The sequence below is a fragment of the Pecten maximus genome, chromosome 8 (assembly GCF_902652985.1).
Source record: "Pecten maximus chromosome 8, xPecMax1.1, whole genome shotgun sequence".
Taxonomy (NCBI): Eukaryota; Metazoa; Mollusca; class Bivalvia; order Pectinida; family Pectinidae; genus Pecten; species Pecten maximus.
Genome location: NC_047022.1, coordinates 33,274,732 through 33,334,890, shown reverse-complemented (window position 1 = coordinate 33,334,890; position 60,159 = coordinate 33,274,732). Strand labels below are relative to the sequence as shown.

Genomic DNA, 60,159 nt, shown 5'->3' with positions numbered 1-60,159 from the left:
GTTCTTGTTTTACGTCCCCTTTCCTCCTTTGTTCTTGTTTTACGTCCCCTTTCCTCCTCTGTTTTTGTTTTACGTCCCCTTTCCTCCTCTGTTTTTGTTTACGTCCCCTTTTCCTCCTCTGTTCTTGTTTTACGTCCCCTTTCCTCCTCTGTTCTTGTTTTACGTCCCCTTTCCTCCTCTGTTCTTGTTTTACGTCCCCTTTCCTCCTCTGTTTTTGTTTTACGTCCCCTTTCCTCCTCTGTTTTGTTTTACGTCCCCTTTCCTCCTCTGTTTTTGTTTTACGTCCCCTTTCCTCCTCTGTTTTTGTTTTACGTCCCCTTTCCTCCTCTGTTTTTGTTTTACGTCCCCTTTCCTCTTTTATTCTTGTTTTACGACCCCTTTCCTCCCCTGTTTTTGTTTTAGGACCCCTTTCCTCCCCTGTTTTTGTTTCAACATCCACTCTTCTCCTCTGTTTGTGTTTTTTTACGACCCCTTTCCTTTTGTTTCCCTTTCTCCTACTCTGAATCTTGGTGTTACGTCCCCTTTCCTCCTCTGTTTTTGTTTTAGGTCCTCTTTCCTCCCCTGGTTTTTGTTTTACGTCCTCTTTCCTTATCTGTTTTTGTTTTACGTCCCCTTTCCTCCCCTGTTTTTGTTTTAGGTCCTCTTTCCTCCCCTGGTTTTTGTTTTACGTCCTCTTTCCTTATCTGTTTTTGTTTTACGTCCCCTTTCCTCCTCTGTTTTTGTTTTAGGTCACTTTTCCTCCTCTGTTCTTGTTTTACGTCCCCTTTCCTCCCGTTTTTTGTTTTACGGCCCCTTTCCTCCTCTGATCTTGTTTTACGTCCCCTTTTCTCCTCTGTTTTTTGTTTTAGGTCCCCTTTCTTCTTCCCCTGTTCTTGTTTTACGTACGTCCCCTTTCCTCCTCCCCTGTTTTTGTTTTAGGTCCCCTTTCTTTCCCCTGGTCTTGTTTTAGACGTCCCCTTTTCCCTCCTCTGTTCTTGTTTTACGGGCCACTTTCCTCCACTGTTTTTGGGTACGGCCCCTTTCCTCCTCTTTTTTGTTTTAGGTCCCCTTTCCCCCTCTGTTTTTGTTTTACGTCCCCTTTCCTCCTCTGTTTTTGTTTTAAAGTCCCCCTTTTTCCCCCCCCTGATCTTTTTTTAAATCCCCTTTTTCCTCCTCTTTTTTTGTTTTACTCCCCTTTTTTCCCCCTCTGTTTATGTTTTACGTCCCCCTTTTTCCCCGTTTTTGTTTTACGGCCCCTTTCCTCCTCTAATCTTGTTTTACGTCCCCTTTCCTCCTCTGTTTTTGTTTTACGTCCCCTTTCCTCTTTTATTCTTGTTTTACGACCCCTTTCCTCCTCTGTTTTTGTTTTACGTCCCCTTTCCTCTTATATTCTTGTTTTACGACCCCTTTCCTCCCCTGTTTTTGTTTTAGGACCCCTTTCCTCCCCTGTTTTTGGTTTACATCCCCTTTCCTCCTCTGTTTTTGTTTTACGACCCCTTTCCTCCTCTGATCTTGTTTTACGTCCCCTTTCCTCCCCTGTTTTTGTTTTAGGTCCTCTTTCCTCCCCTGGTTTTTTGTTTTACGTCCTCTTTCCTTATCTGTTTTTGTTTTACGTCCCCTTTCCTCCTCTGTTTTTGTTTTAGGTCCCTTTTCCTCCTCTGATCTTGTTTTACGTCCCCTTTCCTCCCGTTTTTGTTTTTCGGCCCCTTTCCTCCTCTGATCTTGTTTTACGTCCCCTTTCCTCCTCTGTTTTTGTTTTACGTCCCCTTTCCTCTTTTATTCTTGTTTTACGACCCCTTTCCTCCCCTGTTTTTGTTTTACGTCCCCTTTCCTCTTATATTCTTGTTTTACGTCCCCTTTCCTCTTATATTCTTGTTTTACGACCCCTTTCCTCCCCTGTTTTTGTTTTACGTCCCCTTTCCTCCCCTGTTTTTGTTTTAGGACCCCTTTCCTCCCCTGTTTTTGGTTTACATCCCCTTTCCTCCTCTGTTTTTGTTTTACGGCCCCTTTCCTCCTCTGATCTTGTTTTACGTCCCCTTTCCTCCTCTGTTCTTGTTTTACGTCCCCTTTCCTCCTCTGTTCTTGTTTTACGTCCCCTTTCCTCCTCTGTTCTTGTTGTACGACCCCTTTCCTCCCCTGTTTTTGTTTTAGGTCCCCTTTCCTCCCCTGTTTTTGTTTTACGACCCCTTTCCTCCTCTGATCTTGTTTTACGTCCCCTTTCCTCCTCTGTTTTGTTTTACGTCCCCTTTCTTCCTCTGTTTTTGTTTTACGTCCCCTTTCCTCCTCTGTTTTGTTTTACGTCCCCCTTTCCTCCTTTGTTCTTGTTTTACGTCCCCTTTTCCTCCTCTGATTCTTGTTTTACGTCCCCTTTCCTCCTCTGTATTCTTGTTTTACGTCCCCTTTCCTCCTCTGATTCTTGTTTTACGTCCCCTTTCCTCCTCTGTTCTTGTTTTACGTCCTCTTTCCTCCTCTGTTTTTGTTTTACGTCCCCTTTCCTCCTCTGATCTTGTTTTACGTCCCTTTCCTCCTCTGTTTTTGTTTACGTCCCCTTTCCTCCTCTGTTCTTGTTTTACGTCCCCTTTCCTCCTCTGTTCTTGTTTTACGTCCCCTTTCCTCCTCTGTTCTTGTTTTACGTCCCCTTTCCTCCTCTGTTCTTGTTTTACGTCCCCTTTCCTCCTCTGTTCTTGTTTTACGTCCCCTTTCCTCCCCTGTTCTTGTTTTACGTCCCCTTTCCTCCTCTGTTCTTGTTTTACGTCCCCTTTCCTCCTCTGTTCTTGTTTTACGGCCCCTTTCCTCCTCTGATCTTGTTTTACGTCCCCTTTCCTCCTCTGTTTTTGTTTTACGTCCCCTTTCCTCTTTTATTCTTGTTTTACGACCCCTTTCCTCCCCTGTTTTTGTTTTACGTCCCTTTTCCTCTTATATTCTTGTTTTACGACCCCTTTCCTCCCCTGTTTTTGTTTTAGGACCCCTTTCCTCCCCTGTTTTTGGTTTACATCCACTTTCCTCCTCTGTTTTTGTTTTACGACCCCTTTCCTCCTCTGATCTTGTTTTACGTCCCCTTTCCTCCCCTGTTTTTGTTTTAGGTCCTCTTTCCTCCCCTGGTTTTTGTTTTACGTCCTCTTTCCTTATCTGTTTTTGTTTTACGTCCCCTTTCCTCCTCTGTTTTTGTGTTAGGTCCCTTTCCTCCTCTGATCTTGTTTTACGTCCCCTTTCCTCCCGTTTTTGTTTTACGGCCCCTTTCCTCCTCTGATCTTGTTTTACGTCCCCTTTCCTCCTCTGTTTTTGTTTTACGTCCCCTTTCCTCCTCTGTTTCTTGTTTTACGTCCCCTTTCCTCCTCTGTTTTTGTTTTACGTCCCCTTTCCTCCCCTGTTTTTGTTTTACGTCCCCTTTCCTCCTCTGTTCTTGTTTTACGTCCCCTTTCCTCCTCTGTTCTTGTTTTACGTCCCCTTTCCTCCCCTGTTCTTTGTTTTACGTCCCCTTTCCTCCTCTGTTTTTGTTTTACGTCCCCTTTTCCTCCTCTGTTCTTGTTTTACGTCCCCTTTCCTCCCTCTGTTTTTGTTTTACGTCCCCTTTCCTCCTCTGTTCTTGTTTTACGTCCCCTTTCCTCCTCTGTTTTTGTTTTACGTCCCCTTTCCTCCTCTGTTCTTGTTTTACGTCCCCTTTCCTCCTCTATTCTTGTTTTACGTCCCCTTTCCTCCCCTGTTTTTGTTTTACGTCCCCTTTCCTCCTCTGTTCTTGTTTTACGGCCCCTTTCCTCCTCTGATCTTGTTTACGTCCCCTTTCCTCCCCTGTTTTTGTTTTACGTCCCCTTTCCTCCTCTGTTTTTGTTTTAGGTCCCCTTTCCTCCCCTGTTTTTGTTTTAGGTCCCCTTTCTTCCCCTGTTCTTGTTTTACGTCCCCTTTCCTCCTCTGTTTTTGTTTTACGTCCCCTTTCCTCCCCTGTTTTTGTTTTAGGTCCCCTTTCCTCCCCTGTTCTTGTTTTACGTCCCCTTTCCTCCTCTGTTTTTGTTTTACGTCCCCTTTCCTCCCCTGTTTTTGTTTTAGGTCCCCTTCTTCCCCTGTTCTTGTTTTACTGCCCCTTCCTCCTCTGTTTTTGTTTTACGTCCCCTTTCCTCCCCCTGTTTTTGTTTTAGGTCCCCTTTCTCCCCTGTTCTTGTTTTACGTCCCCTTTCCTCCCTGTTTTTGTTTTACGTCCCCTTTCCTCCTCTGTTTTGTTTTAGGTCCCCCTTTCCTCCCCTGTTTTTTGTTTTAGGTCCCCTGTCTTCGTCCCCTGTTCTTGTTTTACACGTCCCCTTGTCCTCCTCTGATCTTTAGTACGGCCCCTTTCCTCCTCTGATCGTGTTTTACGTCCCCTTTCCTCCTCTATTTCTTGTTGTTACCGTCCCTTTCCTCCTCTGTTTTTGTTTAGGTCCCCTTTCCTCCTCTATTCTTGTTTTACGTCCCCTTCCTCCTCTGATCTTGTTTTACGGCCCCTTCCTCCTCTGATCTTTGTTTTACGGTCCCCCTTTCCTCCTCTGATCTTGTCTTACGTCCCTTTCCTCCTCTGTTTTTGTTTAGGTCCCCTTCCTCCTCTGATCTTGTTTTAGTCCCCTTTCCCTCCTCTGTTTTTGTTTTACGTCCCCCTTTCCTCCTCTGTTCTTGTTTTACGTCCCCTTTCCTCCTCTGTTCTTGTTTACGTCCCCTTTCCTCCTCTGTTTTTGTTTTACGTCCCCTTTCCTCCTCTGATCTTGTTTTACGTCCCCTTTCCTCCTCTGTTCTTGTTTTACGTCCCCTTTCCTCCTCTGTTTATGTTTTACGTCCCCTTTCCTCCCGTTTTTGTTTTACGGCCCCTTTCCTCCTCTGATCTTGTTTTACGTCCCCTTTCCTCCTCTGTTTTTGTTTTACGTCCCCTTTCCTCTTTTATTCTTGTTTTACGACCCCTTTCCTCCCCTGTTTTTGTTTTACGTCCCTTTTCCTCTTATATTCTTGTTTTACGACCCCTTTCCTCCCCTGTTTTTGTTTTAGGACCCCTTTCCTCCCCTGTTTTTGGTTTACATCCACTTTCCTCCTCTGTTTTGTTTTACGACCCCTTTCCTCCTCTGATCTTGTTTTACGTCCCCTTTCCTCCCCTGTTTTTGTTTTAGGTCCTCTTTCCTCCCCTGGTTTTTGTTTTACGTCCTCTTTCCTTATCTGTTTTTGTTTTACGTCCCCTTTCCTCCTCTGTTTTTGTTTTAGGTCCCTTTTCCTCCTCTGATCTTGTTTTACGTCCCCTTTCCTCCCGTTTTTGTTTTACGGCCCCTTTCCTCCTCTGATCTTGTTTTACGTCCCCTTTTCTCCTCTGTTTTTGTTTTAGGTCCCCTTTCTTCCCCTGTTCTTGTTTTACGTCCCCTTTCCTCCCCTGTTTTTGTTTTAGGTCCCCTTTCTTCCCCTGTTCTTGTTTTACGTCCCCTTTCCTCCTCTGTTCTTGTTTTACGGCCACTTTCCTCCCCTGTTTTTGTTTTACGTCCCCTTTCCTCCTCTGTTTTTGTTTTACGTCCCCTTTCCTCCTCTATTCTTGTTTTACGTCCCCTTTCCTCCTCTGATCTTGTTTTACGTCCCCTTTCCTCCTCTGTTTTTGTTTTACGTCCCCTTTCCTCCTTTGTTTTTGTTTTACGGCCCCTTTCCTCCTCTGTTTTTGTTTTAGGTCCCCTTTCCTCCTCTGATCTTGTTTTAGGTCCCCTTTCCTCCTCTGTTCTTGTTTTACGTCCCCTTTCCTCCTTTGTTCTTGTTTTACGTCCCCTTTCTCCCTCTGTTCTTGTTTTACGTCCCCTTTCCTCCTCTGTTTTTGTTTACGTCCCCTTTCCTCCTCTGATCTTGTTTTACGTCCCCTTTCCTCCCCTGTTCTTGTTTTACGTCCCCTTTCCTCCTCTGTTTATGTTTTTACGTCCCCCTTTCCTCCCCGTTTTTGTTTTACGGCCCCTCTTCCTCCTCTAATCTTGTTTTACGTCCCCTTCCTCCTCTGTTTTTGTTTTTACGTCCCCTTTCCTCTTTTATTCTTGTTTTACGACCCCTTCCTCCTCTGTTTTGTTTTACGTCCCCTTTCCTCTTATATTATGTTTTTTACGACCCCTTTCCTCCCCTGTTTTTGTTTTTAGGCCCCTTTCCTCCCCTGTTTTTGGTTTACATCCCCTTTCCTCCTCTGTTTTTGTTTTACGACCCCTTTCCTCCTCTGATCTTGTTTTACGTCCCCTTTCCTCCCCTGTTTTTGTTTTAGGTCCTCTTTCCTCCCCTGGTTTTTGTTTTACGTCCTCTTTCCTTATTGTTTTTGTTTTACGTCCCCCTTTCCTCCTCTGTTTTTGTTTTAGGTCCCTTTTCCTCCTCTGATTATGTTTTACGTCCCCTTTCCTCCCGTTTTTGTTTTACGGCCCCTTTCCTCCTCTGATCTTGTTTTACGTCCCCTTTCCTCCTCTGTTTTTGTTTTACGTCCCCTTTCCTCTTTTATTCTTGTTTTACGACCCCTTTCCTCCCCTGTTTTTGTTTTACGTCCCCTTTCCTCTTATATTCTTGTTTTACGTCCCCTTTCCTCTTATATTCTTGTTTTACTACCCCTTTCCTCCCCTGTTTTTGTTTTACGTCCCCTTTCCTCCCCTGTTTTTGTTTTAGGACCCCTTTCCTCCCCTGTTTTTGGTTTACATCCCCTTTCCTCCTCTGTTTTTGTTTTACGGCCCCTTTCCTCCTCTGATCTTGTTTTACGTCCCCTTTCCTCCTCTGATCTTGTTTTACGTCCCCTTTCCTCCTCTGATCTTGTTTTACGTCCCCTTTCCTCCTCTGTTCTTGTTTTACGACCCCTTTCCTCCCCTGTTTTTGTTTTAGGTCCCCTTTCCTCCCCTGTTTTTGTTTTACGTCCCCTTTCCTCCTATATTCTTGTTTTACGTCCCCTTTCCTCCTCTGTTTTTGTTTTACGTCCCCTTTCTTCCTCTGTTTTTGTTTGACGTCCCCTTTCCTCCTCTGTTTTTGTTTTACGGCCCCTTTCCTCCTTTGATCTTGTTTGAGGTCCCTTTCCTTCTATATTCTTGTTTTACGTCCCCTTTCCTCTTATATTCTTGTTTTACGTCCCCTTTCCTCCTCTGATCTTGTTTTACGTCCCCTTTCCTCCTCTGATCTTGTTTTACGTCCCCTTTCCTCCTTTGTTTTTGTTTTACGTCCCCTTTCCTCCTCTGATCTTGTTTTACGTCCCCTTTCCTCCCCTGTTTTTGTTTTACGTCCCCTTTCCTCCTTTGTTTTTGTTTTACGGCCCCTTTCCTCCTCTGATCTTGTTTTATGTCCCCTTTCCTCCTCTGTTCTTGTTTTACGACCCCTTTCCTCATCTGTTCTTGTTTTACGTCCTCTTCCCTCCTCTGTTTTTGTTTTACGTCCCCTTTCCTCCTCTGTTCTTGTTTTACGTCCCCTTTCCTCCTCTGTTTTTGTTTTACGTCCCCTTTCCTCCTCTGCTTTTGTTTTACGTCCCCTTTCCTCCTTTGTTTTTGTTTTACGGCCCCTTTCCTCCTCTGATCTTGTTTTACGTCCCCTTTCTCCTCTGATCTTGTTTTACGGCCCCTTTCCTCCTCTGATCTTGTTTTATGTCCCCTTTCCTCCTCTGTTCTTGTTTTACGGCCCCTTTCCTCCTCTGTTCTTGTTTTACGTCCTCTTCCCTCCTCTGTTTTTGTTTTACGTCCCCTTTCCTCCTTTGTTTTTGTTTTACGGCCCCTTTCCTCCCCTGTTTTTGTTTTAGGTCCCTTTCCTCCTCTGATCTTGTTTTACGTCCCCTTTCCTCCTCTGTTCTTGTTTTACGTCCCCCTGCCTCCTTTGTTTTGTTTACGGCCCCTTTCCTCCTCTGTTTTTGTTGTAAAGGTCCCCCTTTCCTCCTCTGTTCTTGTTAAGGTCCCCTTTCCTCCTCTGATCTTGTTTTACGTCCCCTTTCCTCCTCTGATCTTTGTTTTACGGCCCCTTTCCCTCCTCTGATCTTGTTTTATGTCCCCTTTCCTCCTCTGTTCTTGTTTTACGTCCCCTTTCCTCCTCTGTTCTTGTTTTACGTCCTCTTCCCTCCTCTGTTTTTGTTTTACGTCCCCTTTCCTCCTCTGTTTTTGTTTTACGACCCCTTTCCTCCTCTGTTTTTGTTTTACGTCCCCTTTCCTCCCGTTTTTGTTTTACGGCCCCTTTCCTCCTCTGTTCTTGTTTTACGTCCCCTTTCCTCCTCTGATCTTGTTTTAGGTCCCATTTCCTCCTCTGTTTTTGTTTTACGATGTAGCACGCAGCAGACGACAGTGTTTACATTAGAGACGCGCACAGCTCAGCTGTCATTATGTCGACCAGAGAAAGTGAGGGAGAAAAGGTCCTAAACTCACTTGCAGATCGCATAATGGAATTTGATTATTTAATATATGAACGGAATCAGTCCAGTGAAGCTACAACTGAACCGAATGACAGATCGTCGGAGGAGTTTCCTCCTACTTGTGTTGATGAGTCGGAGGAGTCAACTCGTCATTTTGTAGAACAGATGAGGAACCCAAATACTGTGAGAAAAACTATATCGGACTTGAACAAATTTTACTGGTAATTGTAAATTGTTTGTTGTGGTTTCCATTTCATTGCTCTGTACATGTCCTTACATATAGTTTATTGTATTGTATGATAAAAGACATGCCATCCAATTAAAAACATTTTGTTTAATAAAAAATATGTTGAGTTGAACTTTTGGTGTTGACGTAATTACTTTCAGTATTGAAGTATATGATAAAATAATTAATTTTTCTTTGTTTTCATGGTAAATACTCAAATGTGATTGGTCGAAAAATTCTTTTCATTCTTCTATGAAAGAAATTCCGAGAATGGCGCGAAAAATGTGACGTCACAATACAATTGACGTTGCGTATTGATTGGAGAAAAAGAATCCCATTTAAAACCAGTAAAATTGTACATAAAACATGTTTTAAATTAGAAAATCATTTTCAAAAATTGATTATAAGCGTTGATATCAATTTTCTTTAGTTTCATTGTTTCATACCCTGATGAAACTAAAAAAAAAAAGACATCAATGCTTAACAGAAAAGTACATGGTAAAATCCATATCACATGCCATCTGAGCCCTCGACCAATATCAGAATTTAGCCCTCGGTTTGATATTGGGTCTCCGGGCTGATATGGCATGTGATATGGATTTTACATGATATGGATGTAATATTTTCTCTATATCTTTTTTTCTGATTTGACCAATCAAAACACTGCCTACAAACGACAATTTGGAAAATTAAGATTTGCATATAGCTCTCCGTCAAGTAATATGACGTCATAATGCAAGATGGCATACATAACGTCACGATTTGGCGTACATTTGAGAGCCGTTGACAGGAGATCGCAATGAATTCTGGGAGAAACTGAGCTGCCTCGGTGTATTTTGCTATACATTTAGGGATTGTACCTTATTTTGACTGCGTATACGGTAGTATGCTCGCAGTATGGAGCGAACATGTCCAATGGTTCGCGCGTTAGCGCTCCATATGATATGTTCGTTGCCAACTGCGGCCATACTACCGTATACGCAGTCAAAATGAGGTATAATCCTTATATTTACATCAAACAAATCGTTTAAATACAGTATGAAGAAAATAAAAGCCAAGGTGTGTTGCGACATTGGTAACTAAGGCAGCCGTGGTTGCTAAGAAAATTCCAGTGAATCTACGTAATGACACCAGTATTGTTAACAAAATTAAAAGAAACAACTCAACATTTCTGTTTAATACAGTACCCTTTACGTTTTTAATTAATTGATATACCTTTCAAAATGGCGCCGCCTATTTGACGTTCCAGTAACGTCACATATAGACGACGTCATAATTATGGTACCGATTCCCGCGCTTAATTATTAATCCGCTGATTCTTTTTTCACTATATATACGCTAATTTATTCGCAGTCAGAGTTTACTAAGCTGAAGAAAGGAGAAATGTAAACATAACGTAAAAAAAACAGAATATCTAACAGTATCTTCAGCGATACCAAATATATTTCACTAGTGTGGCTAATATTTTGATATTTTTCACGAGTGCGTAGCACTAATAGCACTCGTGAACAAGAGATCCCAGAGGGATCTTGGCGCCCACCATTGAATGATCTTCATAGGTTCCATGTCAGATTGATCTTTTCTCTACTTTTCCCTTCATTTTACTAATCTGTGCAAATTGAGACATCCCTCCAGTACTTTTCAAACAAGGGAATCCTAGCTATATAAGAAATTTGAGATTTAACGATAATGGCTCTTTGTTTGCCAGGTTGTTTTCAGGACAGACTGGTCCAAATATTCAATACAAGGGACCAAGGGGAACCTACTTATGAAATTTGAGAAAGATCCATTCTTTACTTTGAGAAATAGAGATAACAAACTTCAATTGTCAAAATCCAAGATGGCAGTCTGTCGGCCATATTGTTTTCCAATTGATCTCAAAATGCAATAAGCATAACGAGGCACCAAGGGGAATCTCCATATGAAATTTCAGAGAGATCCATTCAGTACTTTCTCAGAAATAGTGATAACAAACTTCAATTGTCAAAATCCAAGATGGCTGCCTGTCGGCCATGTTGTTTTCCGATCGTTCCCAAAATGCAATATGCATAACTAGGCACCAAAGGGAACCTACATATGAAATTTGAGAAAGATCCCTTCAGTACTTTCTCAGAAATAGCGATAACAAACTTCAATTGTCAAAATCCAAGATGGCTGCCTATTGGCCATGTTGTTTTTCGATTGGTCCCAAAATGCAATATGCATAACAAGGCACCAAAGGGAACCTACATATGAAATTTCAGAAAGATCCATTCAGTACTTTCTCAGAAATAGTGATAACAAACTTCAATTGTCAAAATCCAAGATGGCTGCCTGTCGGCCATGTTGTTTTCCGATTGGTCTCAAAACGCAATATGCATAACCAGGCACCAAGGGGAATCGTCATATGAAATTTGAGAAAGATCCCTTCAGTACTTTCTCAGAAATAGCGATAACAAACTTCAATTGTCAAAATCCAAGATGGCTGCCTGTCGGCCATGTTGTTTTCCGATTGGTCTCAAATCGCAATATGCATAACTAGGCACCAAGGGGAACCTACATATGAAATTTGAGAAAGATCCCTTCAGTACTGTCTCAGAAATAGCGATAACAAACTTCAATTGTCAAAATCCAAGATGGCTGCCTATCGGCCATGTTGTTTTCCGATCGGTCCCAAAATGCAATATGCATAACAAGGCACCAAAGGAAACCTACATATGAAATTTCAGAAAGATCCCTTCAGTACTTTCTCAGAAATAGCGATAACAAACTTCAATTGTCAAAATCCAAGATGGCTGCCTGTCGGCCATGTTGTTTTCCGATTGGGATCAAAACGCAATATACATAACCAGGCACCAAGGGGAATCTTCATATGAAATTTGAGAAAGATCCCTTCAGTACTTTCTCAGAAATAGCGATAACAAACTTCAATTGTCAAAATCCAAGATGGCTGCCTGTCGGCCATGTTGTTTTCAGATTGGTCTCAAATCGCAATTTGCATAACTAGGCACCAAGGGGAACCTACATATGAAATTTCAGAAAGATCCATTCAGTACTTTCTCAGAAATAGCGATAACAAACTTCAATTGTCAAAATCCAAGATGGCTGCCTGTCGGCCATGTTGTTATCCGATTGGTATCAAAACGTAATATGCATAACTAGGCACCAAGGGGAACATTCATAAGAAATTTGAGAAAGATCCATTCAGTACTTTCTCAGAAATAGCGATAACAAACTTCAATTGTCAAAATCCAAGATGGCTGCCTGTCGGCCATGTTGTTTTCCGATTGGTCTCAAAACGCAATATGCATAACTAGCCACCAAGGGGAACATACATATGAAATTTGAGAAAGATCCCTTCAGTACTTTCTGAGAAATAGCGATAACAAGAATTGTTTACGGACGGAGGGACGGAGGGACGGACGGAGAGACGGACGGACGGACGGACGACGGACCACGGACGCAGGGCGATTTGAATAGCCCACCATCTGATGATGGTGGGCTAAAAATATCAAAATATTTGTCACACTCGTGAATTGTAAAAATTTTAATTTAGCACAAACAATTTCTACAAAAGTTCAAAATAAACATAAAGAAATTCTACCTCCCGAAGTTAAATACACTACCTTATTGTGAACCACTTTTCTCCAAAACTTCTCGTGCGGTCGTTTCAATTTTTGAATCTGTAAAGAGCTGAATAAATTTCACGTGCACTGATTAATTTTTTTCTAGCAAATGGTCGGTCTCCAAACGAGTGGAGCCCCTAGTCCCTCTATATGTATGTTCTATGTATGGTCCTGCATGTACCGACGTTGAATAAATCTTCTTTTTTTTCTGATAAAAATCGTTGTTTAAGACTCTCTATTTTTATATTACTTAATATATCGAATAAACAAATCCATGAACATAACAAATGTTACAAACAAAACTGAAATATAATAAAGGTCTATTTAACGTTACCAGTAAATTATCTCTTTTAAAAGCAAAAAGGATATTTTTCATATTAAACTAATCTTGATTTGAAAATATTATGTTCCGTTAATCAGTATGTATATTAGGTATTTTAGCAATATAAATATGTCATATGTATCGATAATAAAATCGATATCGATAATGCATTTCAAATATCAATTTATGTTTTTTTTTCACTTCCCGTACCTATTTTGTCACATGCACAGTCGGATGACCACATGCCTCAAGCTACGTTCGTTACCTTTTTGAGACCAGCCCCTGCTTGGCTGACATATTGTTACCGGAAGAGAAGGGCGCCACCTGGAATCTACTTCCGTGAAAACAACACTGCCTTAGAGGATCATCTCGGTTGTGTTTACATCTAAAAATGAAGTTTACTGATGATATTTGATGCCCGAGGGTATGGTCATTGCATCGCAACACCGTTTTTATCCCAATGTCAATATGTATTCCTTTTTCGTGTCTTCTGATGATATGTGGTATTGGCTATAAACTGATAAATGTCACTATCGTCGGTATCGATCCTTCAGATTGTCCTTGTGTCAGGCCACTGACTTGGGTCGTTTTCGTTTTTGCTGTCCAAACGGTTGGACCGGTGCTGTTCGTTTATGAAAAGCATTCAAATATCTTAACATGAACGTGGATTTGGTTTAGTGGTGTAAGATGCAGGTATTTATAACTAGGCAATTAGAGCCTGTATAAAATAAGTGTTTTCCTTTGCATTTCTGTTATGTTATATATATTTCAGATTCTTTTATTTCTTTGTGTTTTTGAACACATCAGAGAGAAGACATTACAAAACAATACAATGTAATATAGATCATTAGATGTACATCGTCATGTATCTATGTAGAAACCCCAGACCTCCCATTACATAAGTTATTATGAAGCTAACAAAGCTTATACCTTATGTTACCTTATACAATATACCTGCACACAAAAAGACCACTGTAAGCCCCTTTCCCTATGATCCAGTGCAAAATACTCGATAGAACATCATCATCTTTTTGATGGAGTTCTAAAAACTTCTAGAAGATTTATAGTCAGAGTGCATACCATAATTATTTATTACATTGTAAGTCAACTATGGATACCTGATCATGACCTGGCCTGTACTGCTTGAAGGGTTCTGACTATATTTAGCTACATTTTTGTAATTATGAGTATCCTTTGGTCTCTATCATGGTTGAATTAATATTCTTTCTATTCTTTAAGCCATTAGATTTTCTGCCAAAGGGCTGTCGAGAGTTATACAATAGGGTTATGTGCCTGGTTGGGCTCATGTCCCTCCCCACTGGTTAGCTGCTTATCACTGGACATACAGGTGTATGTATTCCATTTACCTGGTCGGTTTGGTTTTAATATTTAAAACTCATCAGAGGTGAGAAGTTGAGTGTTTAAGCCCTTTTTATATTATGTGGTGGCTAGTAGCCGATGGAAAGTGACTTACAGCTGATAGCCAATAGTTGGTAGCCAGTAGCGTTTGGCTGGGGACCAATATTTAGATAGCCAGTACTTGGCTTAGTTGTCAGTAGTGTCAGGGCTTGCATGACCTAAGGGTTATGGGATCATCTAATGTGATGAGCTCAAGTGTTGCATATCGATGTTGTTATTAAAGTTTGACTATTCTCCGTGGCGGCCGTGTTGGCCTGATTGATGGTTGTCTTCTCAGTGTTTGATTAGTATCTATGCTTCTTCATGAAGATGCTCTCTTCTTTTGTACTTGATGCCGTATACAGTACATTGGATGAGAACCATTCAGTGTTCTGTACAAATGTGTTTATACAGACTGCTTTTGTGTCTGAAGGTTTTGGTACAGCGTCAAGAGTTAGATGAAACTCTATGTAGAGCCCACAACTAAAATCATACATGTGCATATGTCATGCCTTTTAATCTTCAATAAATATTCATGGCTAAATGTTTCAGAAATGTTCAATAAAGTAGGATCCAGCTCGAAGAACCAGTTCCTAGAACAGACGAAGGCTGCACGGGCAGAGAGGGCCCAGGGAAAGGAACGAGACAAATGTGCCACGTTGCTACAGGTAGGTTTTGTTGAATACAAAATGTATATGTTTTGTTTGGCTGTGCAGGTACGTACTGTAGGGCTTACACATGATTTGCAGGATGTGACTATAAGGAATCTTACTTTTTTTTTCTTTCGAAGCAACATTTTTCTTCCGTATGTCTCCCTTGACAATTCCTTACTTTTGGCCTTTAGTAGAGCATTCACTTCTGTGAGGAAGGCTTTAGTTTCTGTTCCCTTGCTGGAACATAATACAGTCTATGAAATGGGCAGTTGCTACTGCTTAGTACTCAGTATTTTGATTGGGTTGCTAGTTGTCAGAATAATGTTATTGGTGGGGTTTCCAACAATCAATTATCAAATCCTATTACTGTCACTGTTATTGATAGGATTCTCAGAATTATCAATATTCAGCTGTTGAGTCAGTTTTAATTATTGTATTGCATGATGGACATGTAAGCATTTTTTAACTTAATTTTAATTTTTAATTTTAACTTTAAGCGTTTCAATTTTTCAGGCACATATCAGAGGATTCCTGACCAGACGACGGTTTAAAAAAGGGTTAAAGTACGTACTTATAGTCAGTATCGTTGATTCATGCAAATGTCTACTCTATACCGAAGACACAGTATAGTCAATATCATTGATTCATGCAAATGTCTATACCGAAGACACAATAAGATAAACTCTGTCTATAGATACACTATCACAGTTCTTTATCAAGTGACCAGCAGTCACACTTCTACATAAACTTCAGTATCAATATAGTTTGTTATTTCCACTACCAAAGACCTGGTCGACTTGTGTCCACCATTTATGAAATAATAATTGTACAACACAATATAAATTCTGGTATGATGTATTATAAGACTCTATCATATGTGGTCACGTAGGATAGGGATATTCCACCCGAGGGGTCACAAAATGTGGTAAAACCCAAGGCTCCGCCGAGGGTTTTACCACATTTTGTGACCCAGAGGGTGAAATATCCCTATCCTACATGAACCACATATGATTGAGTATTTTTCTCTCATTCCCCAACCTTAAATGTGCAAAAATAGGCACTATCTGTCGATAGCTTTCTCAGATAGACGCCATTTTTTCTCGATCCAAACTTTTTTTCTACTGCATATAATAAAAAAAGAACAGCGCCAATCGATTTACCATACCCCATATATATGCAAACAACGTTTGCTGTTCTAAAAACGAAGGAAACCATTCATTTCCACAGTCTAACGTTGTTTCAGCATCCCTGTCATTGCAAGCGAAGCCAAATCACTTGATGTCGGCCAAGCTAGTGTGTCTTTTCGCGTGAAAATATAGTTCCATGTTTTATTAATAAAAAACAATAAAAGAACATGTTTTTTTTACATAATTTATATCATAAATAAATAAAATTATTAGATCTGGCCTAGCACATTGAGCAGACGATGTGTTTACAAATCTATATAGATCTACTTTCGGTTCGGCGACCTACTTTTGTATCATTGCGCGCGCGTGGCTATCCTACACCGGAAGCGAGGTAATACACACACAGCAAGCATGGGTGTATTTACCTGGACAGACCAGTATGATACCGGTAGGGATGAGAGAAATTATTATATAGAAATGTTGATTTTCCACATCTCGCTGACATTGTCATCTTTGTAATTATAATAGAGATCCCAAACGGAAGGAGGGGATTGTTTTGGAAGTTACCCCAATCCATCTTTACATGAATAAATTTAATATCAAGGCAGATGAAAGTATCTCAAGAAAAAAAATGATTGAATTTTGTAATCCAGGTTTTCTTTCATCATTTGCTGATATATTTTGCAGTACGAGTGTCAATGACCTCCTCCAGATTCCAGAAAATCCTGATGATGACTATAAACCTAAACTTCTTCCCGGTAAGCTCAGTCTGCCTGGTTAAACTTGAGCAAAGTCTTTATATTTGAACCCCATTTACCAATATATAAAATTAAAGAAATATTGTTTTCTCTGGAAAAAAAGAAAACATAAAGAAAAAGAAAGTGGGAAATATCGTATGGGTTATTTATCTAGCATATTTAAAAAAGATATGATGTAAATCCAAAATGTTCAGTTTATACAGGTGTTATAACTAATACAATGTAGTATCATAAATGACCAGAATGTTCTGTCTCCTTTGTTGTCAGTTTATACAGGTGTTATAACTAATACAATGTAGTATCATACCTGGTCAGTTTATACAGGTGTTTAATAATACAATGCAGTATTATACCTGGTCAGTTTTTACAGGTTTTATAATGAATACAATTGAGTATCATACTTGGCCAGAATATTCTCTCCCCTTTGATGTCAGTTTAGACAGGTTTGAATACTTCTTTACACCAAAGCCCTTTGATGATCTCATTTATAACCACAATGTTCACTACATGTTTTTGTGTGCACTCTTCACAGTTTTATTTTTTACATAATTGTTTCCACAGCTCTGGAGGCATACAAGAAAATAAAACAGTTTTTCTTCACATTTTCAAGAGAAAATGACAAAAAGGTAAAAAAATTTAATCCAGATCTTACAAATTTAATAAATGCTTGATACAAATATATTGTGCTGGTTAATAATAAAAGTCAACAATATTTGCATTATGATAAAAATATTATCTTAGCATAGCCTAATACATGAATACCAGGGTCCCTGTACATACATGTGTATTTTATCCACTGCCTACCATTAGCATTGGTATTGAATCATGATGTTTTCCATGTTATTTTCTGTTACAGAAGTTTGAGTTTTTATGTCGGTACTTGTTGTCCTCCATGGATACAGAACAGATAAAGGTTGGTTACTAAAACATGCCTGGGTAAAACAACCAGTAATATAACATGGCTGTGTAAAACTGACAGCATAGGATGTCAGGGTTGTCTCCCTTAGCTTGTGTTTGAGAAGACATGCTTTAGCCAGATAGCATGGTTTGCACCTAGGAACTTATAAATGTCCCTTTGCAAAAATGGACTTCCTGAAAAAGTTGGGTACTTTTAATTTATATTATGCATGTATTTTGTATCTGTCATATAAACAATATTCCAGTAAAGCATTATCTCAATAGGAAAAATCCAGGTTGTCATACAGGGATCACATTGAAAAGAAGCAATTTAATAATTTAAGCTATTCCATATACAGTGGACCCTCGATAATCCGAACACCTTCGTTCCCAGCCCAAACAGTCCGGATTACGAGTTTTCCGGAATGCCGAGTTTCGTCTACCGGTTCTAAAAAATTGCTGCGTAAGAGTTATCTCCCTTGACTATATACAATGCGGGACGTTTAAATGACATGCTTCCATTTCATAAACTTGTCTAATTGTCAGTCTTTTTAAAAAATAAATATACTTATGTTTCTGATATGATTCTTGTTTTGTTTTATTTTGTAGAAACTAAAAAATAAACAATGTTTTTAAAAGAACATGTAAAGTGAAAGTTGTTTTATTTTTCGTTACACGTAACGGTGTTACAAGCCAATATCCTTGTTTACCCAATACAAATGTAACCAAACCCCCCCTAGTTTTCAAAGTGTTAATGATGTTAATTACCGATCATAAATTTATTACATGTATTTGAGATTGATTAATTATCGTAACACGTACTGTATGTTAGTGCATGAATTCTTGCTAACTACTTAAAGTTGCCTGCTGTATGTAAAATAATTATAATAGATATTGAACGTTAAGTTGATAAAAGCAAAACCAGTCTATACTGTACTTAAAATCCTTTAATACTGTAGCATTTAGGTCGTAAAGAAAAGCAATGTACCATTATAAAAACAGAGCTACATTGCAACACAGGTAAACACCTGGAGCTATGACCTGGCAGCGGTCGCTATGACTACACAGTGTCAAGCGATAGTCTGTACAGCTGTAGACACGGGTGACTTGCCCCGATATTTTCCCTTCCACGTGATGAAAAAATCGTCCGGATTATTGCGGGAAATTTACTAATGAAAAGTATGTTCCGTTTCCAAAATGTAGTTCCGGAATCCGAATTTCCGGACTGGTGAGTACAAATAACGTTACGGAAATCTGTTCCCGTGTATTTCCGTCCGGACTGCGAGTTTTCCTGACTATCGGCGGCCGGATTATCCCGGGTCCACTGTAATAAAGTAATTGAAAAGGCACATTTTTTCCAGGACCCACCATGTTTTTTGTTTTTTTATTTCTGGAATCCTCCCAAAGGATATATTTTTTACTGAAATAACCCTAACTTTTATCTGTATTCATTATTTGTTTTTGCTGAAAAATATTTCATGTCTTTTAACATTTCAACCAATCTAAAACTTACATTTTTCAGTTGTGCTATGTATCAGTGGCACTGATGAAACCTTACGTTGTTGAGTGGATTCAACAAGCCAAGAATGTCATGTGGCACAGCTGTTCCTGTCTGAGAACCCTTAGGGTCAGTATTTAATACCACACACCTAGTGTAGGGTTTGATAACGAGTGTTGGTATAAATAGCCTGAAGTTATGTAGTATATTGCTCTGGAGTTCATATAACTCGGTAAATGAAATCTACATCATTTGATTCTACTTGCTGTAGCAAAGATGTAATTACTTTGATTATATGTATGGATATGCAGCATATCTACTTACGCTTGTAAAGGTATACACTAGATTTTGTTAAGATTCTGGTCACATTTTTTATATATTTTGAATATGTATATCTAAGATGAGAATTTAGAGAGAATATTGGATATGTTACAGCCTGAAAACCACACCGACATGCAGTCTATTATGTTACACTTACGGCTGTTGATCACATTCACCAGTACCAGCACATGGAAAATACTCCGGGGAAAGTCAGGTACAGTAGGAAAATACTCCAGGGAAAGTCAGGAACAGTAGGAATATACTCCAGGGAAAGTCAGGTACTGTAGGAAAATACTCCGGGGAAAGTCAGGTACAGTAGGAAAATACTCCGGGGAAAGTCAGGTACAGTAGGAAAATACTCCGGGGAAAGTCAGGTACAGTAGGAAAATAATCCGGGGAAAGTCAGGTACAGTAGGAAAATACTCCGGGGAAAATCAGGTACTGTAGGAAAATACTCCGGGGAAAGGCAGGTACAGTAGGAAAATACTCCGGCGAAAATCAGGTACTGTAGGAAAATACTCCAAGGAAAGTCAGGTACAGTAGGAAAATACTCGGGGAAAAGTCAGGTACAGTAGGAAAATACTCCGGGGAAAGTCAGGTACAGTAGGAAAATAATCCGGGGAAAGTCAGGTACAGTAGGAAAATACTCCGGGGAAAGTCAGGTACAGTAGGAAAATACTCCAAGGAAAGTCAGGTACAGTAGGAAAATACTCCGGGGAAAGTCAGGTACAGTAGGAAAATACTCCGGGGAAAGTCAGGTACTGTAGGAAAATACTCCGGGGAAAGTCAGGTACTGTAGGAAAATACTCCGGGGAAAGTCAGGTACAGTAGGAAAATACTCCGGGGAAAGTCAGGTACTGTAGGAAAATACTCCAAGGAAAGTCAGGTACAGTAGGAAAATACTCAGGGAAAAGTCAGGTACAGTAGGAAAATACTCCGGGGAAAGTCAGGTACAGTAGGAAAATACTCAGGGAAAAGTCAGGTACAGTAGGAAAATACTCCGGGGAAAGTCAGGTACAGTAGGAAAATACTCCAGGGAAAGTCAGGCACAGTAGGAAAATACTCCGGGGAAAGTCAGGTACAGTAGGAAAATACTCCAGGGAAAGTCAGGCACAGTAGGAAAATACTCCGGGGAAAGTCAGGTACAGTAGGAAAATACTCCAGGGAAAGTCAGGTACAGTAGGAAAATACTCCAGGGAAAGTCAGGCACAGTAGGAAAATACTCCGGGGAAAGTCAGGTACTGTAGGAAAGTACTCCAGGGAAAGTCAGATACAGTAGGAAAATACCCTGGGGAAAGTCAGGTACAGTAGAAAAATACTCCAGGGAAAGTCAGGCACAGTAGGAAAATACTACGGGGAAAGTCAGGCACAGTAGGAAAATACTACGGGGAAAGTCAGGTACAGTAGGAAAATACTCCAGGGAAAGTCAGGCACAGTAGGAAAATACTCCGGGGAAAGTCAGGTACTGTAGGAAAGTACTCCAGGGAAAGTCAGATACAGTAGGAAAATACCCCGGGGAAAGTCAGGTACAGTAGGAAAATACTCCAGGGAAAGTCAGGCACAGTAGGAAAATACTACGGGGAAAGTCAGGCACAGTAGGAAAATACTACGGGGAAAGTCAGGTACAGTAGGAAAATACTACGGGGAAAGTCAGGTACTGTAGGAAAATACTCCAGGGAAAGTCAGGTACAGTAGGAAAATACTCCAGGGAAAGTCAGGCACAGTAGGAAAATACTACGGGGAAAGTCAGGTACTGTAGGAAAATACTCCGGGGAAAGTCAGGTACAGTAGGAAAATACTCCAGGGAAAGTCAGGCACAGTAGGAAAATACTACGGGGAAAGTCAGGTACTGTAGGAAAATACTCCGGGAAAGTCAGGTACTGTAGGAAAATACTCTGGGGAAAGTCAGGTACAGTAGGAAAATACTCCGGGGAAAGTCAGGTACAGTAGGAAAATACTCCGGGGAAAGTCAGGTACAGTAGGAAAATACTCCGGGGAAAGTCAGGTACAGTAGGAAAATACTCCGGGGAAAGTCAGGTACTGTATGAAAATACTCTGGGGAAAGTCAGGTACAGTAGGAAAATACTCAGGGAAAAGTCAGGTACAGTAGGAAAATACTCCAAGGAAAGTCAGGTACTGTAGGAAAATACTCAGGGAAAAGTCAGGTACAGTAGGAAAATACTCCGGGGAAAGTCAGGTACAGTAGGAAAATACTCCAGGGAAAGTCAGGTACTGTAGGAAAATACTCTGGGGAAAGTCAGGTACTGTAGGAAAATACTCTGGGGAAAGTCAGGTACAGTAGGAAAATACTCCGGGGAAAGTCAGGTACAGTAGGAAAATACTCCGGGGAAAGTCAGGTACTGTATGAAAATACCCCGGGAAAGTCAGGTACAGTATGAAAATACCCCGGGAAAGTCAGGTACAGTAGGAAAATACTCCGGGGAAATTCAGGTACTGTATAAAAATACCCCGGGAAAGTCAGGTACTGTATGAAAATACCCCGGGAAAGTCAGGTACAGTAGGAAAATACTCCGGGGAAAGTCATCGGTACTGTAGGAAAATACCCCGGGAAAGTCAGGTACTGTTAGGTACAGTAGGTAAACAAGACAAAACCAAGCATAAACTATCATACAATGGTATTGCTTCCCATTTAATCTAAGTTTGACAGGGCGATCTCTAGAAACTTCATTAACATACCCAGGTTTAGTACACACCATTTCAATACTCATTAGGAGAGTTTTTGCTGTAAAATCATGACTTCATTCCCAACAATTTAAAACTCTGTCCATACCTGTCCTTAAATGACCATAGTTGTTGTTAGGATGTTAAGCAATACAGAACCAAATCTAAACCTATCAAGTATTGAACCAGAGTCTTCAATTTATTTCAGTAAACTTCGAAATCTCCAGTGCAATGTTAGCCTAAACTGAAAGCTTTTGAAAATAAAATCTGATTGATTAATGTTGTATGTTTGTTTTACATATAACTGCCTTGATCAAAGTACAGGACACTGATGTTTAAGCAACAAAAATATAAAAAAGAATCTCCTAAAGTGAAAGCTTGTTAAATAGGAAATCTCTATTTTTATGGTTTTGATCCCTTGACAAATATGTACATGTATATCTGTTATTTTTGTAACGATTCCCAGTGAATTTTACTCAGCCGATCAACAACACTGTTGAATTTATCCCCAGGTGAGCCACTGGCCTCCATGATGAATCAGCTCTGTAACAATTTGATGGGAAATCTCAACACTAAAGGAATGTACCCAATCCTTCAGGTCAGTTATCTCCATTTCATATTTTCTAGTAGGCACTGATGTAAACTTACCAGTAGACTATTTGTGTTTGGCATCAGGTAGCCGATAAGTTATTTCTGATTGAGTTATCTCCCCTACATATTTGTTAAAAGGTTCAGATATTGACTCATGACAATTTGATGTGGATAACTTTATATTAAACACATGTAACTGATAGGATTTCTTCATCTCTTGTTTACAGGGATTACTGACCAGGGGCCTAGCTGCCTCAAAACCTGCCTTCAAACATGCTCCCTTATCAGCAGTCATCACTCTGGCTTTGAGGTACAACCCTCATCCCCTTGCCATCTGCTTAACGAATGTGTTGTTAATAGTTGTTGATATAACATATTGCATTTCTCTGTAATCCAAAGAAAGTTAAAGAAAACGATTATGAAGCTACTGTAAACAAACATACATTTCATTAACGTTTGATATCTTGTAACTCCTTATTTATATTTTCAGGCCCCTCATAGCTTCCAATTTCTCCGAAAACCTGATGAATGTGTTTATACTTCACATTCTCTCAGTGCCTGCTATTGTGTGTCACATGTCCACCATGTCTCCTGCTGTAAGTATGGGGGATAGGGACCATCTCAAAAAATAATTATTTACTGTCCCATTTCAACTAAGTCTTCTGTTATAAGGGAACATCAGTAGATATTTATACTGTCAAATGTCCTCCATATCTCCTGCTGTAAGTATGGGGGATACGGGCCATCTCATGAAATTATTATTTACTGTCACATTTCAACCATGTCTCCTTTTGTAAGGGACCATCCCAGTAGATATTTATACTGCCATATGTCAACCATGTCTCTTGCTGAAATGTGGCAGACAGGGGCCATTTCAATTATTTTTCTTTAGATGACTCCTGCTATAAATGTAGTGGACAGGGACCATTTCAGAAAATAATTATTTACTGTCACAGTTCAACCATGTCCACTGTTGTAAGTGTGATGGAAAGGGGTCATCTCAGTAAATATCTACACAAAGAATCTGAGTAAGATAGCATTATATCCTTAACGCTTAAAAGTGTACATAACCTTAACTAATGATGATATATAAGGTATCATAAATCCATAGCCTCAAACATGTGCCTATTGTATTAAAACGAAAAATGCTGTTATAATGAAAAAGGTATTATATAGCCTTAACAAGAACACAGATCACAGGTATATTGTGTAATTGTCTTTACTCTTTAACACAAATCCCAGGTATAATTAATTATAAATGTAGTGATAAGTTGTATGTAGGAGTAATTTATTCCATTTACTGCTATAAAGCAAGTTTCATTTTAAAAGATAAACACACTACCTACTGAATTGCTTTTACAGTGCCTTACTCAGCTGGTCACCCACAGAATATTTAAGCGGTCACTGGATCTACTGACAAATGAACAGAGCACAAGGATCATCTTCAACTCCCTAGAGGGCAACTATGCTCTCTGTCTCCTTGGTAACCTTTTCTGTAGTACAGAAGTAGATAAGTTGGTCTCCTTGGTAACCTTTTCTGTAGTACAGAAGTAGATAAGTTGGTCTCCTTGGTAACCTTTTCTGTAGTACAGAAGTAGATAAGTTGGTCTCCTTGGTAACCTTTTCTGTAGTACAGAAGTAGATAAGTTGATCTCATTGGTAACTTCTCCTGTAGTACAGAATTAGATAATCGGTCTCCTTGGTAACCTTTTCTGTAGTACAGAAGTAGATAAGTCGGTCTCCTTGGTAACTTCTCCTGTAGTACAGAAGTAGATAAGTCGATCTCCTTGGTAACCTTTTCTGTAGTACAGAAGTAGATAAGTCGGTCTCCTTGGTAACCTTTTCTGTAGTACAGAAGTAGATAAGTCGGTCTCCTTGGTAACTTCTCCTGTAGTACAGAAGTAGATAAGTCGATCTCCTTGGTAACCTTTTCTGTAGTACAGAAGTAGATAAGTTGGTCTCCTTGGTAACCTTTTCTGTAGTACAGAAGTAGATAAGTCGGTCTCCTTGGTAACCTTTTCTGTAGTACAGAAGTAAACATTCTGTCTAGCTTTTACAATAACTACGTATGACTACAAAATATTGAAAAAGCATCATTAAAAAAAATGATGTGGAATAAAATAGTATCATTGTCATACTTGCCAACCTCTTTGAATTTCAATCTGGATTGCACATGTTTTAAGGTACATTAATGTTAAAAACTTCTTTTTGATAAAATCTTTATATTTTTTTGATATGTTAATGGCTGTTCTTTTTTGTTGACCACTTGTATTTCAAAACTTATTATCAAAGTTTTACTTATCATTTTCCCGTTTCACCGAAATGAGGGATATTAAATTGGGTTTGTTGTTCATCTGCCACGCTTCATTTCCATGCAATAACTGCAACAAATGGTAACAATTTTTTTTCAAACTTGGTAAGAAGGTGGAATGCCTTAAGGTCTCGGCCAAGTTCGATTGCTACTTTTGCCAGACTTTATTTTACAGAGTTATGGCTCCTTCATTAACTAAAAACATTGTTTTCTGCCATTTATGGGAAATTACTGCAACAGATGTTAACAGATTTTCTTCAAACTTGGTAACAAGGTTAAATGTTTTAAGGACTCAGCAAAGTTCAATTACCATTTTTGTCGGAGTTATGGCCCCTTGATTAACTAAAACCATCTTTTTTTGTCATTTCCGTGAAAAACTGGAACATTGTCAAAAGATTTTCTTCAAACTTGATAGCAGGATTATATATTTGAATGCCTTAAGGGCTAGGCCAAGTATGATTACCACTTTTGCTTGATGTTATTTGGCAGAGTTATGGCCCCTTACTTAACAAAAAGAATTGTTTTCTGCTGTTTCCATGCAATAACTCCCACAAATAATATCCAATTATCATGTAACATAGTTACATCACTGTTGTCCCTTGATTTATGAAAACATTGCTATTTGCCATAAAATAACTCTCCCAAATATTTTCGAAAATTCTTTTTACTTAGGAACAGGATTTAATGTTTAAAGGAACTCAGCCAAATTTGTGATAGGTTTTGGTAATGGCAGATGAGAAGAAAGTCATGCAAAATTACTTTACTTTATTCCATAATACATATACTTTATTCTGTAAAACATACAATAAAACATCTAACTTCTGTATAAGGCTTTACTTATAATGACATGTTTACTCTGAACCTCAAAAATGTTATTCCACGAATTTGCTTGTTACAAGTCTAACTTTGAGTTTAAAATTATGAGTTTTTGTCCCATCAAATGAAGATACATGTATTCAGTTCAGCCATTATATGAAAACATTGACATAGAGGCTTCCTGCTGTTAAAGTATCAAATAACACTTTATTTTATATGTTTACTTCTATTATTACATTCTTAACATACTTTTATTATTACATTGCAGTTGTATTTACAAACATTCATTATTACATTATTTACATACATTTATTATAACATTCTTCACATAATTTTATTATTACATTCTTTACATACCTTTATTATTACATTCATTACATTATTATGATATTTTGTGGTATGCAGGACTATAATTAAATCCTGGATAGTTCATCTTTATACCTATTAAAGATTCCATGAAAACCACAAAAATGGAAAGAAAACTCATGAAAAACAATACATACAATTATATAATACGTTGTCATGATTGACATCTCTATTAAGTTAACAATTGACTTTTATTTTCAGCAAATTTGGTGCAGCTAGGATATATAGAACTGGAGGTAAATATCAAATAAACACAAATGTACTGTTTAAAATTTGAAGTTGTTGTAATAAGCTGTATACTCAGCATAATGTGGTATTTTATAAACTTACCATGTTACAGCATACTGTGGGTAAAAACTTAACGTGTTACAGCATACTGTGGGTATAAACTTAATGTGTTACAGCATACTGTGGGTATAAACTTAACGTGTTACAGCATACTGTGGGTATAAACTTAACGTGTTACAGCATACTGTGGGTATAAACTTAACTTGTTACAACATACTGTGGGTAAAAACTTAACGTGTTACAGCATACTGTGGGTATAAACTTGATGTGTTACAGCATACTGTGGGTATAAACTTAATGTGTTACAGCATACTGTGAGTATAAACTTGACATGTTACAGCATACTGTGGGTATAAACATAACGTGTTACAGCATACTGTGGGTATAAACTTGACATGTTACAGCATACTGTGGGTATAAACTTGACATGTTACAGCATACTGTGGGTATAAACTTGACATGTTACAGCATACTGTGGGTATAAACTTAACTTGTTACAACATACTGTGGGTAAAAACTTAACGTGTTACAGCATACTGTGGGTATAAACTTAACGTGTTACAGCATACTGTGGGTATAAACTTAACTTGTTACAACATACTGTGGGTAAAAACTTAACGTGTTACAGCATACTGTGGGTATAAACTTAACGTGTTACAGCATACTGTGGGTATAAACTTAACGTGTTACAGCATACTGTGGGTTTACAGCATACTGTGGGTATAAACTTAACGTGTTACAGCATACTGTGGGTATAAACTTAACGTGTTACAGCATACTGTGGGTATAAACTTAACGTGTTACAGCATACTGTGGGTATAAACTTAACGTGTTACAGCATACTGTAGGTATAAACTTAACGTGTTACAGCATACTGTGGGTATAAACTTAACGTGTTACAGCATACTGAGGGTATAAACTTAACATGTTACAGCATACTGTGGGTATAAACTTAATGCGTTACAGCATACTGTGGGTATAAACTTAATGTGTTACAGCATACTGAGGGTATAAACTTAATGTGTTACAGCATACTGAGGGTATAAACTTAACGTGTTACAGCATACTGTGGGTATAAACTTAACGTGTTACAGCATACTGTGGGTATAAACTTAACGTGTTACAGCATACTGTGGGTATAAACTTAACATGTTACAGCATACTGTGGGTATAAACTTAACGTGTTACATGTACAGCAAACTGTGGGTATAAACTTAATGTGTTACAGCATACTGTAGGTATAAACTTAATGTGTTACAGCATACTGAGGGTATAAACTTAACGTGTTACAGCATACTGTGTTATTTCTGTTTTACAGGGTCTGGTTGAGAATACATTGAGCTTTATGGTAAGTACCTGTACAGAGTAGATCTCCTGGGATCTCTAGATTAAATTGATAATTGTAAAATCCTGAACTGTATGTCTATAGATTTAGTTGTGGTTTACAAACAATTGTTTACAGTATAGAGTACAATGTATATTGGTTATTTTCGCAAAGTGTTGTTATTTTTTGCAAAAAATATTTCTTCATTATAAAGACTTAAAATTTTTGCAATTTCGTTGTTTTAGAAGATAAAAAAAATACTGTATAACACAATATTTTCATATTGACACTTTGTGTCAAATCACAATTCACACTAACAGTCACGGTTATATAGCTTATCATTTTTTTATCTATCATTTTCTCACCCTCCTTTTGTTCCCTTGATATAAGTAATAGGGAAGTAATTGTACAGACAACCAACACTGGCATTTTGCAATTTTTGATTTTCACGATTTTGATAGGGCCAAGAAATTCATGAAAATCTTATACATGTCAAAACATACCTGATATAGGGTATTATGTAGCATTATGATTTTATAATCAATCATATTATTTGTGTTGTAATATCTTTTGGTTATTTTGAAATGACAAGAAATTGTCTTATGCAAATTGGAATTGACTGTATTGTTGACTTTTGAAATGTGTACAGTCAAACTTGTAATAGCGGACACCCTTATATAGCGGACACCTGTCCATAACGGACACTTCCAGGAATCCCCAATGAAAATCACTATATAAATATCATGTATATAGCGGACACCTTCCTAATGCGGACAGCGGACACTTATTTTTGTCCGTAAAGTTGTTTAAAATTCCGTATAACGGACACGTGAAACCATAGCTGTGTTGATATTTGTGTTAAACGTTTCTAAATAACAAGCAGAGCCTTAATTACTCAATTCCCCTGGCAGAAATGCTGACTTAGGAAGCCACTTCATCAGTCACTAATTGTCCTGTTACCTGTAAGTTGCTGTAACAATGGGCAGTAATTACAAGAGAGTGACCGATCGCCATCGGCAGAGGTGTTTGTTTACTCAACCTCACCGGTGACAGCTAAGCTTAGCCATTCAACCATAGCCTAGACAACAAGAATGGTCAGGTGGTAATTAAATCATTATCAATACCAACAAAAGAGGGACAAAGTAATAGTTATGTTTGTCATAATTGTTTTACTTACAAAATCAACCGTACGCAAATCTGACAGCACATGGTTGTCAGCCGCCATTTTCTCACACTCGGAACTCCTCGGAATATGACTACGTAACATATGAAGAACAGCTGAAGAATTCCGAGTGTCTTTGTATACACTATACTAATTGACTGAACCAGAAAACGGTATTTATTAAATTAAATCCCTACATGGATTTTAGAAAATAGGTCTCAAATAAATGCTGAGGGATTATAATTATCAGAGGAAAATGCACTTTCATTTATAAAGAGTTAATTTTGTAATAGAAAAGATATTTCAAGCATATTTATTTTCCAAAATATTGAGGATTAATGAAAATTGTTTTACTATGATAAGAATTATCTTTACTTTTTTTACAATGTTGAGTATTTGTCTGAATAGATATTCAGTAAAGTATGATATTGGGAAGATTTTTTTAGAAACAATAGGCTTAATATAAATTATTAAAAATATCAGCTCTAATTTTTGTGTCAGATGAATGATTGAAAATTAATTAATTAAGCATTTATCTTTAATTATTTGTCTTTTATTCATTTGTTTAAGTGTTTAGATATAATAAATCAGGAGACATATAGTGTACTATGAACAGACTTTGGTTTGTTTCTTCCTTTATAAGGGACATAACTCCTTGAACCTCTATATAAAGGACACCTCTCTATAAAGGACACTTTTGCCTTGTCCATTAGGTGTCCTTTATAGACAGGTTCGACTGTACTTTATTTCACTAATTCTATGTAGCAGCTAGATGTTAGTCTATTTTGGGCATAGCTTTTAAATCATTTAAATAACAAGATTTAATAATTAAGGGTTAACAGATTCTTTAACAATAGGTGGTTCTTTGTCACTGTTTCACATCCTAAAACACATTAAGGTCATTACCCACAGGTGATCTCATTGTCAACTTTTATTAAAGAGATTCATTTCCTACATAATGACATGTTACTTACAGACGGTTGTGATCCGCCTGTTGGAGAGCTGTAAGGTGTATGTTCAGAACAAGAAGTCTAACCTGACCCATTGGCATCCAGTCCTTGGCTGGTTTTCTCAAAACACTGACCAGTGGTAAGTCTGACACACAGTCCTTGGTGGTTTAACTCGGCCAGATATTTTGATTAACTGATAATATTTTTTGATGGGCTATTATTTTTATAGATTGAGCTTTAATCTGCTGTTGCAGCCTCCACGCGGCCATGCCTTACGTTGTAAAGCAGCTTCAGCTTTTGTGGTGTGAGAAGATGATACGACTACTGTTCCTTGAACTCATCACCTATGTAGAGGCTGACACAGAGAAGCAGAACAGCAAGTCCTCCACTCCATCCAAAAGTCAGTCCTCAGTAATACCATATACATTGATCTTTCAGGAATTTAGAATTTGACAAAATGGATAAAAAGAGTAAAATATCACTTTTTAATTGATAATTTGATGTGTCCCCAGACATAGATTCAAGATTGTGATATGTATGTTATGTATATGTCTCCAACATGTATATGGATGTATTTAACCGGGTGGCCTAAGACACAGTAGTTACTGCCTGATTAGGCAGCTATTGTATTGCTGTATAAAGTCATGTTATGAAATGTATTATTGCATTGTAAAAAGTGTGATCTAGATAGATAGGGTGCTAAATAAAATGTTTTATTATTCTAAAGCTCCAAATTAACCCATAATATATCTATCTTCAGTTAGAGTTTGGCACATATCGGTATTTATCGGATGTATGTACTTTTTCAGATAAAATAACCTGGTAGCAAGAAATCTCTTAGACAAATTAAAAATCAATCAGCTGATAAAGATGCTACATGGCCGACAAAGAAAACACTGATCATCTCAAAATACATAATATGGCATCCATAGAATCGAAATATATCTAATTAACATAAAGAAATGAAAAATTAATAAAAACAACAACAACAATCTAAAAATGATTGATAATAGGACTAAAAGTTATATGCAGCAAAGAGACGGAGCATGATTAATTTTATTCTGGATGCTTTAAACTGGAATGCTGGAAATTTAAAGATAAAAAGAGAAGCAAAAACTTCTAAAGGTTGATAATCATTGTGAATTATGTAACTTTTTCTGTTGTGTAAAACTTATATTAAAGCCTATTCTTATTTTGTGGGAGACTAAGCACCTTTGACTTCCACATCATTCATCTGACGGGGTTCTCTCCCCTTTTAATGCTATTACGCATTCTACAGGAGACTGGACTGACTGTTTAAACCTGTTATTATTTCAGATATAGTACTGAGGGTTTTAGATAAGGCCTCCTCTAAACCTGTGAAGATAAAGCTGGAGAGTTCCATAGCCACGTCCACGTGTCTGCCATGTGCCCTGTATCAGACAACCATTAACACTTTGTCACAGCTCCGACTTGACATACTAGGAGGACTGAGTTATAATGATGTACTATTGCCTATCCTTTGGAAATTTTTATGTGATATGGGGCCGAATTGTGGACTTAAAACATTTGTGGAACTTCTCAGTCAGGCGCCAAACTCCACGATACACCCGGTGTTTAGTTTACTTACAGTATTTTGCGAGTCTGCCAGTCACTACATCACGTAAGTGGATTTTCAATAGGTATATATATCATACAAATAAATTGTATGACTTATTAAAGTGGGTTTTCATAAGGACCTTAAATATGTTAATTACAGTACATCTGTTAGGAGTCTGTGGAATGTTGCTGTTACTAAAAAGAAAGGTTGTTTTATAGATTTTGTGAAAACATTTATACTGACATATCAAGTCTTTGATTTGGGTAAAATAGATATTCTGAGAGAGAGTGCTGAGTCAGTGATTTGGGTAGTAATAGTAGATGTTCTGAGAGAGTGCTGAGTCAGTGATTTTGGTAGTAATAGTAGATGTTCTGAGAGAGTGCTGAGTCAGTGATTTGGGTAGTAATATAGTAGATGTTGTGAGAGAGTGCTGAGTCAGTGATTTGGGTAGTAATAGTAGATGTTGTCAGAGAGTGCTGAGTCAGTGATTTGGGTAGTAATAGTAGATGTTGTCAGAGAGTGCTAAGTCAGTGATTTGGGTAGTAATAGTAAATGTTGTGAGAGAGTGCTGAGTCAGTGATTTAGGTAGTAATAGTAGATGTTGTGAGAGAGTGCTAAGTCAGTGATTTGGGTAGTAATAGTAGATGTTGTCAGAGAGTGCTGAGTCAGTGATTTGGGTAGTAATAGTAGATGTTGTCAGAGAGTGCTAAGTCAGTGATTTGGGTAGTAATAGTAGATGTTGTCAGAGAGTGCTAAGTCAGTGATTTGGGTAGTAATAGTAAATGTTGTCAGAGTGCTGAGTCAGTGATTTGGGTAGTAATAGTAGATGTTGTCAGAGAGTGCTGAGTCAGTGATTTGGGTAGTAATAGTAGATGTTGTGAGAGAGTGCTGAGTCAGTGATTTGGGTAGTAATAGTAGATGTTGTGAGAGAGTGCTGAGTCAGTGATTTGGGTAGTAATAGTAGATGTTGTCAGAGAGTGCTGAGTCAGTGATTTGGGTAGTAATAGTAGATGTTGTCAGAGAGTGCTAAGTCAGTGATTTGGGTAGTAATAGTAAATGTTGTCAGAGAGTGCTGAGTCAGTGATTTGGGTAGTAATAGTAGATGTTGTCAGAGAGTGCTAAGTCAGTGATTTGGGTAGTAATAGTAGATGTTGTGAGAGAGTGCTGAGTCAGTGATTTGGGTAGTAATAGTAGATGTTGTGAGAGAGTGCTAAGTCAGTGATTTGGGTAGTAATAGTAGATGTTGTGAGAGAGTGCTGAGTCAGTGATTTGGGTAGTAATAGTAGATGTTGTGAGAGAGTGCTGAGTCAGTGATTTGGGTAGTAATAGTAGATGTTGTCAGAGAGTGCTGAGTCAGTGATTTGGGTAGTAATAGTAGATGTTGTCAGAGAGTGCTAAGTCAGTGATTTGGGTAGTAATAGTAGACATTGTCAGAGAGTGCTAAGTCAGTGATTTGGGTAGTAATATAGTAGATGTTGTGAGAGAGTGCTGAGTCAGTGATTTGGGTAGTAATAGTAGATGTTGTCAGAGAGTGCTGAGTCAGTGATTTGGGTAGTAATAGTAGATGTTGTCAGAGAGTGCTGAGTCAGTGATTTGGGTAGTAATAGTAGATGTTGTCAGAGAGTGCTGAGTCAGTGATTTGGGTAGTAATAGTAGATGTTGTCAGAGAGTGCTGAAGTCAGTGATTTGGGTAGTAATAGTAGATGTTGTCAGAGAGTGCTAAGTCAGTGATTTGGGTAGTAATAGTAGATGTTGTGAGAGAGTGCTGAGTCAGTGATTTGGGTAGTAATAGTAGATGTTGTCAGAGAGTGCTGAGTCAGTGATTTGGGTAGTAATAGTAGATGTTGTCAGAGATTACTGAGTCAGTGATTTGGGTAGTAATAGTAGATGTTGTCAGAGAGTGCTGAGTCAGTGATTTGGGTAGTAATAGTAGATGTTGTGAGAGAGTGCTAAGTCAGTGATTTGGGTAGTAATAGTAGATGTTGTCAGAGAGTGCTGAGTCAGTGATTTGGGTAGTAATAGTAGATGTTGTCAGAGAGTGCTAAGTCAGTGATTGGGTAGTAATAGTAGATGTTGTGAGAGAGTGCTGAGTCAGTGATTTGGGTAGTAATAGTAGATGTTGTCAGAGAGTGCTGAGTCAGTGATTTGGGTAGTAATAGTAGATGTTGTCAGAGAGTGCTGAGTCAGTGATTTGGGTAGTAATAGTAGATGTTGTCAGAGAGTGCTAAGTCAGTGATTTGGGTAGTAATAGTAAATGCTGTGAGAGAGTGCTGAGTCAGTGATTTGGGTAGTAATAGTAAATGCTGTGAGAGAGTGCTGAGTCAGTGATTTGGGTAGTAATAGTAGATGTTGTGAGAGAGTGCTGAGTCAGTGATTTGGGTAGTAATAGTAGATGTTGTCAGAGAGTGCTAAGTCAGTGATTTGGGTAGTAATAGTAGATGTTGTCAGAGAGTGCTAAGTCAGTGATTTGGGTAGTAATAGTAGATGTTGTGAGAGAGTGCTGAGTCAGTGATTTGGGTAGTAATAGTAGATGTTGTCAGAGAGTACTAAGTCAGTGATTTGGGTAGTAATAGTAAATGTTGTCAGAGAGTGCTAAGTCAGTGATTTGGGTAGTAATAGTAGATGTTGTCAGAGAGTGCTGAGTCAGTGATTTGGGTAGTAATAGTAGATGTTGTGAGAGAGTGCTGAGTCAGTGATTTGGGTAGTAATAGTAGATGTTGTGAGAGAGTGCTGAGTCAGTGATTTGGGTAGTAATAGTAGATGTTGTGAGAGAGTGCTGAGTCAGTGATTTGGGTAGTAATAGTAAATGCTGTGAGACAGTGCTATTATAAAGTCTTTGATTTGATTGCAGGACTTTAGATGATATAGAGATGTATGAACAACAAAAGATATTCCATCCCTCAGACTACATGAAAATGAGTGAATTCCTGAACCTGTTTGTGTTTCGTCTTATCTGGCATAATCTCATAGGTAATAAGCACTTGTCTTATTCAGACATTCAATGCAGAATAGCAAACACTTGTCTGACTCAGACATTCATTTCTGAATAACAAACACTTGTCCAACTCAGACATTCAATTCAGAGGTAACAAACACTTGTCTGACTCAGACAGCCAATTCAGAGTAAATAACTTAAATAGCTCTGTCTATGATCAGACGGTCAAATCAGAAGTAACATTTTTACGACTCATAGGTATCAAACACTTGACTGATTCAGATACACCAGGACACAGTAAACTTGGATGTTACAAGTTCTTGTCTGACTTAAGAGTTTGTAGAAAAAGATTTGCCTACACTAACAACATTTAAGACACATTTAAATCAATTATAGCAAACACCTGATTGATTCAGACACAATGAACTCATAGGAAAAACTGCTAAATCATTACGTAAAAATCAAAACAACTTGATTTATAAAACAAATGTACTGATGCCCGTTTATTATGTATTTAAGATGTACAGACAGCTAGTGTAAATGACATGTTTGGAGCAGCGCGAGGTCTGCTAATGATACTTTATGAGAGAGACTGTCGGAAATCCTACACAGAGAAGGACCATTGGCTGATCAGGTTAGGGGGATTTTTATCACAAAAAGAAAATAATGAATAATATTTAAATAATGTTTAAGCAAGAAGTGCTATGGTAAAGAATTCAGAAACTGATATATTCATTTCATGTCTTTTGAATATTTCTGTTGCAGATAAAATGTCAATTTTAAGAAGAAATTATCTTATTAAGTAATAAAAAAAAAAAGGAAATGTCTTGGTCATTTTGTATGTATACTTTTACATTAAATATTATCATTTACAGAGACATCAAGCCAAGTCTTTTTATCAGTGAATTAGAAAAAGGAAGGAAAACAGCTGTATATTTAATGCAGAAAGTCCCACACATCATACCATTCTCAGAGGTAGGTACTCACAACTAGGAGAAAGTGAGACATACTTAATCATTCTCAGAGATGGGTTGCCATGACATCCAGAAAGTCTCAAGTCATACCATTCTCTAGGACTGGGTAGGCATGACAATCAGAATGCCCCAGACATTGTATCACTTTCAGATGTAGGAGTGTAATGATTATACATGTATAATATTGTACAGAGGTTTATAACATGATTGGCATGTGATATTCAATTATTAAACTTGTACATGTGATATATTTGCACACAACGTGTACTTGTATCATTAGTGGAATATACCCTTGATCATTTTAATCCAATCATCATCAGATGGTTGCCTATTGAAAATGCCTTTCCTCCATGGTCCATCATCCGTCTGTCCATAAACAATCCTTTTTAAACGAACATTAATGTTCGGTTATTGCAATCAAGAACTAGACTGAGAAATATAACCTTATTTAGTAACCACATTCACCAAACGCCACCTACTGTCTGTTTCGATAAAATATGCCTGCCATTATGGCCTTACGCTTCAAATAATTTACATTCAAACACATTTTCGTTTTATTTAGTAGTTTTACCGACAATGTTGAAACATATATTCAGTAGATGTTTTCAAAATGCATATGATTTGAGAAATGCATAACGCTAGCAAAATGTGAAGACTAAATGAACCTGAACTTTGTGAATCAACTCCAGGTCAATATATTTAGGTAAACAAAGATTGCGCAGGCGCATTCATCTCCAGATGTTTTGATAGTTTTGCCCTTCCGTGTTCATTCCAAAATGGCTGACATTATAAAATAGATCTGCAAATATGTCCGCGATTTTACTTAAATGTGTAAAATATATATATATACTAGAATGTTACATCATTATCAACTAGGTATGTATTTCTGTAATTTAGAGAAAGAAATCGATCAAAATGGCATTCGAGACGATACATTGTATCAAACATAGGCTACGTGTTTGGGATATAGTACTGTGTACAGGCTTACAATTAGGTGGTATTTGTGGTCAAGGTGACTGGTCATAGCGTTAACGTTTCCACCCATTTCCAAATAACATTTTCCTTTGACAAAATGACAAATAAATCAAATACAAATGATAATTTCTTGTTGTTAAATGTGCACAGGGCTGCTTGTTGTAGCCGGTACTTAGTACATATTACTGTTGTAAGGGAGGTAGCTGCAAGATTAAGGAAATCAAAAGTTAAACCAATTTGATTGGCCGATTCTTGCATGACTTTGGCATGGGGTTTACAATCGAAGTGACAGATAACTACAGCAGTATTCATATGATATCAACATTTATGGATGCGTATGGTTGGCAGTTGTTGTCATGTTTAAAATGAACAATTACATAGCTTGTTTTTATTTCGGCAAAGACAGGAATATTTACTGAAACGGACTTGGAAATACCGAAACGAAGAAAAATGGGGCTTAAATTGGCATTATTTTTAGAGAATTGACCCAAATATATGTTCTTCAATGCCAAACTGTATCATATGTAAAATATTAGGGGTTTATTTGACCGAGAAGTATTTTAAATTAATTTTAGCTCGTCTCTTCGAAGAAGAGTGAAAGCTTATGTTGTCACTCCGGCTTCGGTGTCGGTGTCGGCGTCGGCGTCGGCGTTGGTTTTTCAAATGTATAGTTTTTAGTGCAAGTGTTGAAAGGCATAGTAATTTATGGTAATATGGTCCCTGCAGGAGTTAAACTAAAAGATTTTTTGGGAAAAAACCAGATTTTTGAAATTTTTTGGACTAAGAATATTTCTGCATTAAGATTTTGGTGCAAGTGTTAAAAGGTTTTAATACATCACTTTATAATTATACAAGGGTGCTGATATTTGACCATCCCTTCCTGGTGTAAAACTATAAAAAAAAAATGGATTTTTTCTTTTTAAATCTGTGTTTTGTTGTTTTTTTTTTTTTAATCTTTGGACTTTGTGTTGAGTTCATGTTACAAGTGTTGAAAGGCATAGTAATACATGGTATTAGGTTCCCTGTGGGGGTTAAAATATCGCTTGCCGGAGTTAAACTGAAGCTATTAACACATCACTAGGGTGCTGGTATTTGGTAAAAGAGTCCCTCTGGAGTTACACTATTCCTTCTTGGAGTGAAACTGAAAATAAAAACGATGTGAAAATGCTCACATTAGACAATTTATACCGGTGTAGCATGGTATTTTGAATCATGGTGAAATGACCCCGGGGTCAAAATACCATTATGGTAAAACGACCCCCCTCATGGTAAAATTTCAAGGGAGACAACTCTCATAAGAAAAATATTTTATTAAATTACATTTGTATTTAATATATTCATTCAATCTACAACAGCATAGCTTGTATCCCAAATGTTTGTCAATAACTAATTTACATCTATATATAAATTGGTATGGTTTTGAAAATTGCATGAATTCACAAAACATAATCTGATCAAGTAAACAATATAAATATTATTAATGCAATTTGCGAAACCATACCAATTAATATAATTTAATTATTTATTGACAAACATTTGCAAGACGAGCTATGCTGTTCTCCAACAGCTCTTGTTAATCATTCACGATTGGTGGCCCGATTGTCGTCAGAGTTGAATTATCGAAATGGCTGATAGTGGATCAGGATAGTCTTTTATACATTGCAAGCTTTGATTTTAATATTTGAAATTTAGTTACACGATTTCTCAAAGTTGACTTAGCTTTGATACACAGATTCCCCTTGTTTTTGAATGATTGATATTAAGAGGGGGGAGAAGGGAAAAGTAGTGAAAAGATCAGTCTTACATAAAACCATTCAAGATTGGTGGTGGGTACCAAGATCCCTCAGGGATCTTTTGTTCATTGCCTGCACCAGTCAGAAATGGATTATGACGTCATGATATGGTCAGCGACATTTAAGGGCACAAAAAATGGCTGCCTCCATCTTATGATGGCCTCTACATTTTGGCTTTAAAACAAATAAAAATGTTAGTGTTCCCAAGGGGGGGGGGGGGGGGCGTTTAATGGAGATCAAAATTTCAGAGTCGGTAAGTTGTGAGATCTGTTGTTTGTACCCATTTCACACCATGAAACATATAGTGGTACTATGTATATAGTCACTGAAACATTGTTTTGTGGTTTGTGTTAGTTTTATGTTGGATATCCTTTAAATAATTCCCTCTGGACACACGTGGATGGATATATATCTGTGCCTTGGTAAGTTCTTTTTCTCGAATTGAGGAATTTTTCTTTCCAAAAAAAAGGGGGGGGGGGTAATTAGGGTGGGGGCGTTTATTAGAATAAATACGGTATATTTCTGCATATCAAGGCTAGGTTATATTTATTTTTCATAGTTTGAAGAGATTTTCTTTTTAATTGAATACATGTAAATTAATAAATTAAATGGAATATTTTACAGCGAGTGAAGATATTCCGACGTAATGTTACAAAGGAGAAGGAGGTGATGGGGCTGACAGAGTCAGCTTGTGCCTCCCCTCAGTCCACTCTCATCACCATTAACAGAGGACGTGTTGTCGAGGTAACGAGGGAAACTGCACCAAAATTATTATCTGAATCAAACAGCAAGTAATAGAGGGAATTTTTAACTTAAGGGACTGATCAATTCAATATTGATAATCTAAATTACATTTCTACCTGTGAAATATCAAAATATATTCATTCTATAAAATTAAAAAATAACACATTTTTGATATTTGACACTATCACAGTCCTACCCTTAGTGTTTTACTGTACAGGTACAGTTACTGTAATACAATGTATTTGTAAATTCTGTCATTATAATAGGATCGCGTTTAGCAATTAGATTTAGTTACAGTTTTAGCCTTGTTGATAGGATGGATACAGACAGCTGGCTCAGTTACCTGCCAGGTCCATGAAAGGAGTCATCAGGGTCAAGTTCATCAACGAACAGGTAAGTTCAGTAGTTAAATTCCACCCTCACCAAATTTTTCCACCAAGAGTTACTTCCCCTAGATATATCACAATTTTTTTTTTATTTTTGCAAAAATGTAGCAAAATTTAATATATTTAAAAGTTAATTTTATTTTTATTTGTCAGAAAGAGCAATAAAAACTAGGGAAAATATTCTTTTGTTAAAGATAATCATGCAAAATTTTGATAAAATTATATTGAACATTTCTTTACCCATTCAAGAATATCAAAGTTAATACATAGTAATGTAAAGTCAGAACAAGTGTTAAGAAGAAGTATTTCTTTGGAATGGCAGGTCTAGATATTGTATCTAGTTGTACCTGCCATAAAATAATGCAAAATAGAGTTGTAATTTGTACTAAAGTCTGGTATTGGTTAATTGGGATGATTTTTCCAGTTAGATCATCTATGTGTTAAAGAGGAAAGTATTATTTACAATTGTTTAGATACCTTAAGTGGTAATAGACCTTTTTAACGTTTGGATGCCTCTGGCAAGAAATTTCAACAACATTTGAAGGCAAGTTGTAACAAACTACATTGCCGTTTTTCATGAGGATTTTAATAAGATTATTATTAGTTTATTTGAAAAGAATCTAACGATTATGATCCGTGACTGATGAACCGGCGTCTTGTTTGTCAAAACTGTAGGCCTATATATGTCTTGTCGGACAGCGTGACTGCAGTTTTCTATCGGAGGTTAAAATATTTGAATTTTCGATGTTACTAGGGGTCATAAAATAGATGTTTGCTAGGCCTTATTAACATTTTATACATGTAGTCTAGTATAAATAAAAAAACCTTAAGCAGTGTACATCTTGGATTTTATCTCTAGTTGTACATGTAACTGTTAATAGACCGATTTGTCTTTCAGTAGTTTTTTTTTTTTTCAAAGTTTACAAGCAGCTTTACTGATTCAGAAGTATATCAATAATTTTCCACAAGCATTAAAGAAATAGGGAAAGAACTATACTCAGCTATTGGAAAGTTGTCAGCAGATAAATATTTCATACACTGTTTTCTTGAATATTTATAGAATAGGAATAACCAGATTAAGACATTTCATGTGATACAAATGTAGCTATCTGACTATAAATTCCAATTTTAAATTTCTTATTATATGACCTCAGACCCTGATGTTTTTCAGTGCCTTTGGCCCTTTGATTAAAATTAGATTTGGTGAGTAGGTGTGACAAAACATTGTATCAAGTTGTAATCCAACGGTCAATGTCAGGTAACTGTACAGTCAGCCTCATTATTTAATTTTCACAAGAGATAATAACTATAGTTCCCAGAACTGTTGGATAGATATTTTGTCTTAAAAAGTAATATGAGGATTTGTTTGATATTAATACACCTGTTTGTGTCCATTAAAAGTGTATACACTGTTTACCAACTGTTTATGATGAATAGGGACTGGATGAGGCTGGTATTGACCAGGACGGGGTGTTTAAGGAGTTTCTGGAGGAGACCATCACTAAAGTCTTTGATCCTTCACTTAACCTCTTCAAGGTAATACTTACTCTAACTGTCCTACCTTTTGTTTTTGAACTATCAGGTAAAATCCTAAGTGTCTCCCAATAAATCACAATTAAATGGCTCACACTAGTAGAGACAGTTCAAGATGTAGGTAAAATTACTTTTTATGTACGATGATTTATAATTATACTCTGCAAATGTATACTTTCAGTACAGAAATCAATGTCCTGTGTTACATATTTATATTTTACCAACCAGACATCTGAAAGATATTTTGCCTGACTTTTTGCCGTAAAAAACCTTGATAATACTGATGAATGTGTGACCACAGTTGTTTTCCTTTGTGTTTCTGTGATATATGCGTTGTATAGTATCATTATTCACTTGCCCTGGACAGTGATGTCCACAATTTCACAGGTGTGAAATTTCTTTTCTCTTGCCCAGGACAGTGATGTTCACAATTTCACAGGTGTGAAATTTCTTTTCTCTTGCTTTAGACAGTGATTTTCGTAATTTCACAGGTGTGTGATTTCTTTTCTCTTGTCCTACACAGTTGTGTCCACAATTTTATAGGTGAGATTTTCTTATCTCACACTTGAGTTGAAAAAAGCTACACATGCTCTTTGCACATTCTCAACAGTTGTAAGATGCCATGACAACAATACAATGACGTCACACGGACAATTCATTAAACATTGTCTTGAATTGATAACATTAATATCAGATACATATGAGGGTAAACAGGGTAAGAGAAAAATTATCATTTACCCCTTGGGATTGAGATAGGGATCCAAGTGTTCGGCAGCTTAAGAACCTTCTAAGGTTGAGATCCCCACCTAACCCCATAGGGGATGAAAGATTCTATTATTCTATCATTAGTGTAATTCTGATTCCTTTGCTGAATTTTCCCCCAAGGTCAAGGCATATGTGTTGATAACATACGTTTGATTTGCCACATACAGGTGACAAGTGAACAGAAGCTCTATCCATCATCTACTTCACACATACAAGAGAACCACCTCACCTTGTTTGAGTTTGTCGGCAAAATGTTGGCTAAAGCTGTGTATGAAGTAAGTGTCACTCCATTGTAAAACAAGTATTTGGCTTACATGGTGTAGAGTTTAACTGACCAAAATAGCTGACCATATAGTACAAGCAAGCTATCCCCAATAGCTGAACAAGCTAGTTATCCCCAATAGCTAAACATATAAATCTGGTCATAGAATTCAACATTTCAGAGCTGTGTATAATACAATTTCTACCACAATACGCTGTGTTATTCCACTCTCAAGCCATTGTATAAATGTGCCGACTGTTGGATAAATATATGTTATATACCACTAGTGGTATATGACCTTCCAGTCTTTTGATTGGTCAAGAATTCGAACTTTGACCCAAGCTGTAATTGTTATTGATGCCATCAATAATCGAATGATGTCACATCACCAGGTCCCGGACGTCACCGGTACACTATATTGCATACACAAAATTATACTTGGCCACGTTTCCCTTTGATTCAAGTCGATATTATTGTGGTAGAAACAGGTCACACGACTCATGATTGTTGGATAATTATGGAATTTATTTCACACGAGCAAGTTATTTTTTAAAAGTTGCAAAAGACACATGCTAAAGCTTGTGTCTTTTGTAACTTTTAAAAAATAACTTACTCGTGTTAAATAAATTCCATATTCAACAATCACGAGTTGTGTAACCTCTATTTATCTTGATGACTAATTTTAATCATAGAATTCAACATTTTAGAGCTGTATAATACAGTTTATCTTGATGACTAAGTTTAATCTCCACATATACAGCCATTAATGAATGCAGTGGTCCACACAACAAAGTGACCTCTTTCTTTCAAAGATCAAAATATTGTAAACAAATTAATTAACTGACATGGTTTTTCAGGGTATTGTGGTGGAGGTCCCCTTCGCTCCATTTTTCCTCACACAGATACTTGGCCACCAGCAGAGCGCCACCTACAGTTCACTGGATGAACTACCTTCACTTGACCCAGAGCTTGCCAAAAGTCTCTGTTATACAAAGGTACTCATATTAGAAACCCTATCAAATAAATTCTTTTAAACACAATTTTTTAGAAATTTGTGAAAGCACATGCTAGCAAACTCTTTATGGAGTTGTTCAATACTCGATTTGATAAGATTGTAAAACTTTCGTGATGTATCAAAAATATCCATCATGAAGATTGGTTAAGAAATAAGTTTTTTGTAAAAAAAAAAAAAAAAAAAAATTCAGAAATCTTATGTTGAAAATCTTGTTTGTGAATTTAGCAAAATTATTCATTTAATGCTTTCAAATACTAAGATTTCTAACACATGAAGCAATCCAAATGCGGGTTTGGGTTAGGTATTGGATGGTAAATTTATATTTCTCAATTTCTTAATACCTGTCTCTATGATGCAACCTGTTTCACTGTTGCTATAAAGCAGTGCCAAATTAATATCATCGATGTCTGAAATATAAGTAGTAAGTATATAGATAACATATTGTATCATAAATTGTTCTACTTTTCATCAAACATTTGTAATTTCATGCCAGCATTATGATGGGGACATCGGTGACCTTGAATTGACCTTCTCGTGTGATGAGGACTGTATGGGTCGGATAGAAACCCATGAGCTTGTGCCAGGAGGGAGAGCTATTTCTGTCACTAATGAGAACAAGTGTGTATAAATAGAGGATATCTAACAGTGTCTTCAGTAATACCAAATATATTTCACTCGTGGGGCTAATATTTTGATATTTTTCACAAGTGCGCAGCACGAGTGAAAAATGTCAAAATATTAGCCCCACGAGTGAAATATATTTGGTATTACTGAAGACACTGTTAGATATTCTGTTTATTACATTTTTTATCAACGAAAACCTACCCCGTATGCTAATTAGGCCTACAGCATAATTTGTAAACAAAAATAGTAGTTCCCCCTGTCCAGGTGCTGACATATATGTCGGGCTTTCTGATTGGTCAATTATTTTGGTATTTTCTAATCATTAATTTGATTGGTCAAATCAGCAAAAGTGATATTTTTCACTAGTGAAAAATATCACTTTTATAGAATGAATAATTTTTGATATTTCACTGGTAAAAATGTAATAAATACTGGTATACTTAGTGTGGTAGTGGAACTTAGTAGTGATGGCTTGTAATTTGAGTTAATGCTAATTAATGGTGGCATCCTATATACAAGGCATACTCTTCTTACCACTGAAAATGTACATATATCTCAAAGCCTCTTGTAGTGGAATCTATTATTTTATGTAACTAATCGAGTGCTTTACCCATTGATGTGAAGGAAAATCTTCTTTATCCAGTTACGCAATAAGTGTCAAGGTTCATTTATCAGTTTTTATTGAGAAATTTCCTCAATCCGATCTAGTGACAAGACTTATAGGTGAGCTTATCAGTCTCATTTGAGATGGAGGGAAATTTCCTCAATCCGATCTAGTGACAAAATTTATAGGTGAGCTTATCAGTCTCAATTGAGCTGGAGGGAAATTTCCTCAATCCGATCTAGTGACAAGACTTATAGGTGAGCTTATCAGTCTCAATTGAGCTGGAGGGAAATGTCTTAAATCCAATCTTGTGACAAGACTTTTAGGTAAGCTTATCAGTCTCAATTGAGCTGGAGGGAAATGTCTTAAATCCAATCTTGTGACAAGACTTATAGGTGAGCTTATCAGTCTCAATTAAGCTGGAGGGAAACGTCCTCAATCCAATACTAATGATAAGACTTTAATTTGTAGGTGAAATTATTGGTCTTCATAAGACATATTGATTTTATAAATAAATCTACACTTTTTAACATCAGGATGCCTTTGGCACCTGCCGTTACAGTCGTGGTGGGTAAATTTTGTTAGTCACACTTTTGTTTCTGGCTAACAACTTATCTTTTCTGTAATACAAATGATATAGCCTAATATAGTTCCTATTTTGACAGCAATTATTGACACGTTTTAACTGATGGTTCCAGTGTTTACTGCAATTATTTAAAATGAAATATGAATGTTTGGTGTTCTACACTATTTTAGATTATAAGTATAAACATTTTCCTCACCAGTATATGCATTTTTGTTGGCGTAGGATTATGTAGTTCTGTCTCAATCCTACCTTGAAAAGGAAAGTAAAAAAATCATTTTGATCGTCGTAGAAATTTACATGCATTCACAGAAAAACTATCAACATGTCTTAGACTCATATGTTCATCCAGAGTTCATGTGCAGGAACATTTCATATAAGCCTAAAACCAACCGTGTTTACGTAGTCAAATGTTTACAATTCTATAAATAGCTTTGCAGTCAAAGATTCCATGTGATACTTCAGCTGTCACATGACTAGTCGTGTGATCATCACTAATCGGCCAAAATGGCAGTTATGTCTAATGTAACTAAACCAGCGACCGTTTGCAGTTTCATATTTGTATGTCGCTAGAATACACAAGAAATATCAACAGGAATTGAAGGCAAGTTGTAACAAACTACATTGCCGTTTTTCATGAGGATTTTATTAAATAAGATTATTATTAGTTTTTTTGAAAAATATCTAACGATTATGATCTGTGACTGATGTACTGATATCTTAATTGTTTGTCAAAACTGTAGGCTTATATATATGATAGCGTGACCGACAGCGCGACCACAGTTTTCTATCGGAGGTAAAATATTTGTATTTTAGATGTTACTAGAGGTCATAATATAGATGTTTGCTAGGCCTAATTAACATCTTATAGTATAAATAAAAAAAACCTTAGGCTGTGTACATCTTGGATTTTATCTCTGGTTGTATATGTAATTGTTAATAGACTGATTTGTTCTTCAGTTGATTTTTTTTTCAAAGTTTACAAGCAGCTTTACTGATTCAGAAGTATATCAATAATCTTTCACAAGCATTAAAGAAATAAGGAAAGAACTATAATCTGCTTTTCAATTGGAAAGTTGTCAGCAGATAAATATGTTATACATGTTTTCTTGAATATATATAGAATAGGAATAACCAGATTAAGACATTTCATCTAATACAGATGTAGCTGTCTGACTATAAAATCCAATTTTAAATTTCTTATTATATGACCTCAGACCCTGACGTTTCTCAGGGCCTTTGGCCCTTTGATTCAGTTCAGCCATTTCCATATCTTATGTGTCCATTTTGTTTAACAGGATACGCTACGTCCACTTGATGGCACACTTCCGTATGTATCGACAGATCAAGGAACAGTCAATGGCCTTTATACGAGGCTTCAAGACTGTCATCAGTTCTGATTGGCTGAAGATGTTTTCTGCCCCGGAACTTCAGAAACTTATATCCGGTGACAATGCCGACCTTGATATCGGAGACCTGAGGTGAGGTGGAAATCTGAACGGTCACCAATTCACTTAAATGAATGATCACTTAAATGGTTGCATGGGTCAAATTTGTTCAGATTTCAAGTCATCTAGGCCATCATCATTTGATAAAGTAGTCACTGGTGGTATACTCAGGCTTCTGCTTCAGATTGCCTGTCTTTTTATGAGGCCGGTTAATTGAATAATTCAAAAATTTCATGTTCGCTAACATTTGAATCAATATAAATATTTTGTAGTTCGTTCTGTGCAGCTTGTTGGAAATCGCTGTTACAAAAATATTGGAAATTTCTATATAGGCTCTTACAAAAATTTAATAATACATGCAGGAAAAGTGTCAAACATCTGTAAAATAAGTTGCTTCTATTTTAGGCGACATACACAGTATTATGGGGGTTACCATAACAACCACAAAGTGATCAACTGGCTGTGGGAGGTACTAGACAAGGATTTCTCTTCCTCAGAGAAAGGGCTGTTTCTCAAGGTAGGTGACTCCTCAGACAGGGGACTAATAATCAAGGTAGATAACTCCCTAGACAGGGGCTGTTTGTAAAGGTAGATAACTCTTCTGGGGCTGTTTCTGAAGGTAGGTAACTCCTCAGACAGGGACTGTTTGTCAAGGTAGATAACTCCCCAGACAAAGGGCTGTTTGTCAAGGTAGATAACTCCCCAGACAAAGGGCTGTTTGTCAAGGTAGATAACTCCCCAGACAAAGGTCTGTTTGTCAAGGTAGATAATTCCCCAGACAGGAGAATGTTTGTCAAGGTAGATAACTCCCCAGACAGGAGAATGTTTGTCAAGGTAGATAACTCCCCAGACAGGAGAATGTTTGTCAAGGTAGATAACTCCCCAGACAAAGGGCTGTTTGTCAAGGTAGATAACTCCCCAGACCAGGGGCTGTTTGTCAAGGTAGATAACTCCCCTGACCGGGGGCTGTTTGTCAAGGTAGATAACTCCCAGGACAGAGGGCTGTTTGTCAAGGTAGATAACTCTCCAGACAGGAGACTGTTTGTCAAGGTAGATAACTCCCCAGACCGGGGGCTGTTTGTCAAGGTCGATAACTCCCCAGACCAGGGGCTGTTTGTCAAGGTAGATAACTCCCCTGACCGGGGGCTGTTTGTCAAGGTAGATAACTCCCAGGACAGAGGGCTGTTTGTCAAGGTAGATAACTCTCCAGACAGAAGACTGTTTGTCAAGGTAGATAACTCCCCAGACAGGAGACTGTTTGTCAAGGTAGATAACTCCCAGGACAGGAGACTGTTTGTCAAGGTAGATAACTCCCCAGACCGGGGGCTGTTTGTCAAGGTAGATAACTCCCAGGACAGGAGACTGTTTGTCAAGGTAGATAACTCCCAGGACAGAGGCTGTTTGTCAAGGTAGATAACTCCCTAGACAGAGGGCTGTTTGTCAAGGAAGGTAACTCCTCAAACAGGGAACTATTTCTCAAGGTAGATAACTCCTCCTCAAGTCTAGTAACTCCACTGACAGGGAACTCTTTCTAAAAGTAGGTGACCCCTCCTCAAGGCAGATAACTCCTCATACATTGGACTGTTTCTGAAGGTATAGACATGTAACTCCTTGAAAGAATGGTTAAGGTTAGTTTTGTCATAACTACACCTACCAAATTAACATTGTTGATAAATTCAAGTTTTTAGTACATTCAATGTAGAGTTTTCAAGAGATTGAACCTGGTTCACATTTCACAAATGTAAACCCTATTGTCTATCATTAATATTGATGATAAAAGATAGTGTAATAACTGGTTTTTAACAGTTTTGTAATATTTTAGGTTTTGCTATTAAGCTGTAAATTTCTTATTTTACCTGTAGTTTGTGACGAGTTGTTCCAAGCCACCTTTACTAGGATTTGCCCACTTAGAACCACCTTTTTCTGTCAGGTGTGTCGAAGTCAGTGATGACCAGGTAAATATATATTTAGTATGTGCCAATATTAAAATTGATATTAGTTCTTGACACCAAAGATATGGGCATTCCACATTTGCTATGGTGTCTATCTGATCATCAAACTTTTATCTCAAGACATCATCTCAGAATCAAGAAATTCTTGACAGTCTGGACCAGATTTGTTCGATTATGAAATAAGGTTGGATCTAGCGATGTTTCTTGATATTCCTGAAGGCCTTGACATAAACTTTCAAGGCCTGTATTAACATCTGCATGTCTGTTACGAGTTATCGTTGTAATGCTTTATTTCAAAATTGACAAATCAGTTCATCCACGTAAACAAAAAGCTTGTGATTAAACAGGTTCCTTAGATTAAGTTTAATTTTTTTTTTCAAATGAAAATAGAACAGGAACAGAGCACTTGCTGGCCTTTTACAGTCCCTTGTTATGTTATCAAAATATGTTTTGTTCAAAATATGTTGTATGTGTCAGACACGGTCAGGACACAACTTACTATGCTTCAATCAACGAGGTCATGCTGTGTTTATACCCAATAATTGTTTAATAATGAAAGTACCTGTAATTTACCTGTAATTTACCTATATTTACCTGTAATTTACCTATAATTTACCTATAATTTACACAGTAGTGAGCAACATTATCATGTGCCAACTTGTTCGTTACCAGGACACAGGAGACACAGTGGGGAGCGTCCTCAAGGGTTTCTTCAACATCAAAAGACGAGATCCTGTGGGGCGCCTCCCAACATCTTCAACCTGCTTCAACCTCCTCAAGCTTCCAAATTACCAGAAGCGCAGCACACTGAAGGAGAAGCTCCGATACGCCATCAATTCTAACACTGGCTTTGAGCTGTCTTGATACTCACTACATTGTGTAGATATTCAACCAATCATAAACTATGAGACTGTGTAGTGTGACCACTCTGTACATATACAGCTGTGTACTAACTACCCATCATGTGAAGTGTGACCACTCAGTACAGCTGTGTACTAAACTTCCCATCATTATATCAGAGTGTGACGGTATCTCCAGGTCACTGTGTACAGCTGTGTACTAAACTACCCATCATTATATCAGAGTGAGACGGTATCTCCAGGTCACTGTGTACTAAACTACCCATCATTATATCAGAGTGTGACGGTATCTCCAGGTCACTGTGTACAGCTGTGTACTAAACTACCCATCATTATATCAGAGTGAGACGGTATCTCCAGGTCACTGTGTACTAAACTACCCATCATTATATCAGAGTGTGACGGTATCTCCAGGTCACCGTGTACTAAACTACCCATCATTATATCAGAGTGTGACGGTATCTCCAGGTCACCGTGTACTAAACTTCCCATCATTATATCAGAGTGTGACGGTATCTCCGGGTCACTGTGTACTAAACTACCCATCATTATATCAGATTGTGACGGTATCTCCAGGTCACTGTGTACTAAACTACCCATCATTATATCAGAGTGTGACGGTATCTCCAGGTCACTGTGTACTAAACTACCCATCATTATATCAGAGTGTGACGGTATCTCCAGGTCACTGTGTACTAAACTACCCATCATTATATCAGAGTGTGAAGGTATCTCCAGGTCACTGTGTACTAAACTACCCATCATTATATCAGAGTTTGACGGTATCCAGGTCACTGTGTACTAAACTACCCATCATTATATCAGAGTGTGACGGTATCTCCAGGTCACCGTGTACTAAACTACCCATCATTATATCAGAGTGTGACGGTATCTCCAGGTCTCTGTACTAAACTACCCATCATTATATCAGAGTTTGACGATATCTCTAGGTCACTGTGTACTAAACTACCCATCATTATATCAGAGTGTGATGGTATCTCCAGGTCACTGTGTACAGCTGTGTGCTCCACTAACCACTGATAGGTCAGATAATAACACTTTATCCTGGTCACCATCAGTGTGGAGGTATTTTGTCAGAGAAATTAGTCTTTGTAAAAAAAGTTACTGTGATAACTTCAAGAAATTTCACCAACATGAGTGTGTGCCATACAGGTACACACATCTCCACACCTTAGCCCTACAGGTACATTGTACACACATCCCCACACCTCAGCCAAACACATACAGGTACACACATTCCCACACCTCAGCCCTACAGGTACATTGTACACACATCCCCATACCTCAGCCAAACACATACAGGTACACACATACCCACACCTCAGCCCTACAGGTACACACACATCCCCACACCTCAGCCAAACACATACAGGTACACACATCCCCACACCTCAGCCCTACAGGTACACACACATACCCATACCTCAGCCAAACACATACAGGTACACACACATCCCCATACCTCAGCCCTACTGGTACACACACAGCCCCACACCTCAGCCCTACAGGTACACACACATCCCCACACCTCAGCCAAACACATACAGGTACACACATCCCCACACCTCAGCCCTACAGGTACACACACATCCCCACACCTCAGCCAAACACATACAGGTACACACATCCCCACACCTCAGCCAAACACATACAGGTACACACATCCCCACACCTCAGCCCTACAGGTACACACACATACCCATACCTCAGCCAAACACATACAGGTACACACACATCCCCATACCTCAGCCCTACTGGTACACACACAGCCCCACACCTCAGCCCTACAGGTACACACACATCCCCACACCTCAGCCAAACACATACAGGTACACACATCCCCACACCTCAGCCCTACAGGTACACACACATCCCCACACCTCAGCCAAACACATACAGGTACACACATCCCCACACCTCAGCCCTACTGGTACACACACAGCCCCACACCTCAGCCCTACAGGTACACACACATCCCCACACCTCAGCCAAACACATACAGGTACACACATCCCCACACCTCAGCCCTACAGGTACACACACATCCCCACACCTTAGCCCTACAGGTACACACACATCCCCATACCTCAGCCAAACACATACAGGTACACACATCCCCACACCTCAGCCAAACACATACAGGTACACACATCCCCACACCTCAGCCCTACATGTACACACACATCCCCATACCTCAGCCAAACACATACAGGTACACACATCCCCACACCTCAGCCCTACAGGTACACATCCCCACACCTCAGCCCTACATGTACACACACATCCGCATACCTCAGCCAAACACATACAGGTACACACATCCCCACACCTCAGCCCTACAGGTACACACATCCCCACACCTCAGCCCTACATGTACACACACATCCCCACGCCTCAGCCCTACAGGTACACACACATCCCCACTCCTCAGCCAAACACATACAGGTACACACATCCCCACACCTCAGCCCTACAGGTACACACACATCCCCACACCTCAGCCCTATAGGTACATTGTACACACATCCCCACACTTCAGCCAAACACATACAGGTACACACATCCCAACACCAACTCCCAAAATCGTCACTGTAATACAATTGCTCCCAATCTGCAAGAATAAACATGCAGTAATATATCTTTCCCATCATTTTTCCTCAACATTACACTCTCGATCAGTAACCAAACATAATATATGCACTTCAAATCCACCTGTTCTGGTCAGTAGTCGAGATCCATTTATCTCGCCCCAAAAATGGGGTAAAAATGTCATTTTGTCACTACCATCCATGGTAAAATCTAATATAGTACCTGCATAATACCTATTTTCCCAGTTCTTTGTTAGCCAACTGAGTGAGTAACTGGGACCAATAAATCAAACTTGCTGTGTCAGCAGAAATTCCCATAAAAGTTTTATTATTTTTAATTTGCTCAACCTTGCTGTATATGATGCAAGTAGCACATGTTCTTTTATTTCATGATTTGTGCACTTTTATGAATTTTTCTTTTCCAATTTGAAATGTTTTAAAATGTTTTAAATGTTTTTGTCAGGGTGTGAGATGAAAACATCATAGGAAAATATAGGAAAAAAGTGTAATTTGTATACTGTAAATAGGCCCTTTGTGTAAATCAAAATTTGCACCTTGTACCCCAGAAGAGCACCCTGGTACCCAATACAGTGCTCTGGTACCATTGTACCCCAGTACAACACTTTTGTACCCTAGTACAGCATCATTGTAGCCAAGTACAGCACCCTGGTACCACAGTACAACACCCTGGTACCCCAGTACAGCACCCTGGTACCCCAGTACAGCACCCTGGTACCCCAGTACAACATCCTGGTACCCCAGTACAGCACCCTGGTACCCCAGTACAGCACCCTGGTACCACAGTACAACACCCTGGTACCCCAGTACAGCACCCTGGTACCCCAGTACAACATCCTGGTACCCCAGTACAACATCCTGGTACCCCAGTACAGCACCCTGGTACCACAGTACAACACCCTGGTACCCCAGTACAGCACCCTGGTACCACAGTACAACATCCTGGTACCACAGTACAGCACCCTGGTACCACAGTACAACACCCTGGTACCCCAGTACAGCACCCTGGTACCCCAGTACAACATCCTGGTACCCCAGTACAACATCCTGGTACCCCAGTACAGCACCCTGGTACCACAGTACAACACCCTGGTACCACAGTACAACACCCTGGTACCACAGTACAACACCCTGGTACCTAAGTACAACACCCTGGTACCCCAGTACAACACCCTGGTACCCCAGTACAACATCCTGGTACCCCAGTACAGTGCCCTGGTACCCCAGTACAACACCCTGGTACCACAGTACAAGCACCCTGGTACCACAGTACAACACCCTGGTACCACAGTACAGCACCCTGGTACCACAGTACAACACACTGGTACCCCAGTACAGCACCCTGGTACCCCAGTACAACACCCTGGTACCCAATTACAGTGCCCTGGGACCCCAGTACAACACCCTGGTACCCCAGTACAACACCCTGGTACCACAGTACAACACCCTGGTACCCCAGTACAGCGCCCTGGTACCCCAGTACAACACCCTGGTACCACAGTACAACAACCTGGTACCCCAGTACAGCGCCCTGGTACCCCAGTACAGCACCCTGGGACCCCAGTACAACACCCTGGTACCCCAGTACAACAACCTGGTACCCCAGTACAGCACCCTGGTACCACAGTACAACACCCTGGTACCCCAGTACAGCACCCTGGTACCACAGTACAACACCCTGGTACCCCAGTACAACACCCTGGTACCCCAGTACAGCACCCTGGTACCCCAGTACAGCACCCTGGTACCCCAGTACAACACCCTGGTACCCCAGTACAACACCCTGGTACCCCAGTACAGCACCCTGGTACCACAGTACAACACCCTGGTACCACAGTACAGCGCCCTGGTACCCCCGTACAACACCCTCGGACCCCAGTACAACACCCTGGTACCCCAGTACAACAACCTGGTACCCCAGTACAGCACCCTGGTACCCCAGTACAGCACCCTGGTACCCCAGTACAACAACCTGGTACCCCAGTACAACACCCTGGGACCCCAGTACAACACCCTGGTACCCCAGTACAACAACCTGGTACCCCAGTACAGCAACCTGGTACCCCAGTACAACACCCTGGTACCCAAGTACAGTGCCCTGGGACCCCAGTACAACACCCTGGTACCCCAGTACAACACCCTGGTACCCTAGTACAGCACCCTGGTACCCCAGTACAGCGCCCTGGTACCCCAGTACAGCGCCCTGGGACCCCAGTACAACACCCTGGTACCCCAGTACAACAACCTGGTACCCCAGTACAGCACCCTGGTACCCCAGTACAAGCACCCTGGTACCCCAGTACAGCACCCTGGTACCCCAGTACAACACCCTGGTACCCCAGTACAGCGCCCTGGTACCACAGTACAGCACCCTGGTACCCCAGTACAACACCCTGGTACCCCAGTACAGCAATGAAATATGTCGTACATTGTACATGTAGTTATTAATTTAAATCTAAGTATGTTTCCAAGTTGTAATGATATTTAAATTGATACAATCATGTGTAACATGAAATTGACAATAAAGAGAAAGGTAATGTTTTAAAGTCAATAGCATTGTTTATTTTACTTATTGTTTCCATATACACAGCTGAAGTTAAATGTGTGTTACTAAAACTGATAAGTATATAATTATCTTAAAACAATTTGATAATTAATTTAGAATTAAGTCATTTTTATGTAATTCCACATCTCTAAATTACCATTTGATAATCATGTTCATATAATTTATTACTAAATAATTTGGCTTCAATAGTTTATAACTATAATTATGCTATTAAGCAAGTGATTATTTACTTTTATATCATCATGATACCACATTTCTAGTCATAAGATGTTCTTAAAATAATGTATGGAATAAGTATGTGGGTCAGTTGACCCTTGACCCTACGTCTGAGTAGAACTGCAGGTTACTTTATTTTGTAGCCTTAGATTAGGCATTAATAGGTTAAAATGTCAAAGGTCACATTTGACCCCTCCTGACTGGGACACAATGTGTCCTGTCCTGATCAGAATAAACATCATAACCAATCCACCCACCAGTTTATTGTAATTGTAGTGATCTATGTTTCCATATCACTATTAGTTTATGGCAGCCAGGTAGATATCCATTTCCTTTTCACTTCCTATAAATGGTTACCATAGAGATATCAATAACCACTATTTGAATATTTGCCTCTATTTTATAAAGTAGAAAACCATATGCTTGTAGTAATAGTCACAGAAGTCTGTAGATATTTTTGCTTCTTCAGCCAGTACTCAGAAAAATGAAATATTTGATATTTTAACAATTTAAACATTTTGTAGCAGCTACCATATATTTCTATTTTTAGGTATTAAGTATTTAAGTATTCTCATGAATTGTGACTTAGAATTAAAAAATTATATAATGAATATATTTAAGCTGGCCTATTCCTTGAAGAATAACGCTAATCTATAATATTGTCACTGCACACACTGTGAGAATGGTCCGTGTCTTGTATTTTACTCGAAGAGTTTTCGTATAAATCTTGTGTCCACTTTGCCATTAACTAGGATAGTTTTTAGTGTGAATCAAGGTTATATTTTAAGTATAGGTTATTTTGATTATCCACATGTTGTGTGAAATCTAAATCATGTAAATTAGTTTGATAAACACATTAAAGGTTGTCTTTAACAGCAGTATGTTGTACATTATTTCTGTTACATGCCTTGTAGGAATTCCATTTTAACCACAGGGACTTGTCGCTTATATTCCTGACTCATTTTGTATGAAAAATATATTTGTCATAAACTTAGGATTTTATACCAAACCCCTGTGATTTTAATTTCAATTTTAGTATTTTAAAGAATTAATAAATGTTTGCCTGGAGTAGAATACATGTACATGTATATGTTAACAGTCATAGGTAAATATACATATGTGTACCATTGGTGAGATTTTTTTTATATCCTTCTCAAATGAGGACGAATGTGTCTATTTTTTGAATTGTAAATAGCATACTAATGTAATGTGTTATGAGGTCTAATGTATGGTTTTGATAACCTTGACAATCCATTAATAGCATGAGAATGTCTGAGTATCCCTAATGTAGACTGTAATATCTATACAATGATTTTACCTAACACATGAGATATGTAACCCCCGGACGACATTTATTTATAGATATGTCCTCATTCTTCCTTAGTATCTGTGATAGAGCTACCTTGTCATTAGGTGTTGTATGTCTGGATATGTGTATTTTGTGTGATGGTATTACAGTGACAGTCCAATGTATAAACATACAGATTGGTTGATTTATACATGTAAGCATTTGTGATATCATATAAGTCATAGTATTAATACACATATTCGAATTTGACGGATATTAAATGTGTACTTGAAGATTAACTTCCTGTATCAGCAGTTAATTCAGAAGATGTGACTGACATTGGCAGTTTGATTGACATTTTAAATAAGTGTTTTTCGATAGTGGCTATATAAAAAAATGCAAATATATTTACACTTTGGAAAATATAAACACAGATGAAAAGATACATGTAAATTAGTTGGTGCTTTATTGTATGAAATGTGTGTTATATCGTCTTTATATTGTGATACAGAAACGGAGTTGTTTCCCTTCCGTTGAAAAAAACACATAGAAAAAAACACATAGAAACAGAGTTATTCCCCTTCCGTTCAAAAACACCGTAGAAACAGAGTTATATTCCCCTTTAGATGGAAAAAAACACATGATTTAAAATTTTCAACGTGGGTGCATACGGTTACAATTAAAGTTTTTATGCATATTGACGATTCGGTCTGTGATAGGCTAACTAAGAAAAGTTGTATACTACAACAGTAGGTCAGATTAGGTTTTGTGTTCTACATCAATACAGTGTGTTTTTAAGGTCATACACATTACATCACGGTCATATAAATTGTATCAAGAGGGCCACGAGAATTCCTATGTACAATTTTTGTAGTTGTCATAGACAAAACGGTTACGAAACTCTATAGCACTCTTCAGTGTCATCACCTGCATATTTTAATATACGTACACAGGTTTAGAAGAAAATAATAAATGGGATTTTCACTAATCAATCGATCAAATCACCTTCTGAGCAACTTGACCCTGTTTTGTATGGGTTAAATTAAAAACTAACAAAGATATGAATATAAGTAACATTTGAAATTAATATATTTAACGTTCGCATTGGAAATATACCAATTTATGATATATTTGATATATTCGGAAAGATAAAAATGTTTCATGTAGAAATATTTATTTGGTCACAATAATAACTCCACAAGTCATATAAACTGAATGGGGCGACCACGCCGCGGACTGTACAACACACAAGTAATGTACAGCAAAGTATTGTGTAATTACTCGGCCACAAACCGCTATCCCTTAGCTGATCAAAATGTCAATCATTTCCGAAAACTATGTGTATTACTCTGCCGTGCACCTGCACGTGCAACGCGAACTAAAAACAGCACCCCCTATTGGCAAGCATTAGACAGGAGAAATGAATTCATTCTAACTCGCCTCCTCAAACGTTCCCCGTACAGCATGTGTGTTGTTAGAGTTGACTGTTGTTAAACGTGTAAGCCAAACCGTTTTACAATTATCAGTTCTTTATATATAGCTATATACGGCTGATTGGTTAATAATTTGTTGATTTATTAAGGAAATCTATAAAACATTTAGTAAATATTGTTATGGGTATGTTAACACTTGAAGGAAGCGTATTTGATGTTCTTGTGTGACATTTATAATATAATTCGTTTGATGACTTTCCGTATCACATTACTAAATGACGTTGGTCTCTAATTCCTGGAAGTCAAGATCTACATAATTCTAGTGGCCTGTGTGAATATACTGAATTATACCTCACGTCTTTATTTCTGTGACATATTAATTTTGTATATGTTGACATCTATAGTAATATTGTGTGATCCATTGCATCATATGACAATATCTGCGATCTCCCTGATGGCTTACATTGACATTTTGATAACACGCTAAAGTTTATTGGCTCCACATCCTCACAATGTAGTTTGTGTCGTAACAGTATAACATCGTTTGATCACGTGACACTACCGGTATTGTGACGTCACCTATCTTATCAAGACATCATACAGAACATTACAGAGAAGATGACGATAAAAGAGGACAATAACAAAGGGTTACTACAATATGTACGTTATACTATATTTAATTTAGATAAATTATGACTAATGAATGTTTCAGCAAAGTGTGTTATGGCCCTATAACACGCATTGCTGTTAAACTAACATTAAGTTCCTGTTCTTATTCTGAGGAACTCCATATTTTGACCACGGGAATTTTGAATTTCTATCAATAAGTAATGAATATACAATTTAAGACAGCAGCACTCGTACATAAAAATTATAGAACGTTCTATTCCTGTTATTTAACCTCCACTACAAGTGCCGTAGATAGAGGAGAACATTTCCTAACCCTACCGGGCTTTGTTATCTTTGTATCAGTAGCAATTGCGTGATAAAGGACCATAACACCATTTGCAAAAATCATCCATAGCCTAAGTGCAAGTACAGTTGTTGACCTGCGTGACTTATCTGGTATTTGTCTATAAGGTTTGATGGCGTTATATAATATACCTCGTGGAGAATAGGACAGCGATTACACTAGAGCAGTCGTAATGACAACTAATATATACATATATCAGGGGATCCCATGTTGAAGTCCCCTGAACAGCCAAGTTGATAATTTCCTGGTATTCTTGGAATTTATGCTGCGTACTTCTTTATCGAAAATTTTAATGTAATTAATCTAAATAGTTTCTTTTGCAATTATTGATTTTAAGACACGGTTGGAAAGTATGTTTTAAAATGATAACGCATTCTATTTGATGTAGAGCCACTTTTTGACAAAGCCTGTCTGACAAATTGACGACATGATATCTCATTGTATGGTGTGTATGTGGCTATCTTTATGATTTTGTGAAAAAATAAAGCATCAAAATGAACAAGCTGGTCGAGTTTTTACATTTCAAAATTTTCCTTTTATTGAAAAGTATGATAAAGGAGACCTAACATAGGTGTTCATTAGGTGTGAGATTAACGAAGCGTGTCTTGAATTTTTACAGAACGTTTTTGACAAGTTGTTGAATTGATAATGTGACAAGTCTCATTTATCTCGTATGAAATGGAAATACTTGTAAAAGCCTGCCAAGCATATCTTTATTAAAATACGTGAAAGCGGCATCTGATACGAAATCTTAAGTTACGATAACTTCACTGCCTGCACATTTCAATTTATTTAACGTCATAAATGAAACTATGGAAACTTAAAACCAATCATAGCTTTGTAAGATGTTATAACAAAATTCACTGTGTGTGTGCGTGCGTGCGCCCATGCGTGCATGCGCGCGCGCTAATACAACATCGTAGTTATGTAGACGATTTCAGGATTAACTTGAAAATATCAACATTATTTAATCTACTGTACACAATCCCTGTGGGGGAATTCTTCTTTTATGTAACTCTGTTCTCTTGAAAAATGTCACGCTTCTGAATCAGCGCGTCAGAAGCGACGTTACAAACTTTGACGTCATGTTTTACGTTATTGGATGATGGCATAAATTAATGCTCGTTACAAACAAGATTGAGTTATAGTTATATCACTGCGAATGTGTTAAATACACTTTCCATTCCGTTACAGTAGGCGATGACATGCAAGGTACAATGTATTGGTCTCTATGGACACAGGTCCGACATTGTATTTCTCCATCACCATACTGTACTTGTGTGACCCCTCTGGTCTTTCTTGACTGGGTTCACATGGTAACCGACGAAGACTTGAGCCTTTATTGATGTTTTATTTTACTCATACAAGATGACACAACAAACGTCCTCTCTTTCGCTCCCAACCTCGCCTTGATCGTATATATATTGGTGTTTGTCTTATAAGCCATCAGTTCCCTCCTTGGGCGTCAGTCTACCATCTATTGTCCTGAGAGGTACCCTAGCCCTGCCCCCATTGACGGTTGTTCTAGGTGGCTCGTATTTATAGATAATGCCTACGTGACCGTCAAATTTGATGGCTAACCAAACTTGACCAGGGCTGTCAAAATATTTCCAATTTTGGATTGAATTCCAGACTTTCTAGCACCAAAAGTGTGTAACCAAAATAAAAGGCCTACAGGTTGGATAAAAGGCCTACAGGTTGGATAAAAGGCCTACAGGTTGGCCAACACTGATGTGAGATTCCTTGTTTGCGTATTTAAACGTTTAACCTTGTGAGTCAACAGCAGATTCAGATATGAACATTCGTCAGCACAATTTTAATTTCTATGTCGCAGTTTATGATCGGACACTACCGTGACTGATATAAAAACCTTTATACTGTAAACAATTTATTGTTCATCTGCACGACGCTGTACTCTACAGACTTAATAATGCATATAAATCATCACCCCATACATTTAAACCTAAACTTTATTTGTACAATGTATACAGTACAATACATTCAGTCATATAAATAATTATAAGGCACATAAATCAATATCAGGTATCGATAATCTGCGTAGGCTTTGATGGCATACCTGGCGGGAATCTCTAGTCTAAACACAAATGCAATGTTTTATGCATATTATAAAACGAAGTGCATTATTTATGATGAGAGCAGTCAAATGTATCAACAACAAGAAAAAAACGACAAATAAATGCACTTATAACAGTGAAAATAAGAATTCGTCATGTGTTGCCATTCAATTAGGTACAGTATATCTTAATGCACGGGAAAAGATCAGACAAATGTGTATTCGGATAGATTTACATATATTTACATATATTTACATTTACACTGCAGTCCCACTATATAACTTTACCAAGCCCACTTGGAAGTTATGAGTCCATAACTTCCAAATCTTTATTATGACGTCATTAA

General features: G+C 38.1%; 2 protein-coding genes across 5 annotated transcripts; both read left to right on the top strand.

The window, feature by feature from the left end:
* The first annotated feature begins 12,800 nt into the window (after positions 1-12,800).
* On the top strand, positions 12,801-49,992 carry LOC117333257 (ubiquitin-protein ligase E3B-like). 4 transcript variants are annotated; one of them, XR_004533865.1, is made up of 31 exons: positions 12,801-12,885; positions 14,412-14,527; positions 15,026-15,075; positions 16,327-16,397; positions 16,959-17,023; positions 17,254-17,310; positions 18,817-18,921; positions 19,228-19,327; positions 22,308-22,393; positions 22,614-22,696; positions 22,877-22,982; positions 23,749-23,869; positions 26,081-26,115; positions 27,486-27,515; positions 29,630-29,742; positions 29,858-30,003; positions 30,921-31,245; positions 34,034-34,152; positions 34,637-34,751; positions 34,993-35,092; positions 38,484-38,603; positions 38,919-38,996; positions 40,427-40,525; positions 41,455-41,562; positions 42,407-42,544; positions 43,058-43,182; positions 45,674-45,856; positions 46,229-46,340; positions 47,686-47,778; positions 48,448-48,931; positions 49,050-49,992. XR_004533865.1 is itself a non-coding variant. In XM_033892471.1 (30 exons), the coding sequence occupies exons 1-30, from the start codon at positions 12,876-12,878 to the stop codon at positions 48,637-48,639; spliced, it is 3,201 nt and encodes a 1,066-aa protein (XP_033748362.1). In that variant the 5' UTR covers positions 12,801-12,875; the 3' UTR covers positions 48,640-49,992. The 4 variants fall into 4 exon arrangements, 1 of the variants encoding a protein (XP_033748362.1); XR_004533864.1 differs by having other exon boundaries at positions 48,448-49,533; positions 49,640-49,992; XR_004533863.1 differs by having other exon boundaries at positions 48,448-49,533; positions 49,586-49,992.
* Positions 49,993-51,605: 1,613 nt separating this feature from the next.
* LOC117332276 (zonadhesin-like) lies at positions 51,606-58,237 on the top strand. Its single transcript, XM_033891162.1, has 3 exons — positions 51,606-51,611; positions 51,881-54,130; positions 54,194-58,237. The coding sequence occupies exons 1-2, from the start codon at positions 51,606-51,608 to the stop codon at positions 53,708-53,710; spliced, it is 1,836 nt and encodes a 611-aa protein (XP_033747053.1). The 3' UTR covers positions 53,711-54,130; positions 54,194-58,237.
* Positions 58,238-60,159: the final 1,922 nt, after the last annotated feature.

Coding starts and splice junctions, on each gene's coding strand:
- LOC117333257 (XM_033892471.1), top strand. Junction 23,870..26,080: donor CTATGCTCTCTGTCTCCTTG/GTAACCTTTTCT, acceptor TTTTATTTTCAG/CAAATTTGGTGCAGCTAGGA. Junction 46,341..47,685: donor AGAAAGGGCTGTTTCTCAAG/GTAGGTGACTCC, acceptor TTTTACCTGTAG/TTTGTGACGAGTTGTTCCAA.